Raw genomic sequence first — 72,089 nt, 5'->3', positions numbered from 1 at the left:
GAATAAATTATACAAGAAAAAGGTATTTGGCTGAGATATACAGAAAGTTCTGCATGCTACCAACTCGTAAATAACAAATATCGTTTATTTATTCGGTATAAAACAGTTTATTTCAAAGAAAAATGCAGTTATTTAAAAACAGACGACTGTTTTTAAAGCAGATAAGCACATCTATTTTAACAAATAAACTCTGTTATTTTAACGAATAAACTATGCTGTTTTAACAAATAAACTCTGTTATTTTAACAGAAATCTTAAGTCAGCATCATGGCCGGTGCAAGTCGAGAGCAGCTTTCGTACGACCAGTCGACGCTGCAGTTCACACATGGATAATCTCATTTAGAGTCGAGCGTTCTGTTCTCAGAACAACCGCGGCTACAGTGCTTAAGTATTTATCTTTTTATTTTATTTATAACTGTCATTGAACACCCAACCCAATTAGTTTGGGCTTACGACTACTAATGTTCAACTCCGTAGTCTTTTAATTTTGAACCAAATCCAGAAAACAAGGGGACTCCTGGATCAAGTGTTGGGAGAAATATGCCATCGTAGAGAACTTTTTGATGGAACTAGCCCGCATTTGCATTATACGGAAAGGAAAAACCTCCCAAGGTTAGCCTGGAGGCAAGGAGACTTTTTATTCATCATTCTTCGACCACTGAGGATATTTTACATCAACAATGTGGTTGGTCCAAGTCGGGTGCAAAATTCGTGTATGAAGAAAAATCTTAATCTGTTTTTGTCTTAAAATTCATACTTATTGAAATACTATTTAAGTGAAAAAAAGTTCAATACTATAGTGGCCCACCCGAGTCGAAATGTCTTGCAACTTGTCAAAAAATTATAACTAAAGAAATAAAATAATCAGGTAGAGGATAAATTTGACAATAGAATAGAATCTCAGTTTCATTTATACGATGTTCAAAACCATACAAAATAATTTCTGATAAATAAGAACAAATATAGAAAAAAATCGAAAACTATTTTGAAAAAAAGGTAGAGTTGCCAGTACGGTAAGCACAGCTGCATGGCAAAAACTAAGACTTAAACTGACGGTTTAATTTTAATTATTAGGAGGACAAACAGAGAAAAACAGTTTTGTCAAAAAACATCTTTAAATCATCAGATATACAGAAAAAGAGTATATCATCAATATACTGTACAAAGCACGTTACTTTTTAAAATGTGTTAATTGCGTATTATTACGAATTTTATTTTAGCAAAATCATAAGTTCATATCAACATACCAGAAAGATATTTTTAACTATTTTTATGAGGCAAATCAACTTGTTTTTTGACCAGAATCCAATAAAACAGATTTCTGAAAAAGGAGTATCGAAATCAAAAGACTTAATTTTTAAATGACTTTTATCAGATGCTGATAGTCTGAATAAAATCAATCCATCGATTTCAGTCCATTAAGTCCTCTTTGATATGATTTTAAAGAGCAAGACAATTGCTTAGTTTTATTAAGAAAATCATGTCAGCTTTACGTTATATGTTAAATTATGTGTCATTACGTTCGTTCAGTATAAATTAAGACACTTCGCATAAAAATTTTAATTCAGAAAATTTTTCACCATTCTTTATTTAATGTAACTTTTAAAGATCTCTATTGAACCCTATAAAAGTCTTCAAAATAAATCAAAAACATGAATGCTAAAAAACATGAATGGTTGAAGAATTGCGTCTTTCAAAGAAGATGAAGTTTAAAGTGATTTGACAACCAAAAAGGATTTGTCAATTAGTCAAATGCCAAGTAATGCAAGATATGAGACTTGAAATCTAATTAACATTGAAGTCTCACAGATAATAAGAGAGCAAAATGTTAAAAATTTTAAGCTAAAATATTAGTGAATTTGAATTTGTTGTTAATTTACGTCGCACTAGAGCTGCACAATGGGCTATTGGCGACGGTCTGGGAAACATCCCGGAGGATGATCCGAAGACATGCCATCACAATTTTGATCCTCTGCGGAGGGGATGGCACCCCCGCTTCGGTAGCCCGACGACCTGCGCGCGAAGTCGAGCACTTTACGGTAGCACAGTTTAGCGAGGACCCATACCGCACACCCTCAGTCCCTACGCAGATAAAATATTAGTGAAGACAACGGCTCCTTAATTTTTAAAAGGAAAAATACTGCAGAAATAAAAAGAAATTTTATAACTTTTTTTTATGAAAAAAGATTTAATTAAGATAAAAGGAATACAAAGTATACATAATTTATGTAATAAAACGAAGCAATTTAATGCTCATTGAAAGAACAATATGGTGACCTCAGTTAATTAAATTATAAAATTAATGAATCTAACTTATTCAGCCATTTAAAGTTTAAGGGAAAAAAATATTTATTATTACTTTTAAACAAATCGTGAAGTCAGCAAGATAATGCTGTTAATCAAACTGCACGTTTTAGTACAACTTTGATTTTTTTTGTAACCTATGCGGATGTGAAAATGACGATTTAAAACCAGCATTTTAAATCAATTAAAACAATTTTAGAAAAGTTAGGAGGATTGTTCTATGCAGACAAAAATTTATTTACCAAGATATTGAAGAAAATACTAAATGTAGATGAAGAAGCAAATTTTCCCTAAAATATGTTTAAAATTTCATTTCTTGGAGTTCGCAATGTAACAGGGCTGTAATTTTACAATAGTCAGAAACCTACTCTTAAAAATTTAAAATACCGTAAATTTTTTGAATCAGGTACTCAAAATAAAAATATAGCATGTTAAATAAATTATATTATTTTATTTTGTAACCGGGGTTAGGTTGGGTACACTGGGAGAAACTAACTTTCGTAAGGGACTCTTTGATGGAACTCAACAGCATTTGCGTTGCCTGGAGTAGAAAACCCTGAAAATCTCCCACTGTTATCCCAGCAGCAAAAAAACTCTAACCTATGATTCGTCTACCACTAGAGATGTTTTACGTCAGCACTGTGGTAAGCAGGTGCAGAATTCATATCGATCAGCCATCACTGGAATTCGAACCTCAGTCACCACATCGGGAGGTAAGCGCCCTATCTCCTGAGCCACCGCAGCTTTATATAATACTATTGTTATTAATTTAAAAGTAACTTTATTAAAATCTTTTTCTATTTTTTTTTCAAGGTTAATATTATTATATAGCAAAAAATTCGATAAAGTTGACTTTAAACTAAAAATGAATAGTTCAAATTATTTTGTAAGGTTTGTTTGGAATTTATATTTCTTCTTAAATTATAAAGCAAAGTTTGACTAATGTGTTACTTCAAACTTCTCATCCTTCTTTTTGTTTTTTCTTTAGTAAAAATATTTTGATAGATGATGCCAAAAAATCCTTATTGTTAAAAGAAAATTTATACACTTCAAAGAGGGTAAACACTATCCGGTGACCCAGTAAAGTCACAAGTATCAAAGTAAGCACAAAAAGTAATTTATTTTCTTGTTGTTATCGGATATTTAAGAAAAATAAAAGGGAAAAAACAAGCTTGTGATCTCTGCTTAATGCTTCCATCTGACACATTGAAATATTGCCCTATTTCAAGAGTTCATCAGGAAAGATCATGTTCTTCAAGACTATTGTACTTTGTTTGAAGAGTTTTTTTTTTTATCTATGTTGTAGTTTGTAAATGTTTTTTATATGACTCTGAAAGATGCTTATGATTTATAATTTATACGAAAAATCTTGCTTGTCATTTATACTTAAATTTCTTTCGAGGAATTGAAAACTGTGCCATTGTCTGAGATTATGCTTTCAACTAACACGTTGAAATATTGCTCTGTTTTTTAGAGTTCATAAGGAAAGATCGAGTTCTTCAAGACTATTGTACTTTGTTTGAAGAGTTTTTTTTTTATCTATGTTGTAGTTTGTAAATGTTTTTTGTATGACTCTGAAAGATGCTTATGATTTATAATTTATACAAAAAATTCTCACTTGTCATTTATACTTAAATTCTTTTCGAGGATTTGAAAACTATGCCATTATCTGAGATTATGCTTTCATCCAATATGTTGAAATATTGCTCTGTTTTTTAGAGTTCATAAGGAAAGATCATGTTCTTTAAGACTAAATTATATTTTCTTTAAAAAGTTTTCAGAAAGAGTTTTTTTTTTATCTATGTTGCAGTTTGTAAATGTTTTATATGACTATAGAAGATGCTTATGATTTATAATTTACATAAAAAAATCCTTGCTTGTGATTTATACTGAAGTTCTTTCAGAAGATTTTAAAACTATGCTATTATCTGAAATTATGCTTTCATCTAATACGTTGAACTATTGCCCCTTTTTTTAGAGTTAAGGAAAGATCGTGTTCTTTAAGACTAAATTTTTATTTTCTTTAAAAATTTTTCAAGAAGATTTTTTTTATCTATGTTGTTGTTTGTAAATTTTTCATATGACTCTGGAAAATGCTTATGATTTATAATTTACATAAAAAAATTCTTGCTTGTGATTTATACTGAAGTTCTTTCAGAAGATTTTAAAACTATGCTATTATCTGAAATTATGCTTTCATCTAATACGTTGAACTATTGCCCCTTTTTTTAGAGTTAAGGAAAGATCGTGTTCTTTAAGACTAAATTTTTATTTTCTTTGAAAATTTTTCAAGATTTTTTTTATCTATGTTGTTGTTTGTAAATTTTTCATATGACTCTGGAAGATGCTTATGATTTATAATTTACATAAAAAAATTCTTGCTTGTGATTTATACTGAAGTTCTTTCAAAAGATTTTAAAACTATGCTACTATCTAAAATTATGCTTTCATCTAATACGTTGAAATATTGCCCCTTTTTTTAGAGTTAAGGAGAGATCGTGTTCTTTAAGACTAAATTTTTATTTTCTTTGAAAATTTTTCAAGAAGATTGTTTTTATCTATGTTGTTGTTTGTAAATTTTTCATATGACTCTGGAAGATGCTTATGATTTATAATTTATATGAAAAAATCTTGCTTATTATTTATACTTAAATTCTTTTCGAGGATTTGAAAATGATGCCATTTTCTGAGATTATGCTTTTATCTAACAAGCTGAAATATTGCCCTATTTTTAAATTTCATAAGAAAAGATAATGTTCGTTAAGAATAATTGGATTCTTTTAGAAGAGATTTCAAGAAAAGTAATTTTTTTTTATCTATGTAGCAGTCTGTAAATATATGACATGATTCACAAAGCAACTGAAACGAAGTTGCTTTGTTACTTTCAGTTGCTTTGTTACTAAAAAAGAACATTTGCTTTGGTTTTTACTCGACCTTTTTTTTGGATTAGCAAAACGAGGCTAGTTCCTGACATTACGCTTTCAATAAGATTGGAAATTGCTCTATTTAAAACATTTATCAGGGAAAACCATGTCCTTCAAGACGCTTGTATTTTCTTCGAAAAGTGTTCAATATTTTTTTTTATCCACGTTGTAGTTTGTAAAAGCTTTTATATGACTTTTTTTTTTAAGATGCTTTTTTGTTTCATAAAATTGATCTATATTTAATCTATATTTTTTAAGAAAAAATATTTACTTGTGATTCCTACTTAACCGTTTCTTTTGAAAAACAATGCCATTATTATACTATTATTTGACAAATTGAAATATTGCTCGATTTCTAGTGATCATCAGAAAAGTTCATGTATTTTATCAATATTTTAGTACTGAACAAAATTACTAATATAAATGTTATTCTCTCCCTCTCTTTATATATATCATAAGATATATTATTTAGCAATTTTTTTCAGCACACATCGTTTCAAGTCTACAATGGCTGTTTTCTGGGTTGTTAAACGGCCAACGTCATATTTTTTATACAACATTTAAACCTAATAATTTTCAAACTAATTACTGAATTCGAAATTTTTTTTATTCCATTGTTAAAAACAAACTGAAAAAGGGACAAAAACTCAATGGTTCCGGTGATGGGCCTGGGTGTAAAGAAAAATAAAAAAAGAACTCGTTTTTATACAGCTTGAGCATTTCATGTTATTTCATGTTGTAGCGAAACAAATTATTACAGAAACATTCAAAACTTTGACAATCTTCTTTATAACTAAATATATCTGTACAAACTAATGCACTATTCTATTAATTATATGATTGACTAAGACACACATTGACTCATTCCCCTATTCACTAATTTGCCAAATTACTTATTTACTAATTCAGAAATAATGTGATATACTTATTTCCTTCCAATAATTCACTTCACACAATAATTCACATTCAATTATTCGATCATTTACTTATTCACTCGAATTCAAATTCAGTTTAATTATGATTAAAATTACATTCAGTTAATTTAGGTTAATTAATTAATATCATAATATTCATAAAATTCTTTATTCACAGTATATATTGTCATACACAACAACACAACTAAAAGGAATTTTTTATTTGTTCCTATATTTCTGTAAAGCTTTTCTACCTTGATTCTCGTAAAGAAAGTAATAAAATTAGCTAAGTCACTGCGTTTAAGAAATGGATTTTTTAGAGCATCTCTTAACAATGTTAGTAAAGCAAGAATAAAACTTAGTAACGTAGTAAGATGCAATGAAGCAAAGAAAAAAACTCCCTACTTATAAAATTTACTTTATATTTTAGTTTCTAATTGCTGATTAGCTTCTAGATTTATGCTTGATAGAATTCACGTTTGATTATTTTCAATGGATCGGAAATAAAAAGAACTGTAGATTATTTTGATTTCTTTTACTTTCATATTTTCTTATTTTTAAATTTTGAACCAATTGAAACTCAGTTTTTTTTCGGGCCTTAAAAATTGAAAGACACTTAACTGGTGTTTGCTTTTTAATTTTTAGTAATCGAAAAGTTTAAGTTAATTTTATTTTACAGAAAATTTTCTTTGTTGAAAAGGATTTTTTTTTTATTTTTAGACTTTTTTTCTTCTTTTTATAATTTGAATATTAAATATAAAGGAATTAAAGGCTTTCGGAATTTTTACGCTATGCTAAACTAACTGAATTAAAATGGTTAAAAATGTTAACTATTTTTTACCTTATTTTAATTCGATTAGTGAAATTACCGATAATATTTATAAACTATTTTTAATAAATTTCTTATTAAAACTAACCAAAATTGCCTGAATAGTCGCTTCCTCGAATGCATTTTTTTATTCTTTAAATATGTTTGAATTTGAAGATTAAGGAATTTCCGCATGGCTTTATTTTTGAAAAAAAAAGTGAAAAATTTTAAAATTGCGAAACTTTCGGTCGATTCTAAGAAAAGTTTCAATAAAAATGGCTCTATTACAAAGAAATAAAAACTATTTTAAAAATATTGAATATTAAAAATGTTTGAAAAATGACATCTATTAAGGAAAAAAAAAATTTACATATTTATATTTTAAATTTTGACTTGTTGCTTTTAAGATCAGAAGTGAATAATTGTTGTAATTATTGCTGTCGAAAAATGCTGGGTCATTCACATGAAAGTTTGTTATTAATAATGACCATATCAATAGCCAATAAATTTTAAGAAGTAAAATAGATTATATACACACTTAACGATTACTTGTTGCGACCTTTTCAATACAACTTTTTTTACGGGTAAACTATAAAAGTAAAGCATTTTTATGCAGATTGGATTAAGTGTTTAATAAATAAAAATATTTAGTTTTACTTAATGTTGAAATCGATTCCTTAAATATTAAAAATTAAATGTTATTTTTTGCATGAACATTTCACTCAACAGGTAAATTTTCAAAATTTTAGAAATTGTTTTAAAAAACTTAACCTTTAATACAGTGTTGTAATCCAGACTTTTATAAGATAAAGGGAAACATTAATTCGAGTATTAAACAATATTTCAAAAATATGTGAATATTTTTGATATTATTTAATATTTCTCTATGCGAATGATCCGAAGGTTATTTCGTTGAATAAAAGCAATGAATACGTGTTTTAAAATATTACTTAATCTTCTTAATATTGCCCAGTTCATGAAGTCACATGTGATGAATTTTTGTTCAGAATTTGGTCTTTGCTACTTGCAAAGAAGTTAAGTGATTATGCCTAACCTTGTGATTTAAATAAGATTTAATTGGATGCCTGTAGAAAACGTCACTCAGGTGTGTCGAATCTGATTGGTTTCAGAATCGATAAATTATGCCACGATTTATCTACGTTGGTTTCAGTTTCAGGTACCCAAATAATTGAGCGAATTTAAAGCAATGCAACAGCAAAAAAAAAAGTTCTGATATATTTTAAAAACGAGGAATTTAGTTAACAAAATTTTTTTTGACATTAATAGAACTAGAATTTAAATGGACAGTGATTTTTTGAAAACGATTGCACTACCTTCAACAGTTTTTCGCGTTAACTGATCTTGTGAATAAATTTAGCATCGATTAAGTTGCTTAGAATAATAAGTCGATTGAACATGAATGAATGAATGATTTGATTTAAGTTTCGCATCAGTTTTTAATCAAATTTAATTCTTTTTAATGCTTAAATTTAATGTAAAAGATTTAGAATTAGCATATATATATATATATATATATATATATATATATATATATATATAAGCTCAAAATTAAGGAAAGCATGGAAAAAATTACAGAAACATGAAAAAAATGATAATAATAAAAATCAGGGAAAAAAATATCTGAAAAAAGGAAACAATTTATAAAAATCCAGAAAATCAAAGATATAATCTTTTCATCACACACATAGAACACATTAAATAAAAATATCACGTAAAAACAGAAAATAAAGAGTAAAGAAAAAACATAATAAAGCATAAAACGAAATCTATAAAGAGAGTAGCGAATTCAAATGAACTTACATGTACGGGAAATTGTTAAAGAAAGATTTAAAATATTTTCGTAACAAGATTGCTAGATTACAAACTATGAAAACCAACGCTCAAATTGGTAAAAGCGTAAATAGAGGGATTTTGTTTTATAGAGAGTTCTTACTGCAGTACTGAAGTGCGTTTGATTTGTTAGTTACCAAGGATGGGCCCAAAAATTTTCTTCGCTTTTTTTTTATTTTATTTATTATGCTAATATAAAAATATTTCCTTATAAAGAAAATATATAAAAATATTTCCTTTTAATGTTTATATAGCTAAAATCTTTCGACAGTTTTTATTTTTAATTCAAATAACTATCCTTTTCAAAGTATTACGCATAGATATAATCTGTCTTTCGGAAGTAATATTTAATCTTTTTACTTAATTTTACAAAACCTCAGTATAAACAAAGGACATATTTTATATATATATATGTTTATGATTTGATTTTTCCTTATGTCGAAGAATTTTCTCTGATTTATATTAATATGTATCGAGTGTTAGGAGAAGAGAATACACTATAAAAAATTTCAGATCGAATTTACGGTAAGAATCACGGAAATCAGGCTACCGGTACTTAATACTACAAACTAAATTTTTATCGGACATATTACAGAATAAAAAAAACTGACACATCTATAAAATTTACGGTATAATATTGTATGCTAAAATCAATTTTACAGAGAAATGTATTTTACAAATGATAAATTCAAAATGCTGATATTTTATACCGTAATTTAATGAATTTTTAGGGCGGTGTAGCGATGGAGCTTCCTAGTGTTCGTAACAAAAAACTTTTAAGCCTCTAGTTTCAGCACAATGACCACAATTTCTTCTTTTTAATAAGATTTTTTCAGTTTGAATTCTTGTTTAATTTAATTTTTGCTATTTTTTTTACAAAAAATGAAAAAGAATTATTAAAACTGAATACAACAAATTAAATATATCAAAAAATAAATAAATAAACAACAATGTTCGAAAATTTCCCTTTACTGAGGTCAACTCATACCTAATTATAACGCTTGATAAATTCTCTTCAACGCTGTGTAGCTATATCGTTTTTCTTAGCAATTTAGTTTATTGCATTAAGCATTTGTTGCCATCTTAGAATAATGACTGGAATTTGTAATCAACACGGTTTGCACAAATTACTCGGCGTGTTTGATCAATGTTTTGAACACTATCTTAATTAAATGAATGGTATCGATTCATGCCCTGTATTGTAGCAAATTAGTGGAAGTTAATTAAACAGGGTAACTACCAAATAATGAGAGCACTTATTTACGTGAAATGGCAAGAATACTAAATAGTTTGTTTATAAAAGAGGTGAGTGAATCAGGTGATGACGTAATTTTAAGTGTAATAAATTCATTTTTTTTTTTTTTTTTGGTTTATTGATACATCACATCACAGCAAATGCTAAAACATACATATAATTTAATATACCAGTAATTATAAATTTATTATGAAGAAATAATAAATATGAATAAATAATACTTCTGTCTTCATATAAGTACATTTTATGGGTGTATTTTATTACGGTAATATGTTTTAAGGTCGTGCTTTGAGTTTATATGGATCAATCACATGACGGCCTCAAGTCCTGCAGATAATATTTACTTTTAAAATTACTTGGAGAAAGAATTTTTTTCAAAATATTTAGTAGAGCTTATTGAATATGCTAACAGTTATCATTAAATTAATTATGCAAATCGTTACAATATTGAAATCAAAGATGCTTTTAAAAGAGCATCGATAAAAATTACGGTGAGAATGCAAATAACAGTAGTGGGTATAGAAAAGTACGATGAAGAATATATGAATTTTAATGAGAAATCAGGCATTCTATAATCTAACAAACCTAGCAAAGACTAAAAACAGCCAAGCCAAGGTATTATTAAAATTTATTTCTTTGAGTCTACTTTACCATCAAACTGCAGACTGATATTGCTTAATTTTGGCAAGCTAGATACTTTTAAATATTCTGAATTAAATGTATTACAATGTTCTTGATGACTCAGAGAAGATATAAACAAGGAATAGCAAGGTATGTGTTTATTTTACAGAAAGGAAGTATTATATATCTATCGGAATAATTCAAATTATGAAATTTGAATTATTCCGATGAATAACACGATGAATAAGAATAAACCCGATGAATATAAATTCAATGTGCTTATTTTTAAACCTGCATAGGTCACAAAATTTAAATTAAATTTTTACTTTACAGAGAGGCATAATCTTACCTTTTGCATTTGCTTATATTGGTAATAAATTGTTTGTTTGGAAATGAATGTTTACTCAAGTATAGCTTAACCATGATTGGAAATTAGGCACTAAATTTTCATTAGATATTCCTTTCCCGTAGAACATTTGAAAAATATTCTCAACGCAATTCACTTTAAAACTTACGTAATGACTAACAATGAAACAAAAATAAACAAAATTGAAACTGACTATATTTTGTTTCACTTATTTATTCTCATTATATTTTTTATTAAAGTATCGAATAATAACTATCCTAACAAGAGGATGTAGACTTAATTGAATAGCTTGCAGTATTTCAAGAGAAATGTAATTTTCCTGCATAGTGAAAAATAAGTCATAAATTGCATATAAAAACAATGAATAAATAATCTGTAATATTAAGATACAGTTTTTCCCGCACTTCTAAAGAGATGTTCCTTCAATTTGCATAATACGACATTCTTAGTTTTATTAACTTTCGTTGTTATAAAACTTTATCAGTACATGGCGTGAATAAAGTTAATAAATATTTTATCGATCAACTTTATAAATTATTGTCTATTAATCTTTTCTCTTCTTTCTATATATAAAAGCGAAAGACTGTTTGGATGCAAGTTCGCTAACAACTCAAGAAAGGGAGCACTTATTTTGAATCATATTTTTTTCTTAAGTTTGCACATTTTCAAGGAGTGGTTTATAACATTTTAGTGGTAGGAGAAATTAAGCAGCTTAAGGAATTAAAAGTTAAAAATAGATTTTGATGTTCGATTTAGTAGCGACAGTGAACTAATGAGTTATACATTTGTATTGAATTAAAAAGTTAGCCGTTATATTGGTTAAGAAGAGAATAAAATATTTATATTTGCTTTTTATAAAATGTAATAAAAATTAAATGGTTTAATTTAATTAAAGTTGGATAAAAATTGACTAAAAAAACCGAATTGATGAAGGCAACATAATCCAATACACATTCGCTATTAAAAAATCAAGATTTTGAACTAAAATAAAATTTTAAATATTTAAATTTCTGTAACAATTCAAAAATATATGCTTTTAGTGGAAAAAACTGTAATATTCGAAATGTGCGAAAATCTTAATTATTTTTCAAAATCAATTTATCTGAATAAGAAAATAAAAACCATAAAAAATATTGTTGATTGGGGTGCATTATTATAAAAATGAATAGAAAACTAAAAACACGTGATCAAAATGAAATAATATTGAATTGGCAATCGAAAATAAACACCCGATAAGTATTTGAAAAGAAAGAACTTGGATACAAATAAATTAAATAGACTTGAAAGAAATCGAAAGTGAATAATGAAAGAGACAAAATATCTAGAACTTATCAACATATCAATTTTCTTTAATCATCAATATTAAAACACCAACTTATTCCAATTAACCTTAAATCACAAATACTAATTTATTCTCTAATATACGATATACAAGAAGACAAAATATCTAGAACTCACCCGTTTCATTCAGCTTTTGAAATAACCACTACGAGAGCTCAGAACTTCTTAAAACCACAGGTTTGGAACACTTAACTCTTTTCGAAAGAAAAAAACGGAATGGTTATTAGCTAAGCCATACGATCAAAGTTTCTTCGAGTCTAAATGCAACATTTCTCAAAAGTGGTCACTTTTTTAAAACATTCAATTTTTGGTAACTTCACCATTGCTACAATTATTGTATGATTCCGTCGTTTATATATTCAAACGAACAATGTCAAAATGGAAAACCATTTTCAAAGATGTGTCATAGGGTATCTAGTTCGTCCTTTTTCCTCCAAATAATACAATACAACTAAGAAACTAAACATCATCAAAAACCAACAGCAAACAAATAACATTTAATGAAAGTAAAAGAACGAAGGTTTCATAAAGCAAAAGCGTGTATAAAAGTTTTCGACGGATTCAACAAAAATGAATGAATTTTAATTTTGTAACATATCTTTTACGGACGACTATTTGTTCAATTTTAAGTGATAGCATCAAAGATGCATCGTCTGAATTTGAGCCACTCCATGAAAAAAAAAAGAAAATGTGCTGACGATTAAAAATTGACGACAGCTGGGGTTCGCGTTTGATTTAAAATCGTTTGCTTTTTGAGAACAAATGTTAATTAAATGCTGTTATTCTTTTTAATGATTTTCCCCTATAGATTATCTCTCAAGCTTCATTTGTATAAAATGTAAATTTAAATTTAAAATTTAATAAAAATAATGTCATTTTAAATTACGGATTATTTAAGAAACCTAAAAGTGTTTTAGCGCAACATGTGCTTCAATCCTAACTGCTTCATATTCTAACACAACGACTTTATAAACTGATGGGAAAGGCATCAAAATTCTTTCAGTAAAAAATAACATTAAAATAGATTTATTTAAATATTGCTCTGTAATTTGGACAGGGTCATATTTACATTCAAAATCTTTTTTCTGACATTTTGACGTTAGAGAATAGAGCAATATTGTATGTGATTTTTTTTAATTAACACATTTACGGAAATATTTTTTTTCTTTTTCAAAATTAAACTGGGAAGTCTTAGAGGTCATTTAAAAACACGTGAATGTAATTATTGTGGCCATTTATGATTCTTTTGTGATTCACATATTTAATTTTAGAGATCGATTACAAAAGATGAAAGATTAAATTTCCTCTTGAATAAATTTTTAAAAAATCGTGAAAATTTATTTCATTGGATAAATTTACTAACACATGATCATAATCACACATTAATAAACATAGATCACACATGACAATAAATTATCATTACAAATATTTCTTTGAAAATGACAATAAAATTTACTGGTAAATTTCATTTTTTATTAAAACTTTGGAGCCATTTTAATGAAAGAAGAATATTTTTTTATTTCAAATAAATTTTTAAAAACTGTTAAAAATAAATTTGATTATTGTTACAAATGTTTCAATGAAAATTCTAAAAACTTTTACCGAAAATATCATTTTTAGGTCAACATTCTTTTTTTTTTAAACTACAAAATCAATATATTGGATGAACTGATTAGTTAAAGCTCAGTAAACAGTTTTTCACAGGGATGAGTTAAATTTACTTCCTTGATTAGATGGCGCTAAACTTTTGTCAAACAAGTTACATTAGCCGAAATTTTTCTTTATTTCAGTGTTTTTCACTCACTTTTCATTCAATAATAATGACATCACGTTTTCAGCTAATTACTTTGCAAAAAAATCTTCGATCTTTTGTGCTTGAATGGAACAATTCAAACAGGATTTATGGTTCTGAAATTTATAAGACTCAGCTGAAAAAGTTTTTTTTTCTTTGTCTGTGTGAAAAGAGAAGTCCTTGCGAAATTCCCGAAATCGCCATTTTGTAGTCCTAAACAGATATTTAGATGGTAACACGGGGAACATTTTGATTTTGATAATAGGAAATACGTGAATCAAAATTAAGCTATGTACTAAAGCACAAAATTAATGGAAAAAATGTTTCTAATTCATTAAGGGTAAATGTAAAAGTCGCCATATAATTATTGACGCCAATGATGCTTGATAAATTTCTTTAATAGGAAATATTTGAAATAAAAAATAAGCTATGTACATAGCAAAATTTAAGGAGAAATGGTATTAATTCATTTAAGAAAAAAGTAAAAGAATGCCAAACTATTAGTGACGACAACGATCCTTAATTAATATTCGTATAGTTTGGTTACTCATTGAAACAAAAAAAGCTATGCACTGAAAAAAAAACCCAATTTAAATGGAGAAATGTTTTTAATTAGTTCAGGACATTATGATGTTAATTTAATTTTTGTAAAAATGGCAGAAATGTCCATTACAGAAACATTCAATTGAATATAGCTTAATGCGTTTATTATTTGTTATATATACAGGCTTGATATGTTTCACGTACACTAACGTTTTCCAAAAATTTAAGCTGCTTTATTGGTTTGTATGTTGCAGTCATAAATATTTCTATATTTACGTCACCCTAAAAGCATACACCATGACGAAACTTTATCATGAGAGCTCTTATTCTACCTATCAGTATCCACCTCAAAAATTTTCATATTACAAATTTGGAGAATTCAAGTTTCGAGTTCGTTCAAAATTGAATTGTTGAGAATATAAATCATTTTCAATAATTTATCTTGTGATGGTGCTACCATTTACATAAACTTTTCAACAAAACCAATTTATATGTACAGTTAGAGAAAAAGTAGAATGATGAAGTAGGTAATACATCAGATCTTTAGGCTAAAAGCTATCAACCATATGCTTTTTATAAATTGTCTGTCATTTGTGAATGAACGAGTACTTTTCAAACTGATTATTCCTTAAAGGATAATTTAATTCTCAAAAGTCTCATAACTTCAGTTTTGGAAGCTTTTGCTAAAAGGTGAAGAATCTAACTCTCCAGAAATGACAGAGTGACAGATTTTTTAAGGGAAAAAACATAACATTCTACACGAAACGTTATCTTTATGCCGTTTAATGTAACAACTATAAAGTGTTTTGTGAAAGCAATAAAAGTTGAGGAAACGAACTGTGATTGAGCAGCGTACCCTATAATTAGGGCCGCATATCGTCGGCAGTCAGATTTGAACCTGCTTCCTCCCAGAATAACGTTCTGGCTACATATAATCGAGCCTGATGTGATTCACAAATAAACTGCCACAGTTCAAAGCCTCTTTCTCCCACATAATATGGTTTATTTATTTTTATTTTTTATTGCACATACTTAGTTGTTCTCTTTAAATTGAAACACTTTTAACATTTAGATTAAACAATGTTTAGAAATATATTATTATGATTAATTTGAGTGATAATAAGTATAAGTATTAAAGGCGGTGGTCAATATGCGGATACTGATTTCTTTTACTTTATTTTCTTGTACATTTTTTTTTAAAAAAAAATACTAATTTGTAAAAATATTTTCTTTTTCTCTCTTAATTTTTAAACTTGCCCAATGTGATAGACCTAATCCGTTTTTCAAATGCTGTAAAATAGCTATATATTTTAGGAAGTTTTTAATAAATAAAAACAAGAATAACAAAAAAAAAACATTTATGCCAAGATTAAAATCTAAAAAAAATAATAATAAATTTAAAAAAAAAGAAGAAAAAAAAGGGACGAATTGTTTTTAGTTTTCACCAAGTTCAGCATCAAAAATGCAATGCTTTATATGTTTAACATTAATTTAAAAATTAAATTATGTTTGAACATGGAAATTGTAGTAAAAAAGCATTAATTTTGAGCCAATAACCCTGATTTTAACCAGCCAACGCTTGTTTTATTTTGCTAATCCAAAAATGTATACATTTGCTTTGTTAGCTGTGCTAAAAGACTATGAGGGCAAAATTTGTAAGAATTTACTAAGTGCATTTGTGATTTGTCACTAGAGTTACAACTTTCTTAATCTTTGTATACTTAAAGTTAATTTTCATAAAATATACCACGTAGCTATACTATTAAATTAAAATAAAAATACTTGGTTTACTGAAAGTTCTAATTTAACCCTATCAACTAAAATTATTATTCCAACTTTTTATAAAACTAAGTCAAATTTACATTAATATAACCATTATTACTTACATCAATAAAGGCTATAACATATAATGTTTCCTCGATTCATTTTTAAAATAAATATTCTACACACCAGTATTGCGAAAACGAAAAGACAAATCCATAATGAATATTTCATGAAATTTTAAAATGCGACCCTACATTTTAGAAACACATAGTCATTTCATCATGGAGTATTATTTTAAATAGATCACTTAACATAATATCTTTCATGGATAATTCAGAAATGATTTGCATAAATTCGAATGATGAGTTCATAATTAAATCGATATCTTTGAAGTATTCTCTTAGCAGAATGATTTATAATAATTTTATGAAAAATGCGTACTTTATCAAACTGTTATGCACATATTAATAAAATGTACATAAAAAGAATATTCACTCTCAATTTTTAAGACGATTTTTAAAACATTAAAAAATTCTGTTATCAATCTTTACTTACTAAGAAAACTAAATAGTTACATTTTTTGTGACAGAGTTGTTGAATCTTAAATAATTTTACATTAATTTGAAGAATAGCTAAGTCCCATTTTCGAAAGACGTTTGATGAAACATAGCGCAAATTTAATCATTTAGCATTGACTTAACCTAAATAGAAATTATCAGCAAAAAAAAAATTTATAACGTATCAGATCTAAAGGAAAAACTCTCAATCTCTTTAAAATCACTTTATTAATTTTAAATCTCTCCGAAAGAATAGGAAAAACAGTTTAGGCTGTCATGTTTACCATTGAAGATATTTTTTGTCAGCACTGAGGTCGGAGCAAGCCGGATGTCGAAATCGTATCGACCAGCCATCGCTGGGTTTCGAACCCAGCTCATTGAAAAGCTAACGCTCTATCCCCTGAGCCATCATGGCTTAAAGTATTCAATGTGTAAATTTGGAGCACATTAAAACTGCGTCAATAAGGAGTATTTTTATAATAACATACTTTAGAAATAGGTTTATTACAGCTTACAGTTCGTTGGAAGTATAAGTACATTAGAAAATTGATTAATTGTGGTAAATTAAAGATATTACTCCTTATGATAATAATCAAATTTAATCTTTATTTTGATGAGATGAGCTACTAAAAACGTGTTCTTAGTAGCAATTAAGAACCTTCTAATTCTTAAGTATTTAAAAACTTAATACTTTCATATGCGAAATATGGCTTTTAAAAAAATATGGTTTTCAAACTTAGCACAGTTTGAAAACGATTCCTATAGAATTACTTGTTATTACCTTACTTCATTAAAAAGTAACAGTTTATAATGTAAATGGGGGGAGGGGCAGAATTCATTAATAACAATAAATCAAGATATTTTCGAGCAATAACTTAAAATATTTTCGGATTTAATGAAATAATAAGAATATTTTTCGGAGTTTAAATATATTTAATAGAAAATCGTTCAGAACTTAAAAGCTTACTGTGATATAATTCTTAGTTTAATTGTTAATTAGTTTGTATTGTAAAAATAAAGTCCTAAAAAAAATTTTTTTTTGGAATCTCTCACAGTCTCACAATTTAATTAAATACAAGAACAATCATTATTAATATTTTACGAAAGGTAATGTTATATAATAAAAAACTAAACTCTAATTAGGGTTAAAAATTAATCAAAAACTTTAAAAAATGATCAGACAATTGCTTTCTTAAAATCAATGTCATGTTGTAAACAAAAGAGTACCTTTTGCAATATCTTCAAACTAACATTTGAAACATCATTTTCCAATAACTTTCTAACAGTCAGAAATTTTACTTCATTATGTTCTTGTATCATTACACTGTTACTTTTTCAAAATTTTCCGGGAAATAAAAATTAAATAACACGATAATTTTACTTAATCGTCTAAAAAATTCCAAACTTATACTTGGAGTAACCATATTATTTATTTGAATATCATTTAAAATCAAATTATACTCACATTTTAAAAACTCTTTTGTTGTTTTCTATATTATTTACATGTTCTATCTTATAAAATAGACAAACCTTTCATTTTGTTTAGTGTTGCAAATAGATTTTTTGTGTAAAATTATTATGAAATGTAACACTTTTAAATCATAGGAATTTAAAATGTTATCTATTTAATATAAAACATTTATTAAGTAAACGAAATCCTTTCAAATTATTAATAAAAAGATGCTTTTAGCTGAAAAAAACAAATAGTAATCTCCGATATTTTACCAATTTTAATAAGCACATCATCATGCTATGCCAATATTTTTAGAGATAAGGATACAATAGTGCATTTTTATAAGCAATTTGAATAAAAATGTATACATCTAAATAGTTCTGCACAGATATATATCCCATATAAAATGTTATTTATATAATATCAAACATTTATTAAGCAAAAGAAATCCTTTAAAATTATTAATAAAAAGATGCTTTTATCTGATAAAAAAAATAGCAATCTCCGATATTTTACCAATTTTAATAAGCATATTATTATACTATATCTATATTTTTTGATATAAGGATATATTTTTCTAAGCAATTTGAATAAAACTTTATACATCTAAATAGTTCTACACAGATATATATCCCATATAAATGATATATTTAATATCTAGCATTTATTAAGTAAACGAAATCCTTTCAAATTATTAATGAAAAGATGCTTTTATCTAAAAAAAAAACAAATAGTAATCTCCGATATTTTACCAATTTTAATAAGTGCATCATTATGCTATATCTATATTTTTAGAGATAAGGATACAATAATGTATTTTTATAAGCAATTTGAATAAAAACGTATACATCTAAATAGTTCTGCACAGATACATATCTCTTATAAAATTTTATTTATTTCATATCAAGCATTTATTAAGTCAGCGAAATCCTTTCAAATTATTGATAAAACGATGCTTTTATCTGAAAAAAACAAACAAATAGTAATCTCCGATATTTTACCAATTTTAATAGGTACATCATTATGCTATATCTATATTTTTAGAGATAAGGATACATTTTTCTAAACAATTTGAATAAAACTTTATACATCTAAATAGTTCTGCACAGATATATATCCCATTATCCTATGGGACATATCAGAATACGCATAATCATTTCGAGTAATATGTAAATTTTACTTCGCCCCACGATTAAGGTTAGGAATTTTCGATGTTGCCGTTTCACTTTATGCATAGCTGCTCAGAGGCAAAACGAGTCATGCTCAAGTGAGATTTGTAAATTACCATCTCCGAATCCACCTACCGAGAGGCTATTATAGTCCTTCCTAATTTGGGAAAATGTCACAACACTTTATTTTCCAGAACATTAAATGAAATGCAAGGATTGTTTGAGGAAGGGAAATTATATTTCCTAAAAACATAAAAATGATGTACGAGATTGTTCTGGAAAAGCTCCACTAATGTCAAAAATGTACATTGAAAATGAGATTTTAAGTTATTTAATTAACAAAGTTTAATTTTTTATTATTAACTTACTAATGCAATTTACAAAGAATCATAATTGATTATTTATATTTTAGAGAACTATAAAATAAAAGATATGAAAAATGTGTGCTAAATATATGGAATGTGCTAAAGAAATGCTTTAGAAATATGGGCTGAATATGTGTGCTAAAAATGCATAGAAAAGCTTCGCGAATTTCTAGAATCTGTATCACAATGAGATTTTACTTTACTTAATTAACAAAGGTTACTTTTTAATAAATGCCTTACAAATGCAATTTACAAACAATCGTCATTGATTATTTATATTTTAGAAAACTATAAAATAAAATGTATGAAAATTGTGCTGAATATATTGAATTAGCTGAAGAAATGCTGTGGAAATGGACTGAATATAGGCGATGAAAAATATGATAGAAAAAAATTTACGAATGCCAAAAATGTATATCAAAATGAGACTTTACGTTACTTAATTAACTAAGTTTATTTATTTATAATTGGCTCACAAATGTAATTCACAAACAATCGTAATTGACTATTTATATCTTAGAAAAATATAACGGTTTAACAAGTAATATCCCTATATCTTAAATTCTTAGATACAGAAATTTTAATAATATTAGGAGACAAAAAAAATAATTATGCATACGCTTATAGGCAATTCCACCAATTACGAATGACGTAATTGCTAATTTTTAAAGCATGTAACTCAGTAAAAAAAAATTATAAAATGTACTAACTTTTGCATCGATTGCTAACGATAGCGCTGTTATTATTCATACTGAAAAAATTCTTCTCAATCCATTTTAAATTTTTTACTGTGAGAATCACGTTTCGTTGTGCACTCTCACTCACTTATCACGAGTTCTCCCACTTCCCTCAATTCAATATTAGAAAGAATAAAAATTGAACCCTGTAATCTTCATGATATATATAAAAGCTAAAAAGTTAATTATATATAGATATATTTGTAATGCTTTGAAAACATTATCATTGTAAATTCGCAGTGTGGCCGGTGCTTATTGAAAAAGATTCAGAGAAAGAAAAGAATTTTCTTAAAGTAAGGGTCTGAGGCCCAAAAATATGAGCAATACATGCTGAGGGATAGATAGAGAAGAAATTACTGACCTAGGAAAGTGGGTTTTTATATCTTTCTGGACAATATACTTAAATTTTAAGAGGACTTAGTAACGTAGGACTGATAAATTTCCCAAGCTACTAAAGGCACATCATCACATTTTCTGAGATAATTAGAATATTATTACTTCCCTTCAATATTATTTCTATCTCCGTGGGAAAGGTTTTAAATGATTGTGCCTTAGATATAAGCTCTATTCATGAATTATATTTAAGAAATTATTATTTTAACATTGCATATATACAGGTATAGAACGAAATAATAGGAACACCTGTGAAAAAATGAAAATATTTTATTAATAAGGAGTTGGGCCACCTTTGGCCTGAATGACAGCTTGCATTAGACGTGGGAATGACAAATAAAAGTCTTGAACAAAGCTCATTGGAATTAGCAGCCATTCCTCTTGCAGGGCTGTCTCGAGTTCAGAGAGTGTGCGTGGAGGAGGAAACCGAGCACGGACTTTTTTTCTCCAAAAAACCCCACAAAGGCTCGATGATATTGAGATTAGGGAACTGAGGACACCACGTTAGATGGTCCACTTCATCATTATGCTCATTTAACCATGTTTAAACCCAGTGAGACATGTGAACAGGGGCGTTGTCATCTTATTGGAACACAGGACGTTCTCCCGGAAAGAGAGTATGAAGCATTGGGTGAAGATGATCTGCAAGAATGCTTCGGTAATGGTCCCTTTTGACCACCCCCCTCAAGGCAACGAGAAGCCCCAATCCACGGGAAGATATAGCGCCCCACACCATCACAGAACCACCTCCACGTTTCACGGTTGGAACCAGGCAGTCAACATGAAATGCTTCTGCTGGCGTTCGCCACGCGAACACACGTCCGGCGGTCTGGAATAGTGTAAAAGAGGATTCATCAGACCAGATGACTTGTTCCCATAGCAGTTGTGTTCATTTTAGGTGGTCTTGGCACCACTGTAGTCTCTTCAAAGCATTCCGCTCTGAAACTAACGGTTTTGGAATAGCTACTCTGCCATGAATGTTAGCAGCATGCAACTCCCGTTGATTAGTTTTCATGGATACAGGGTTCTGAAGATGGGTATGCATCTCGGATGTTATCACCGGCAGTGTAGTCTTGCGTTTTCGAGCTACTATCCTCTTCAATACCCGTCTATCACGGTCTGACAACTTCGATTTCCTGCCGCTGTTGTGCCTCGCTGAAGACACCTTATCCAACTTTGTGTATGCCGACAGAGTCCTTGATACAGTGGTCTTTGAAATACCTACAAGGTTCGCTGTTCTAGACACGGACGCTCCAGCCAGGTGAGCTCCGATTATCATGCCTCTTTTAAGGTCAGAGAGGTCGGGCATAATCTCGTTTTGCTAGAAACAAATTTTTATTATGCAAATTTCACACTGCCAAATGCTAGACAGATACCTTGCTTTTCATCACCACTAGGTGGCACATTCTTGCGACACGTGCCCGCCGCTTATTGGACTGTCGAGAACGACTCCATTCTTCCACAGGTGTTCCTATTATTTTGTCCTATACCTGTATATATATATATATATATATATATATATATATATATATATATATATATATATATATATATATAATGACAATATAGTGAATAACAATAATTAAGTATTGTTTTTCACTAAAATTAATTCAAATAATCTTGCCTTAAAAATTTATCGATGAAAGGGAAAAAAGAATTATTAGTATTATTTTACGTTTATATTCTGCATTCATTCAATACAGTATAAAAAAAAATAGTTTAAAAAATAACAATTACAAGCCTTTTCATGTAAAATAGAAGAAGAATAAAATGTTAGTAAAATCAGTTTAACTTCGTGAGTCATTAAAGGAAATAAAATAAATTTTGTAGTCAAATAAGTCCATTTCACTTCTCTTCTCCATTAAATAGAAGATTACTTAAATCTGACAATAAATAAATGGGAATGCTCATTCTTGTTTAAAAACACGCTTTAAAAACTTTTCGCTGAAATGAAACAAACTTAAATTTTATTGATTTCCCATTACAACTACGAACCGTAAATGGCTCATTTATTTTGTTAGCTTCCACAAAATCTAAACTCTCAGTTATGCCATAAATTCTCCTGATCTTTGAATCTCTCATTAATTTCAGCACGTTTTAGCTTGCGTAGTTTTAGAAAAACAATTTTGTATCAATTTAAATTAAAAATTCTAAATGACTCTTTTCGGATAGTTAAAGAAAAGTATACGTTTTTATAAAATTATAACAAAAATGATAAACAAGTTTATTTAGCATAGATTTTGCAATCTTAATATTGAATTTAAATTTTAAAACAATTAAATGAAATAAACTTACAAGGCAATAGTACCAACTGTAACATGAAACTTAGACATTAAACAGAATTTTTTATCCAGATAAATGGTAAATCCCAAAATCATATTTATTTTAAGGCTGCTTAAATACATTCGAATCCATTTCTCGAAAATGTTTTAACTAAACTGAAAGAAATACAAATACCGTAAAAAGAAACTGGTATAGTTTGTCTGCAGTAAGAACTCCCTCACCACAAAGTCTGAGGCCGACTGTTGCTATGGAAACAAGAATAGCTCATTTCAGGGAGGGTAACTTCTCTTCACTCTAGGGCTAACACAGAAGACCGAAAAGAAAAATCCCCTTTTCTCGCAGACCCTTAGCCAAAACCTGTCCTAAACAATAACTCCATACCTCTACTTGAAATAGTTATACCTCGTTACCATAGTCACCGCCACAGGTTCAGACGAATGGCTAGGGGAGTTTTTACTTTAGACATACTATAGTCACTGTGGATCAGAATAAATGAGTTTATTTTATCACGGGTTCAACTTCAAAGCCAAAATCAAACACAAATTATATTGCATACTTTGGAAAGCTTTTAAAGTTCTTTTTAATACAAGTTTATTTAACTATTTAGAGAAAACAATATCATAAATATATGATTTGTCAAACAAGTTTTCAGTGGCAGACGATTTTTTTGGTGCATTTAGTTTAATGGTAAAATTTATTTTATTTTGTGCACTTGTTTATAAAAATATTCTTTTTTTTTGTTGCAAAGAACAAGAATTGTTCCTTGTTATTATCGTGAAAGACAATTGCTTTTTTAATTCAATTAGCAAAGTACAATAATTCCGTAAGGAAAATATTTTCAATACATCTTTTTTGATGAAATATTTTTTCAGCGACATCAATATAAAAAATAAATAAATGAATCTCTCAGGAGAGTTCTATGTGCCTACCGCCATGTCTGTAAAAATACTGATATACTTTGAAAAATTGTTTTTTTTTCTACAAGAAAAAACAAAAAAGGTTCGAAAAATGTAATAACTCATTCTTTTTTACATACATACAAATTCTATTACTACCCAATATTACTACATTTTACAAGTTGTAAAAACAAAAATATGACCGAAAACATATTTTCGAAAGAAGTAAAATACAATACATCAACCTTACTTTCACACATATCATATGTCATAGTTTACGAGAGCGAATAAATCAAGTCATCGGGCAGTTGAAATTGAAGACCAATAATTCAAACATTAAAGCATTAACTTCATGACGCGAAGTGATGGAACCTTTTATCGCCTAGCCATAACTCTGCCTTGTCTTCTACAAATGACAGTCAATTTATTATTCACATATGACCGGAGATTTTTATTCCATTACGAAGAGATCTCATCTTTTTTACCATCCATTAAATTTTCCATCAATTTCAGTATGCGAAATGAATTCTATAGAAATATTTTTATAAATGAAATTTTAATGGCACTTCCCTATTTGTTATGGGAAGATTATAAACAGCAAACAGACGGAACTTAAGTATGGATAAGTTAAAATAGTTATCTTTTTATCTTCGAATATATTTGTCGTAGTATAAAAACGATTTTTAAATATGGATTTGCTCTGAAATTCGAAATATATATGCCTCTAAAACGCTTAATTTTTTATGCAAACCTCACAATTATTAGAAAATTAGAATTTTTTAGAGTTCTGTGTATTTACTGGAGAAATTTTCTTTTTAAAAAATGAAATAAACTAATTAATTTAAACATTTTTTAAAGATATTCAAAATTAGTTGCCATGGTAAGTTTTTTTCTTCTTTTACCCACACATTCAGTTCATTATTGGGTTAGCCTTATCTAAGATCTAATTAGTAGACTCATAGCAGTGATAATGTAAAGGGCTATATTAAAAAAAAAAAGACAAAAGTACGAATACTGTAAGAGATACGTACTAATGTTATAAAAATACAGGGTGGTAATATGTTAAATATATTGGCCAATATATGAACCCCTGACGAACATGCAGTTCGATAGAAGGTAAAATCCTGCACAAGGATATTACAAAAAAATTTTGCTGACATTTTTAATCTGATGAATAACAGTTGTACTTAAAAAATATAGAATTACTTTTGTTTGATAAAAGGTTTGAATGGTTATTATGTAACTTTACAGCAATTTATATTATCATGCTGTTTATTCTATGCCATTCATAATAATTATCTGCTCATAAAAAAAAAGTTTTTGCGATGCCTCCGATTCTATTCTCTACCCTGAGATGTTGAAAATTTAACCCCATTTTAAATTGAAAAAACAAAAATGAGTTAAATAATATTTTTTACAAAATAAACAAGTAAAACTCAAGTTCGCAATAGATGGCACCTCCTAGAAGATTGACTTGATAATAGGTTCATTAACAAAAATTTGGGTTTCATGGTCCAAACTTGAATGGATAATTTTTATTAACATTTTCATCAAAAAACTCTAGAGAAACAAAATTAAATGCGGGCCCGTCAATAGGAATTTTGGATAATCAAAAAAGTTTGGACAAAAAAAAAATAAATAAATAAAAAATTGGCTTAGAGAGGTGGAATTACAATCTAAATTTTTAAATGAATAATGAGAATAGTAAAATTAGCAGTTAAGAATCAAAACCAAACGTATAATTAGTTAATATGCATTAACCTACTAGTGGTTTTGCGAGTAAGTTAGTTAGAATGCCCCCACCCCTATACAATATTTTTTAAAGTAAATTAGTTTTTCATGACTGTGTTTAATAAGCTATTACCATGAACGACAGCCCTAAAGATCGATTTACTCTGATGTCATTTTGACGATTTTCTTAAAGTTCTTCCTCGCCCAACAAACCTCTGTGCTCTCAAATAACACCATGAAGAAACGATTAGTTGCTGCTGTAGATATGTATATTTGACTAGTAACGGTTTATAATTTAGTGCCTCTGCCATATTTTGTTTACTTATGTACGATTGTATTAGTAGTATAGTTGAATAATATATCTCTGTGATTAATAAGTTCTTAAACTTTTTCACTTTATTTCAATGAAAATTATTGTTGAATAAAGATAGGATTGCATGTATTTTCTCTTAATTGTGAATTTTTTTCATAACAAGCATTTATAGAAACACAAAAATATCTAATCAATTCCAAATCTTTTATCCGAGATTTCAATTCTGTTATTGTTAAAAAAGTGTTAGGGTCACCTTTTATTAACTTCTTTTTAATTATGTCACATAATCAAGTCAAATAAAACAAAATTACATTAATAAAGCTATTCCTTTTTTTTCTTTGTTAAGCTGTTAGTTTAAAATTATTACTGGTGAATATTATCCATATGAATATGTATTTCATTCAACATTGAAATAAATTTAACAAAAAACTGGAGAGATATTGAAGTACTTAAAATAAAAAGCAATTTTTTTCATGAACTGTGCTTTTATCTTCATTAACGCATGGCAGCTTTTAATAGAACTAAAATGAACCATAAAACTAAATAATTACAACGAACTTCATAGAATCTAGTGAAAATAATAAAAGAAAACAATAAATTCAATAACTAGTAGTTAAACTTTTAACCATAGCGTGGTGCTGAAACAATTTGCTTAAAAGTGTCGTCTTTTGACCTGTAATGAAAAATGAATGTCTCTCTTTTACATGCTCTAGTATTAGAGTGAAATTTTTTTTATATGTTTCTATGTAGCTTATTATTAGTATTGTAGATATAGAACTTATACAAACTAATTGGCCCAAAATTGGAACTTGACTGTATGGATCAGTATTTTAAAGTCTGCAAACACTACTAGCAATCAGGATCTAAAAATCATTATAATAAAATTGTTTTGACTACAAAATGATTTGTAAAAATAATACGCAAGCTAAAATATTATTCAAACATATCAACTTTATTTAGATCCACTTAAAATAAAAACAAACGATACTATACAATTTCAAAATAAATTAATCTATAAGTCTCTCAAGATATACGCTCTTCACATTATATATAAAGCGATTTAATACTTACAAATACTTTCACACGGAGTGCTTTTGGGAAAGAATATTGGAGAATTGAGTCTTGAACAATATCTCAATCACATTTTGCCATCACAGTGCATTTAAATATTTAAAAAGTGTGAGAGTTGAAAATGGCATAAAATATCTGTCAGTTTCATGTCAATAAACTAAGCTTCACAAAGGAATCAGTAAAATACTTAAATAGTAATAAAATTGTTTAAATGTAAAAATAGTAAAAAAGTAATAAAATTGTTTAGCCGTTCAGGACAGTAATGACGTGATTGAGCTATTTTCCCTTTAAGGTTCATAGTATCATATACATGAAGCGAGCCTTTCTGACTCTAGCTGTCCAAGATCGCATGGACGAGTTTTCAATTCAATATTCTTGTATTAGTACACAAACATAATCCTTAGTACGCATAAATTCTGGGCGTGTGGGCCTGGGGAAGAGCTTTTTTCTTTTGTCATCGGTCCAGAAAGGGCTAAAGCAATTTTTGATACAGTTACATTAAAAAACAAGATTTAGTATCCTTTGTTGAATTTTAGTATGCAATGACACAAGTAACTTTGATAAATGAATATCATAATCATTGAAAAGTAAAATAATGAAATGACTGAATAAAATGAATGAGCAAAATACTCAAATGAAAAAAATGCAAATTTTTTAAGCAAATAAGCAGGAATTTCAGAAAATATTCGTAATTAATTGAATAAAAATGTTTAAAATACAAGTATGAAAAACTCAAATCACATAACATGAATAAGCAGTCTAATATATCTGAAATCACAACAAAGAAATATTTAAAAATGCTCCCTTTTTTTAAATGCTTATATCTGCATATTTGCAAGAAAATGAAATCCAGAATACATATATCTAAATACAGACAATATAAATACTTTGAGATTCATAAAGTTTGAGTTAGGGCAAATAAAACATCTCTACTTTACGGTGTTTGGAGTACATCTGCAATGTTTAAACACTGCTTTTATACTGTTTATTCAAGTTAATATTGGGCATTAATAAGTTGAACATACATTCTAGCTTTATCCATGAATAAATTAAAAGTATATACAAGTACAATCAATTGAAAACTGGTTTTTGTGGTTGAAAAATTAGGATTTCTTAAATTACTCATTTAAAAAGTGTGTTAAATAAAGCTTGTTTTATAAATATTTTTAAAGTATTACTTGAGCTGTGAAAAGGTAACAGCATTTTTTTAAATTAAAAATAACAGCAAAACAGGAAACAAAAACATATAAAAGCAGATTAAGAGTAACATTAATGTTTTTTTTCATACCTCCACTCATTTTCATTCCTACAACTAATTTATGTTAGATATGCTTCAAAGAACATGTGATGTTCAGTTCAACACACGTGTTTAGGCAGTAATCAGATTTTTAGCTCAAAATTCGGTGATTTTTCATTAAGAAGAAATTAAACAGAGAAAACATTTCATATGCATCATCACAATAACAATATAATACTTCTTAAAAAAAGAAAAGAAAAATGCAAACATAAATAATATTATGAAAACAAATAATTAAAAAGGTTAGTTTTTATGGAAGAAAGAAGAAAAAAAATGTATTTTAAAATGCAAACAAAATTTTTTTTACATCATAATTTCAAATCATAACTTTTTTAATATGATCAAAAAAACTGGATTTCTTTATTAATATTTAAAACAACATAACACTGTAAAACATATTGTTAAAATACAAATAAATAAAATTCAGCAAAATCACAGCCAAGGAGAAAAAAGTAAAATTAATACATGTAGGAACAATTGTATAGGGATATATTGATAAATAAGTACTTTCACAAAAATCAGTTAAACAAATGAATGTAAGAACTGACACTTTAGACTAGAAAATGTGCGAGCAGTAATACAGATTGAATTTTAAAAATGTCATACCATTTACCTTACAATTGAAAACCAAAAATGTAAATGTATTATTTAAAGTAACTTCATATATTTAACATTTAAATGTTGATTCAATTTAAATTTAAATATTTTATTAAAGTAACATTTAAATGTTGATACATTTTAAATTTAAATATTTTATTAAAGTAACATTTAAATGTTGATACATTTTAAATAATTTATTACTATATTCAAAATAATAAACTTTGCATGGAATAATTATGAACAAAAAATGTTTTAAAAAATACCAACAGAAAATACTTGCTTTCAATGTGAAAAAAAAAAAATGTCTACTATAAATTTAAAAGTCCTTACATTTTAGCAGCATTATGGTTAAAATGAAATTAATAATGCAATTATAGGTTAATTATAAGTCAAAAACACTAGTTTTAATTAGGTTTAAAATAAACATAGTTAAAATGAATTCAACATTTAATGACATTTTTATACTGGAAGAAAGATACTAAATGGAATTTACCCACTAATTTAACAAAAACAAAAAGGATCAGCTTATAATTTAAAATGATATGTTTTGAAATATGTTTAATGATCTACTAAACTGATAGAAATATTAGAAATAAACTGTTAAACAATTAGTAAATCACTTTCTTCATAGTATCAATGAATTATTGATCATAATCGTATACAAAAAAAAAATTAACCAAATATGTTAATAACAGCTTTTATATAAATACAACCAGTGTAGGATAATTAACAGTTGGCCAAATTTTTATTTACTTTAAAACTAGTTAACTCTATATCCTAATAAAATTTACTATCTCCAGATATACAAAAGCATTTGATTGACATTTTCAGTATTTACAAAATAGGCTAAGTAAAACAAGAACAAAAATTCTGGAATAAATCAACTATACATTCTAAAAAAAAAGTAATAATACATGCTAACAACTGAGAATAAAACTGTAATATATATATCACAATATGTAATAAGATCTAAAGGACATAGCTGCTAGTTTTAGAAACTGAAAATCTACAATTAGACAGCTTCAATAAGAGAATAAGCCACTTACTTAATGAAAATTATAAAATTCATTATATTCCAATATGAACAATATAAGTGCAAGCAACTTCAAAAAAAAAAAAAGTTTTGAAAAATATATATTTCCCATAAATATATATCTATAAAAAAAAAGTTATAACCTGTAAGTCACTTACGAAATCTTATCCTTCTACTTAATTTCATTTCAATAATAACTTTAATTTTAAAGCAAGTTACATAACATTCAAAGCAAGATAATACGAAATTTGATACTATTGTTTTTGTACTTTTGAGGTAAAGACAGGCTATATAAATTAAAAAAAAAACACATTACTTTGCAAATTTTTTTAAAAATAATCTGATTATTGGTAGTCCAAATTTTAGTGTCTTCCTTAAATTTAGAATCATTTTGAAAGTTTATAATTTTAAGAATCATTTCAGCATTGTGTATAATAAAATAATATAATACCATTCAGAACATGAAAATTTTAATCATTTGATTTCTGACCACCCAAATCTTAACTGTCTCTATTTGAGTGAGTGACATCAAAGCTAGATAAATTTTAAAACTTGAATCCTCTCAGCATTATGTTTAACAAAATAATACTATACAATTCAGATCATGAAAATTTTAAAGCCAAAACTTAAGTTTTTCAGTTTCAACAATGAAGATCCAAATACAAATCTGGAAATTCTTAGCTAAGCAGCTATGAACAATGATTTTTAAGCCACAGGGTTCAGTGACTCTTCATCATCATCTTCTTCTTGACCTAAAAGAACATGCTCATACACCTGAACCCTCAGCCTCCTTCTCAGATGCTGAAACACACGATATCTAATTGTGATGTAGACAAGAGCAACAGCTATAACAATCACTGATATTGGTACAAGAATTGCTGTGAGGAGCAATGATTCTGCAATTAAAAAAATAACAATGTATGATCATTGTAAATAATAAGCTATGTCTAGAACAATGAAGCAATTTATTATATAAATTAAAAAATATTGTAGTGTAAAAATCATTATGTTATAATATATTGTTTATTATATAAAACGAAAATGCATTGTATGATGCTACGTGACGTCACATTGATCAACAGTGAAGTAGAAACAGAAGAGTTTGAGGTTTGTTAGAGAGTGGTTGAGTCAGAGATAGATGTCTGTTGTTTAAGTTTAGTTTTTTTAAATTATTATAACTTGAATGTTTTTTGCTTCATAATTGTTAAAATAAATAATTTTATGTTACAACTGATTGCTGATTATTGGAAGAGTATTAAATAGTGTCTTGTGAAATGTCGAGGGGAAGGAAGAGTATACATCACACATTCAAAGCATAATTATTAAAATTAATCACACAAAAAATTAATAATGAAACAATTAAGTTGAAAGCGCACCAAATACTTGTACCAAAATCACACAAATTGACATCAGATGTTTATGAAAAAAAAAAATAAACTCTGATGAGTGAGATGTGAAATAATTACAGGGTGACCACTCAAATCAGATTTCAAATTTCCCTGATTTTTCCAAATAAAAATCTTAAAATTTTCAGGTTTTTGTTTCTTTTTTCTTATAAAGTGTAGGATGTGTACAAGAAAAGTGTCTATATTATAAAATATTTTATTCAAAATGTTTTTTTTTTTTTAACGTATCATCTTGAAAAAAATAACTTATTTTGACAATCTGGCAAGATTTTTTATTTATTTTTTAATGTTTTGGTACAAAATTTTGAATCAAAAATCCTATTGACCAAAAAAAACTTTTTTTTTTTTTCAAATTAAACTATGTTCCAACTAATTTTCGGAGAATTTTATAAAGTTAAAAATACAAAAACATTTCGTCAACACGGAAAAAAATTACCATGAAAGCATCAGAACACACTTGAGGCGTAAATGGATTCAGCCTAAAGGCAGAATTTAAAAACAGAAGCTAATATCCTAAACCCTTCATCCATCTCCACCACAATCTTTCCTAAATTGCACAGTCCCATAGCGGTCAAAGGTTTCTACATTCGTTCAGCAACCATGGAAGAATTTTATGTGTACATTCTAGTTCAACAGAGCTGCAATGGAGCAAATTTTGATGCAAGCAAAGTATTGCTAAGTTGATGATATTTCAACTGTTTGGAGATAGATTTCCGTCTAAAAAAAGTGGGTATAATGGATGAAATAATTTCAATTAAGAAAATTAGAAAATAATTTAAATTAGTGAAATTAAAAAAATTATCAAAGAAAAAATTTCCAGCCTTTCTTTAAAATTCCCTGATTTTTCCAGGTTTTTATCCAAATTTTCCTGATTTTTCCAGTATAAAAAAATTCCCTGATAATTCCAGGTTTTCCAGGTGGGTGGCCACCCTGAATTATATAATGCAGAGATTATTTAAAATGATAGCATTAAACTAGGTATTAAAAAGTTTCATTAGTACTAAATAAGCTGAATTAAATAAGTAGACACCTACTTCACTTAAATTTACTTCTTTAGGAAGGGTGAAAATGATTTATTTTTTATACAAAGGAAAATTTATTTTTTACTCAACTAAAATCAGTATTGTTTAAGATAGACTTCAGTCAGTGTACATAAAAGATTTTCGTAAGAGTTCACAATAATGAGAGATCACTTTATTAAATCGATATTGAAAAGTAGCTATACTTACTTGTAGATGGTTTTTTGTTAGGGTGTAGATGTTCTGCTGGTGTTTCTGAAACATTTAAAATAAATGAAATATAAAATGTAAATCAAACTAAAACAATACATTTAAAAAAATCTTCATGGAAATGATTATTCTACCCTCAATACTTGACAGGGAAAATTTTATGTCTCAAAACAGCTAGCATATATTAAAAGATCGAAATCTAAGTTTTCTTTTCTTTTTTAAAAAAGAACAACAAAAAAAGAAACAAATTGCTATTTGTTTTTCAGAAAAATATACAATTTTCTTGAGTTCCTTTTTTGAATAACAGTTATTTTAAAATTGTTCAGATTTTATAAACATTCTTTTTTTTTTTTTTTTTTTTTTTTTTTTTTTTGTACTTATAAAGTGTATTAACCAAGATTAAGTTATGATTTAAGTTTAATATCTGGAACTCCAGCCTTTTATTAATAATTTTGGAGGAAGAAAAATTTGCTAATAGAATGAGTGAAAATAGTTTTTAAAATGAGTTTGAAAGAGTATTTAAATCTTTGTTGTTGTGGAATCAATTTAATTTATTTAGAGTAAAGATAATTTGGCTCATTTTATCGTCAATACACAATCTTTATATTTTTCAAAATAGTATGATCTGCAAAATAATATCTTTATACTTTTCAAAATAGTATCATTTAATCATCTGCCATTTTCTCAATCCATATATCCTATGTAAAGTTTTCTTTCTTCCATTTAAACTTTATACAGATAAAAATGCTGCAACTTCTAAGCTTTGATTATGATCTTTCAAAATCCATACACACCAGGATATTTGAAATGGGAATAAATTCCATTTCTATAGATATAATAGTAAAAAAAGCTGGAAGAGAATGAGTTTAAACATTTTTTCTGGCATTTATTAACTCAAAATAAAAATATAGTATAATTTTGATATCGCATTTAATGAAATTATGAATAAATTTTAATACTAACCTACAGTTGTGCTTACGGTAGGATTCATAATACAAGTTCCATTGATATCACGAGTAAAATCTGTGAGGCAAACACAGAATCCTTCAGGACCAGACTTACTAATTTGAAGACACATTTCATTCACAGGGCAAGAGCTATTCAAAATTGTACAGTTACTGTGCGTTTTATCTAGAAGGAAAGATTTAATAAAATCAAAAGAAAGATTCACTAAAGTTGTAAATTGATGGATGTCAATTATAATTATATCATTATATTAAAATTAGGAACAAGTTTTACAGAATATTGCATACATTTTTTTAATTATTACACAAAACAAAAGTATTAAAAATAAAATTGAACAAATTTTCACTTTTTATACATTCATTCTTATTTCAGAAGAAAATATAGCTCAGTTCATTAAATTAATCTTCCAAGAAAAAAAATCAGAGATACAAAATTGAAAAAAAAAAAAAAAAAAATACAAATTTGCAACCACGGAATATATGAGTCATAAATATATTTGTTTCCACACTATATTAATGTTAACATGATTTATTTGAGTCAAAGAAAACATTTCCGAGGATGATAAATACAAAGAGCTTTTAAATTTTTCTTTAGACAGTTTGGTAAATTTTTTTGTCAAGAGACTAAAGAAAATTTTACATCTGACTATATGAATGAAATATATAGCTGTAACTACTTGATAAGTATAATATAATTATTCATAGTCACTGGCCAAATTATAAGACGCACTATAAGATTCCACTGCATCTTTTCTTTTGTTTCGGGCTTAATTCCTCCCCTTACTCAACTTTCTTCTTCACGGATCGTATGCTAGCTTCAGAAATATGTTCAATCTTCGTGATATTTACTGGTTTAAAAATATTTAAGCATTCACAAAGGCCTTTACTTCAGCTTTTACAAATGGTGAAAGATCGCCATTTTTACCCATGATGAAAATGTTCCAATTGATTATTTATACACTGCATACCAAATAAACTAATAACTCTGTAGTACAAAACTGCGAAACAAATAAACACACCGCATAAAGCCACAAAAATGAAACCCCAACTGACGCACACGAGAACGCGACTGAAACTGGTTTGCGCTTGTTTATGTTCATGTATAAATTGGCTAACATTGAAATGCAATACCCTAAAAATAAATGCAAATAGGACACATATAAAAAATCTTCTGAATAAAAACGCATTGCATGCATGTTTAAATATAAAAGTATTGCATATAAACTCATGCAAAACATGTCATTATTAAAAAACTACAATGTATCTAATGATTTAGCCAGGGACTGTAATTAACAAGCATATCTAACCATCAGAATACTCTACTTTTAGAGGAGTCGTCATCAAAATATTCAGTGTGGCTTGATTTTAAAAAAAAAATGATATATTACAAAAAAAAAACAATATATTAATAAAAACTACATTTGGCACTAATAAATTGCTTATAGCCAGGTTACAGTAGAGAAAAAAAAAGAAAAAGAAGCATTATTGTGATTTATACAATGACACTTATCGCCCATTTTATAGCTCGAATTTTAAAATTTAAGAATGTCAGAAAAATTATTATCCAAAAAAGGAAAATTAAAAGAAATAAAAAGGAATTTTAAAAAAGAAAAAGATTTAACAGAATACAAAATATGTTTAAAAAATAGATCATCTGGTATCAGATGTTATATTTGATACATATAACTGAGCGTCTGCAAGGGACATCACATGTGAGTAAATCATGACATTTGTTTATGCCACAATTCAGCAACCCATCAAGTTCAACACACAGACATGATGTCCTTTACAGGTACACAATTAAATCTGATGAAAAAAAATTATTCAGCATGGTAATAAACCGATTCTAATAGTTATAACAATGACATGCCATTCATAACCACATGATTAGACATAACCATGTGATTTCATCAATATTTTCTCGAGCTACAAGTACCCAAAAGGTAAAATTTTATTTCTGAATGTCTTAAGTAGGAGGTGACAATAAGTTGATTTCACAAAAAAAGTAGAGAAAAAATAGTTGTTCTGAATAACTTTCAATTTTAAGAATAAATAAACTTTTATGAGCTTAGAAGTACGTAACACTTGCATAATTAAAAGAAATATTCTTAAAAAATGAATAAATAGTGTATCACAGCCATTAAACACCTTACATACTTAAACACAAAATTCATATTTTTATTTTCAGTAAACTAGAATTCCATATTTTTGAAAATTCATAATTTAAAATTCAAAAAAATATAAATTTCAAATGTCTACTTAAGCCTAAAAAATAAAACAGTAATAAAAAATATATCCAGCAACTCATTAAAATAATTGGCTGAATTGGAAACCAAAGGAATTTGACTTAGAAGATAATGAATTATTAAAATGATGGACGTTTATGCCAATTTCAAACATGCTGCGAGATGTAAATTAAAATACTTATGAACTTGAGAATGTATGGAAAAACTTACACTTAGATGAGAGCAATGGTAAAACATTGGATGTCACAGCAGATGGTTCAGTTGAGTTCCCAGAATTATTAAGTAATTTGCAGTCAGGAACAAAAACTGAAACATTTTTAAATACTTGGTATCGAGTGCTTGATGCCATAGATGGTATTAAGTAATGAAGCAAAGGTGAGTCTGACTTCAATCCAGATGGAATATCCAAAGCAAGGCTTAAAATATATTTGTCTTTTTGTTTGAGAACATCAATTACACCATCCAAAGTTTCTGGAAATCAATTAAACAGAACATTTTAAAATAAGCAGGGTTGTAGCATAGAGTGAAGAGAGATATAAACTTATATGCATTAGACTCTTAAGGGATATTATCTCCTGCACTTAACTAAAGTCAAAATAAGAATTAATTTGTTATACAACATTGGGTTTTGTTTATACTGTCAAAATGCTTTTATGATATTGAACTTTTATACAAGTATTTCATAAAGAAATGGCTTTAAGTGTAACATAAAATCTTAATACCAAAATAAATAAATTATCATTTAAGGGTATTGAAGCACAGAATTTAAACATAATTTTTTTGTTTTGAAACCATCTGAAAAGTTCTAAGTTAATTCATAAGTGAATTTGAGTTGCATAAGAAAAAATAGTTAAAGATCATAGCCATCATGATGGCAACATAGAAAAGAATTTGTATCTTTTGTTCAAGAGATCACCAGTTCAAAATTGATGATTAATTTTTTTTGATTGCTGTAATTATTTTGTGAAGGTTTTTCGAATTTTTTAAAAATATTTTCAATATATATATATATTTTTTTAATACAGCCAATGAAAAATTTAATTATAATGAAAAATACCAATTGCCTGATGTATGAGTAATGTGTCACAGCGAGTACATTTCACAGTTAAAGACTGAGTATATTTCATTAGTTAGTTCAGATAGTATGCATAATATGTTAGTCTGTTTCATAGTGAGTGAGTATATTTTACAATAAGTATATTGCATTCATACACACCTAAAGGTTGCATTAGACTTGTAGCAACTTTAAGAAAATCCTCAATTTTCAATTCTTTACTGGCAGAAGTTATCATTGGTCAGACAGTAATACATACTTAATCATTAACAGTTCCTTGAATTAAATCAGAGAACAGATGGAAATTGTACAAAAAAATATGTGTTTCCCTTCACAGTGGGTATAAGTCTTTCTATTAAGAGCATTAACAACATAGACAACAAAAAAGACCTTTGTGAACAATATAAGAAACATTCATATATCCACAAAATAATAATTAAAAACAAATAAATTAGACATATTTGACTTCAGCTACTCAAAGTCTATTGAAAAATTTTTGTTTGATATCAAGATTCAATGTTATATTTGACGCCATTTGCTAATCAATGTAAGCAAACTAAAATATCTGAGTTTTCCAAACATTTTGAAAGCATAGCACAATCTGAACAGTACAGAAATTAAAAATTTTTTAATTGAAAAATTGATTAGTACTTTTGCAAGAATCACTCACACAATCAGTTTCACTGTATTTAAAATTCAAATTTCTTAGCATTAAATAATTTAATAAAAAAAATGATCCACATTTTTTTTTATATCGTCATAAACTAGGAAGAGAAAATATAAAATTCACTCAAAATTGCGGCCAAACATGGTAACAAAGCTTTCCATTGGTAACACACTTTCACTAGATAAAATTAATTATAACTAGATTCAAATGGGACAATTAAAAACCTACGCACAAGTTCAAATTACCAAGATGTTCTGTTTTCATATATACATTATTTGAAAGGGAGAAAATTATTTTTCGTTAACAGTGTTTCCATACCTAGCACGAAGCCCAGTCTTTACTTTAGAAGATTAAAAAATTAAACATATCAACATTGATCAAACAGAAATATAGTTTAATAATATAATAATGTATCAATATAATAATTTGTAAAATAATAGATAATAACCAGTGTAGTAATAACCAATAGAATTTTAAAAGGAAAAAAAAGCAATTAATTTCTTTTATATCATCAAACTGAATATATTTTAATAAATAAAATGCATCATGATCATAACAAACATTATATTTCTAAATAGGTACGTCTATTGTATAATAAAATTAGAATGAAAACTTGATTATACCCGTTAATGAAAATTTATCTCCATGATAAAATTTCTTCTGCCAATTTCTGATATTTAACTTAGGAACATCAATATTTAAAGTTACACTTGTAGGAGTTTCACAGGCATTAACAGATAATCCTCCAGTAATGTCATAACCCTGAAAATATCATACACAATTTAAAACATAAAAATGCAATCGCATATTATACAACTATGCAGTGAGTGCTGTGTTTTGAACATTCTATAGCAAACTTCATATTACAAAGATAAATATACAGGTTCTATGATTTCCCCAAAAATAATATCATATTTTTACAAACACTAAACAAACTGATTTACATGATTTTGAAACTTAGAGCATAAATCAGTTCCTTAAAAATAAAAATGAAGAATATAAATATACTTGGAATTTCGTAGGAATCTATTTTTGATTTATGCATAAACATAATTGTAAATAATAACCATGCCAGCATTTCAGTAAAAATTAAAAGACTTGTAAGCATAAGATATAAAGGTTGAGTAGGGGTTATTCAATGAACTTTAAAAGATAATAACACAGAAACAAAATAACTAAGTTATGTTGCTTCTAAATACATATAAAAGCAATATTATGACATCCTTCAGAGTTAAACTTCATATCTTGAAGATTCCATGTTTTCTTTTTTTTAACTAAAATTCCAATTTCCAGCAAACATTAAACAATTTAAAATAAATTATTATCCTTATGGAGCAGTGACAACACAAAATAATCTACACATTATCTCCAGATTAAAGAAACACACCAACTTTCTCTCTCTGTCAGTTAAAATTGAAAATGCTACCACATTCTTAGTTTAATAAAATAGAAATGAGAGACTATGGTGCTTGAAATGTAATATTGCTCAATTCTCATCCCATGTGTTACAAAAAGAAGTTTTATTCATTTATAAACAATTTATCATGTCTTGTATGATCTTCGTTTTACAAATTGTTTATACACTGTACATTTGTACTAAAATAGAGTAAAATGTTTAATTTTAAGAATAATTTGAGCTCATTCTTTCTAACTTGAGAAACAATTAATAGTGAAGTCAAATTGTCAAGCATATTAATTCTGAAACATATTTCTAAGATAAAAGTAAAGAGTTCACTTTTAGGAGATTAAAATTTCCATTTGAATAAAGTTGCCAAATATTGGCTCTGCATGAATTCCTAATTCTTATATTTGATATTTATTCATTACAGGGTTGTAAAAAACATGAAAACATCACATCGATATTAGTATAGTAAGATATCTGTTATCACAGTACCTATTATCTGTTAACACAACATCAGTAGTACCTATAATAATAATTAACTAAACAGTACTGGTGTCTATAGAAGTAAGGCAATCTTTTAATTGTGATTCTGCATACATGCTGTAGCATGTGAAATACATAAAAAAATCTTATATGTGACATGAAAATAAGCATAACATATCCAAGAGAACGTGTAATTTTTTGGTGTGAAAAGCACTAAAACCTAACTTTAAATATATGTAGATGTAAGAGCACATATAAATACAGAATTGGGCAAAATTATGGACATACTAACTCATTTTTTTCATATTTCTCAAGAAATACTTAGGGAATAACTTTAAACCTTTAGAAGCTAATTTTCAATAAAATAAAATTACCTTCTTAGAGTAATTTTTAATTAATAATAAAAATATAATTTTAAAACAAGTTGCACAAGTTATGAGTATTTTACATAATCTTTTTATACTGCGCTCGCACAGAAGACATTTAATTATTGTTTTCTCATTCATAAATTTGTTTTGAATCGTATTTGATAACTTCTAAAAGAAGTCAGAATCGAATATCTCGAAAATTTCAAAAGTTTCTAGCAATTTTCTAAGTTTCTGTTAGTTTGGAAAGAAAGCTTTGGTAAGAGATTTTCACAAATTTAATTTTGTATTATTAAACAAGACTTATTAAAAATAACAACATTATACAGGACTAGACCCTATTAAATTATGGTTTATTTCAAATTTTTCATTTCCAATTACCATAATATTACATCTTCTTATCCTGACCAACATTTTAGGGTATTATCATTTGTTATTATAATTTGTTTTATATTACAAAATTGTGAAAAAATCTCCTTAAAATTTAGAGCTTTCAATAAAAAAGTACAAAAGTTACTTAGAAATTTGCTGGAAATTTTTCAAAATATTCATATCGGACTTTCTTCATAGGTTACCAAATATGATACTAAACAGAATTATGAAAAAAAAATTCTTAAAATGTTTTCTGAGCATGCACAATGTATTGTTTTCTGAGCATGCGCAGTGTATGGAAGAATTACTATAAATGCTCATATCTCCAGTAATTTTTAATGAATTTTTTCAAAGTTTAGAGAGATATTTTTATTATTAATTAAAAATTACTCTAAATTCTTATTTAATTCAATATTTCAGCAGTTACAATAAAAAGGTAAGTAAAAAAAATAAAAAGTTTTATAAATATGTTCACATCTTTATAAATATTTAAGTTAGGTTTATAAAAGTTTATGAAGTTAATGCATATAAAAATCAAAGTAATTGACATAAGTTACAGGCTTATCACTATATTGTTATGCATAAGGCGTTGAAAAAAATTATTGTTACGTTGGTAATTTATTGACAGTCCCTCAAACCTCTCTAAAAGTCATGAGAAATAGCATGACTTAAACACTTAAAAAGTTTTAAAATAATTTTCTATGTATTTCTTGAAAAGTGTAAAAAAATGTGATAGTATAGAATCGTTTTTGTTGTTTTATCCAATCCTTGTATACACTCATTTTCTTCATTAGTAGCTGATGGAGAAAATTAAAATAATTCTAAGTATCATACAACATTGCTGCTTTTCTTTAATGCATGTGTTTGATCTATCTTTAACTAAATCCTTGATTATCCAGATATAACACTTTTCCTGTATTAGATTTTTTTGTCGAACAATAGAATAATTATGAATGCACATAGGTTGATACAGAGATCGAAATTTTTTATAGGGACCAACATTTAGTAAAAGCACCCCAGAAATTCGGGTTGTAAGGATCTGTAGTTTCCAAAGTCAAGCTGAATCAGGCTATATATTTTAACCTTATATTGAAATCACCGAAAGCCAATTTATTTATAAAATTTTTCGGTGGTAACAATTGGAAAAATGCTCATAGAACATATGGGAAAAAAATTCTATGTGCAGAATGTAAATTTTTGATAGAAATAAAAATACAAAATCAAACATCATTGCATAACAATGAATATAGTTTTGTCTTAGTACTTATACAGTTCCAAATTAGTAATAAAAACTTACAAATTCATGAATTGAACATGATATTCCAGTACAATTAGTATTTACAGTACAGTTAACTTGCTGAGGGCCATGAACTAATTCACGTATCATTCCAGCCCAGGATACACAGTACAGGCGCTGATCAGCTTCAATACTTGAAATGACCAGAAAAGCTAAAATCATATGTATAAATTATTAAAAAAATATTATAAAACAATTTTAAAATATTTAATCTGAAAATTTAGTTTGAAAAACACTAACATTGCAAAAGGGAAAAAAATTTAAGGTCTGAAATTTCAACATAAAGATCAGGGGTCTATATCAAAGAAATTTGGGTAATTTAATGGACTGTTCATAAATTATTTTATTTATTTAAAAACAGACACTTTACAAATTAATTCATAACATAAATCGATTATTTTCCTGTTGCTTACCATGAACATCAGTAATACAAATTTTATAAGTGAAACTTAATGAGAGATTTTGCAATGTTACTATAGTCTTTTCAACGAGAACTGATGGTGGAAGTAAACATAAGGGTTGCTGTTTGATCGCCAACGTTTGCCACTTCAACGGTTTCTTCGCTGAATGGGCGATTTTGCTTGAACTGACAGAGCTTTTGGTTTTATAGAAAAACGAAAACGATATTCGGTTTTTGATACCTTAAATTTAGGTAAGAAAGTGCAAAATTAAAATATTTACATGAAAATACGTTTCTAATTGTTTCAGCTAACACATAATTTTATTTTGAGAATAGTTTTAATGTATTTTTTTTAAGTTTAAATTAAATTAGTCCTAATATATTTTGCATAAATATCTATGCAAAACATAACTTTTATAATTCCATCGTAAAAGTCGTATAGAATTGAAAGAATATGTTAAAAAAATACTCTTTATTTTCATAATTAAATTTTTTTTTTCACTTTATTAAAAGTTAAATAATGTTTAAAATAGTTTTATGTTTCACCGATTGATTTAAAAATATATTTGAAGGAACTGCATTTATTTGTATTTTTAAACTGTTATGTTTATTTTTCTAAGGAAAGTAATACGGAAATAATTACACTAAAAGAAACTTGGAACTTTTTTATATGTCTCATAAAATATTTTGTTAAGAAAAATATACCCACTTAACCTATTAAAAAAGCAGTTTGTAAACCTCGAATTCAATAGGTTTTTGAAAATAGAATGAAGTATCAAAATTATTTAATTTTACGTAACATTTGAATTTCTGCAATTAATTAACAACTGTACCGAAAACAAAAATAATGATATTAAACTACGCAGACAAGAACAAAATTTTAAGAATTACTGTATTAACAATGAATAATAACGAATAATTACATCATTAAGAAGTAAAAGTGAAACTAATCTCAGGATTCACTCTCAGAACTTGTAGAATTCTCGTAGTTGGAATTGATATTTGTTACTAGAAAATTAACATTATTACTAGAGAATTAACAGTGTTTTCGATGGCTTTGTCCAAATCCCACATCTCTTTTTCGATTTTCTGAGTATGCTCAATGCAATTTTTCCACTTTTTAACTCCAATTTCATTTAAACTTCTTATGCACAATCCTTCTACTTCTGATAACTGGAAAGTTTTGTTTTCTTCCCAGCTAAAAATAAACCGCAGTTTTTCTACAGAACTGAAGTAATTTTGTAGATTTTCTAGAGTTAACTGCAGATTTTCTGTAGTGCAATCTTAACTGTAAAAACACTACAGTTATTTCGCAGCTAATATGAAGTAATTTCTCAGTAATTTATTTCGAAAACACTTTTAGCTATTTTCTACAAAATGATTGCAGTTAAAGTGAGGTCACTTTAAAATCATAAATTTAGAAAAAACTGAAACTTTAAATCTGTGGTTATTCTGCAGTAAATTTGAAGTAATTATGCAGTCATTGTTTCAAAAGTATACTTTCTGATGAATCAGCAGAAAAACTGCAGTTACTTTGTATTGTTGTAAAATTGAAAGAGTTTGATGTCTTCAATCTTGTTTTCCTGGTTGGGATATCAATTTTTTATAATGTTTATGTCTTTTTTTCCTTTCTTTTTTTTTTGATTATATATTAATTTCTTATAATTAGGTAAAAATTCTAAACATATATATTGATAATGGAAATAACGTACACTACTTATATTCTTAAAAGTTAAAATACATACTTGATTTAGTTGTAATTTTTTATAATTCAGAAGCAACAAAAACTTTTAAGTAAGATTTTGACACAATTTAATTGGTTTAAAATATGCCTAAAATTTAATAAATAGGTATTTAAATATTTCTGTATTTTAGTAAACTTTTAAGAAAGTTATGTTTGCGCAAAGTTTATGGTAAAAACATTATTAAAGTAAAGGCAAGTAGTTAATGCTAATTAGTTAAATTTTTTATTCGAATTCATACTAAGCTAGGATTATTTTCTAATCAAAACAAATATTTCTTTTGGATTTTAAACAAATTTATATTAAAAGAGTTTACAAAATTGAATTTGAAAAGGGATATTTAATAAGAGTTTTTGCTAGACTGATAGGCGCTATATGTGTATTATTCCGGCGCCAAGCAGACAACGGTATTGCGCCAAATAGCACGCTGCTTTGTTTACTTTCACTATCAGTTCTCGTTGTACAGACTATAGTGGAAAATTTCTGTATTGGTATATACAATAGAATAATCACTGGCAGTAGCCATACCAGAAAATAAAATTAAAAAAATCACAGATAAGGGACAACTAAATGAATGTAACTTGTAACCCACCTTCTGGCAAATCACTATTTTAAAAAATAAATTTGTTTGTTGTTGCAAGTTTAAGCTTGGCAATTGATGTTGGTGTGATGATGAGGTACTAATATTTAAAAATAGACCCTTATCAACAGAATCAGACTTAAAAAATATTTCTAGGTACTTTTTTTTTTGGCTTACAATTTTTCAATAAATAATAAATTACTTTTTAAAAATTTATCTACAACTGTATCACTGATTGTGAGTCAAATGTTTCCTTATTTACACATATTTTTTGAGCTATTTATACGTTTAGAAAAAAATGTATAAGAGAAATATTTGGATGTCAATATTCTGATGAATTAACAATAAGATATAAATATCATTTTAGTGCATCAATATAGATAAGTAATTATTAATTAACTTCCTGATTTAAAAACTAAAAATGCATTACAACGATTTTGTTTTTTCCTTTTGTGACAGCACTCTAATAAACTATGTGTGAATCATAAAATATTTAAATTAATGTTTAATTTTGTTACTTATATGATTAAAACTTATATGATTATAACTAATAACTTTATTTTCTCTAAAAAATGTATAAATAGCTTGTAGGAATCTTGAAAAAGCAGAAATGGAGAAAGCTTTAAAATACAATGATTTTCGAGCAATTTCATTATTTTCTGACGAACTTTTTGCCATACAGATACTAATTATAGTTTCATAGGATAAATTATAATTATTATAAATGGTCTAGCATATAAAGCATTAAAAATTTAATGCATAGTTTAAGCTTACTTAAAAGGAATACGCTAATATTCATGATGAAAAAGTTATGAATACAGAATATAAATATTCATCAAATTAAAAATATCTTTAATCTTAAATCATTCAGTAAGTATTAAATGACAATAAAATGTCCTTAATTTTTGTCCATAAAATTAAGGCTCAATAAAATATTAATCATTTTTAAATAATTAAAAAAAAATTAAATAGTTCTCGATTTTTGCTGATTTGCTTTCATTTATCAAAACAACAACAAAAACAAACGACTAAAGTAGTCTTCATTTCACTTCAATTTTTAGACAGCTAATATTTTTTCCCAGACGGTTACAGGGAATTCAAACTTTGCTTGAATCTAAGGGAAATGAAATTCGTAAAAAACATCTTAAAAAACTACTTTTTGAAACGGTTGTGAACTTTAAAAAATTAGTAGAATGTTTTTTAAAACTCTAGCTAGGCTTTAATTAAATTTTCAGTAAGTTTTTAAGATTTGTTTTTTTTTCTTCTTCTGTTAAGCATATTCCTTTTAAATTCAACGATCACTCCTCTAGTAAAATTCTCAAAACATTTGGACAACCGTACTCTGAAAAGATTGCGTAACAACGACTGTATTGTTATCATCTCAGTGAAGTTAATTTAAATTAGAGAATTGTTTGAAATTCAAAAGGTATTCAAGTTTAAATTCCCAGGAACTCGTTTTGATGGCGCCCATGGTTTCGAAGGAAATACCTAGTCGCGTGCTTCCGGAAAACAAAAGGTATACTTCCGGATCCGGGAGTCCCTAAACCGAACGAACTGTTTATTTTTTTATTATAATTTTCTAACACAGAAGGGGTTCTTAGGGAAGTGTGAATTAAAATTTAAATTATGTTTTGTAAAATGATAACCATATATCTTATCATTTTATAAAACTTTGCTATCTATTTTTACTGCTTGAAAAGAACACAATTTAATATAGAATAGAAAATGCTTAAACTAAGATGCCCACTTACTTTCTATGACATTAATATAAAAACTGTTGAATAATTTATAAATAATGTCTTGAATTGCTGAGAACGAAAAAAAATCATTTATCTGTGATACGTAGTAAAGCTTCGCCTTATAATGAGCTTTTGTAAAGAAAGGGCAGTACTGAGATACATCAAATATAATTTATTTGCAGTTAAAATGCAATAATTTATGTATGATACATCAGGTAGAAAGCTTTTTTTTTTTTTTTAAAAAAAACTACAGATTCATGTTTGTCATTCAATTGCTCCTAATTTATAATTTATCTTGTATTAATTCACATTTATATATTACTGATCAGTTTTTAGCAAATTTAAAATGGTTCTATTTAGGTATTCAACTTTAAGTTATAATTTCAAACAGAAGAGGATTTTAGTAAAGAGTTAATTTTAATTGTATTCTATTCATAATCTCTTATAGATAGATATCTGATCACATTTTTAAACCATGTTATCCAATTTAAGTCTTAAAATGAAAAATAATAATCAAGCAAGCTTACTAATTTTCTCTCTTACATTTGTATAAAAGTTGTTGAATAATTTATAAATATCTTGGAACTCTGAGAATGATAGATAATCATTTATCCGTGATACAAAGTAATATTTTGTCATATTAACATTAAGAACTAATGTACAGAAATGCAAGTAGTACCTACCAAGATGAATCAATTTTATCTGGGTTAATTCATGTATTAAATGTAAGGTAGTACATAATTTCCTGATTATACGTTTATGTTTGTGTGCATGTTATGTTTAAGTAAGTTTAAAGTAATCTGGCACTGGTACACATATTAGATATATCAGTTTTTTAGTTATCAAATCATTAATGATCTCTGTTTTGTGGTACAAGATTCTTTTCTATTATATTATTTTAAGATTTTTTATGTTTATAGTATTATGAAATATACTTATAATAAATATTTACATTGATTTTATTAACTAATAAGATTTTAAAATTGTATGCATGTCTTTATAACAGGTATTGCTTTATTAAAATTTGAAATGCTAAAATTATTTTAAAAATAAATTCAATTATTTATCCCCTGTCTTGGATTATCTTAGAAAATATTTTTAATGCATATAATTAAGCTTTTTATTTGTCCAAATACTGTACATAACTTAATACTTTCCATTTGCTATATGAAATTGCTAATTAAATATTACAAGCTCATGATTTGGTTCCTATTTCAGAGTTACTTGTATTTTAAAATTAATTGTTGGTCTCTATGTTAGATTGTTTGTATTATAGGTATCAAATAAATATTAATTATTTTGTTAAGTTTTTTGTCAATTATTCTTTAAAAATTATTGTGTTCATTTCACTAAATTAAATTGATTTAAATTAGCTTTTTCAACAATCTATAAATCAAAATTGTTTAATTACATTCTAAACAATAAAATTTAGTATGTGTCAAATAGGGATGTAATGAATAGTGATTTGGTCCAATACCAAATTTTAGGCCAAAAAAATTGGCGGAGACCAAATTGTTTTTTTTTTATATAAATGAGTTGAAAATTAATTAAAGCTTAGCTATATTACTGGTATTGGGTAAAGGGAAACAAACATAGTAGTTATCTATTAGAAATATTTAAGATAAATAAAAAATTGTCTTTACAGCTATATAAAAGTAACATATATATATATATATATTTCAGAGGTTTGTAATTTGTTTTGGACATGTCCCTTGTGGACTTAGGCAAACGTCTTCTAGAGGCAGCCAAGCTTGGTGAAACAGATGAAGTTCGTCTCCTTATGACAAATGGCGCCCCTTTCACGACAGATTGGGTATGTTCTTTCACAACACATAATGATTTTATTATTGTAGAATTGATTAGTATATTTAATCATTATTAGATTAAGTATTTGCACACAATAGTATACATAATAATAAAAATACACTTCTTAATCTTAAAGTATTCTTATTTTTATTTCATCTTAATTTTTGAATTGATTTCATTTTGTCTTATCTAGAAGTGCTTACTTTATTCCCAATTCAAAATAAAACAAGATTGAACCTTCTAACGATGTATGGGAGACAAATAATTGAAGAAAAATATTGGTCAACTGTTATTCAACTTCAAATATATCCACTGAACTCTTATTAATATGAAGCAGAAGAACGAATTTTTGAGAATTTTTTAATCCTATAAAAAAACTGGTTTATCACAAATAGTATTCCCTTCAAACATTATTTTAAAAGCAATTCTGTACTGATCAAACAGCAGAACTGAAAAAAAAAATTTTTTTCTTTTAAAGCTATTTCCAGCTCTTATCAACTATTTGCATCTCTTACAAAAAGGAAAGAAAACACATATAAAAAAATAATATCTTTTAAAAATATCAATAAAATAGACTCCAAAGTCTTAAATGATGCTGACATCATTGTCTATTGTTTTCATCAGTTGAGCAATCTGCAATCCATATTTTAAAGTTGCGATTTTGCTCTTTCCTTTTAACTTATGGTGCAAAGGCTAAATGTTTTTGAAGAAACAAAATTAAAATTGTTGGATAAGAATTCGTAAAAATTTTGTACAGTTTCAGACAAATAAGTTTTAACACGACAATTAGTATTCTCTTGTTAAAGAAAATTTTTTTTGTCTATGCTAAAATAAAAATTTTACATCAAAAGAAAATTATTAATTGCGCCTCTTTTTTAAAAAATAAAACTAGATCACTATAATTTAATGCTTCTCGCTTATTATTATGTTGAGAAACATTAGACTTATTTATATCATTCTTATAAAATAAAATTCTTTTTCAGCTTGGCACCTCACCTCTGCATATGGCAGCTCAATATGGTCACATAGCTACTGCAGAAGTACTTTTAAGAGGTGGCATTAGTCGAGATGCCAGGACAAAAGTAGATAAAACTCCTTTACATATAGCTGCTCAAGAGGGCCATCTAGCAATTGTGGAATTGTTGATTGGTCATGGAGCTGAAGTTGATGCTAGAGACATGGTAGAATTATGTTTTTATTTATTGTTTTAGTTTATAATTCATATTAAATTTGAAAACTCGTTATAAAAGAAAAAGAAAAAACAACTTTAAAATTTCTTCAAACATTCAACATTCTTTTAATATATGTGTTGTTAGATATAGAAAACACATCCAACCTAAAGTTTCTTTCTTCCCAACTAGAGTGAAGTAAGGAAGACAATATCTTCATAAATTCTGTGTCCCAACTCTGGTAAATCACTGTCACTATATTTTAGCAATTCACAAAGGAAATTCTTCCCATTCTTGTGATGTGACAAATTAAATGGAATTCTTATTAAAAATATTGGTCAATGTCATTTTGATTTTTTTTTTTTAAAATAATATGATAGTTGCTTGTTCAACAAATTTCATGAATTTTAAGCTAATTTAATTTAATGAAACTATATTTATGAATTTTAAACTAATTTAATTTCATGAAATTAAATTTATGAATTTTAAACTTATTCTCTGTGCTTATTTCAGATTTTTTCTATTTAATCTAGTTTATCCCATTGTATTAAAAAATTTATATCTTCTCGAAAAATGCCTAATTTATTACATTACACACTGTGCAAGCCATTTTACGTTATTTTTTTAATGCAACAATGTAGCTCCTTTTCTAAGTATTTATACTTTTTTGAAATGTTTCTTCTGGAACATGTAAGTGTTAAGTTTATTTTTGAAAATTAAAGATAGTTATATTCTCTGAACTATAAGCAAGACAAATCATGTGTTTATATGCTTTGAAAAGAACAAATTATTATAAATACCCTACCCATCGGGTATTTACCCAACCCTGTCTATAAGCTTGTGTCCTTATTTAATATTTTTACTTACGATTTGAAAAGTTTCAAATGAATTTTGACAAATTGTGCTTACTTTTTTCTTATTTTTCCAGCTTAAAATGACTCCAATGCATTGGGCTGTAGAAAGAGGACATTATCTTGTTGTAAAAGCTTTACTAAAAAGTAATGCATCAGTCACCGCTTGTAGCAAGTTTGACAAAACGCCTTTGGACATTGCAAAAGATAATATGTATAAAGATTTGATTGATTTGTTAACTGTAAGTCTGTTTCTAAGTGATATTTATCTAAGTGAGAAGTTTTAATTTTTGTAGCACAATTGAGTTAAAATATTTGTTTTGTAAAATGAAAATATTTAGAGGGTATTGAAGAATGTTCCAGTATCAATGGTATGTTATGACAGTTAAATTTTGTTTGCAGCAAATCATGCATAATATTGAAAATAAACCAACCTAGCTTTTCTGTCTAATATTCTATATATGCACTATTAGATATAGGACACACCCCCAACCTAATATTTCATTCTTCCTAAAAGATTGTTAACTAGAGTGAAATAATGGATGCAATATCTTCATAAATTCTGTGCCCCAACTCTGGTAAATCATTATCTATGTCACCCTTAAACATTGTCACTGTATTTTAACAATTCCCAAAGAAAATTCTTCCCATTCTTGTAAGGTGATAAATCAAATGGAATTTTTATTAAAAATGTGGTCCCTGTCACTTTGATTTTTTTCAAAAGACCTGACAATTTCTTGTTTATAATTTTTTTTTTTTTTAGCAGGGGTGATTGTATTCTGTTTCTTTCGTCTCATTCTTCCGGATTTAAAATCTAGGAACAGGGTATGTGATTTTCGGTGAATATTGCAGGATTCCGGATATCTCAAGAGTTCGTGGGTTTCCGCAAATCAAAAACTTATAATCTGATGAAATTTTAAAGCTTTTGCTACATCTCTTTAAAGAGACGTTTACGTGCATGTAACTCTTCCTCCTATTTGTTTCTTTTGGTTTGGAGGATTTTCGTCTCTTTGAATATTTGCAATTGCACTGGAATCTGCTAATTCTTACTCACATAATTTCAATATCAAACATCGATTTTCGTATTTACCTGATTTAAAAGTTATGCCTGATTTGTATTCACACAATTTAAAAATTGTTAATTATCGCAATTTGTTTACACTAGAGTTTAGAATTCAATGTTGTAATTCGTGTTCAAGCGTTTTTAAAATCCAATAACGTGATTTATATTTACGTGTTCCAAAAATTATGCACCGTGATTCATATTTACCTGGTCTAAAAATTATATATGGTGATTCATATTTACACAATTTAAAAATTCATTATTGCAACTTGAATTTTCATAAATTTAAAACCCAACATCGTGATTTATATTCACACGATTTTAAATTCCAATATCGCAATTCTTGTAAGGAGTAAGTTTTTTCTAGAATCAGTTGCTCTAAAGGTGATATTCTTCATTGGGAATTTAATTATCAATGCTAGTTCAAAAAATTGTTAAATCTGATAAATTGATATCTTGATATTTATATTTTGTGCATAAAATTTTTGGGTTTTTTCACTTTGTCACAATTATCCCTGCTTTAGTTGAAAAATTTATTTCAAAATTTTCATCAATGTGCTAAAAGCAAATTGATATAATCTATATTCAACTTTCAAATACTAAAAATCTTTTAAATGTAAACTTAAATAAAGAGTTCATTTTCATGAATAAGACTTATGTCAGAGGAAGTGTGGAATGGCTTCATGCTCTACACCACATGGATGGATGAAGAATAAAAAGAAAATTCCTTTTGATTAATTTACTCTAATATGTAACATGCATGATTAGAGATTTTTAAATTCATATTGTATCTACTGAATAAAAATAGTTTAAGATACTTTAGCATTGCTACCACATGATCAAAATGGAATTTTTTTGTTATGAAAATTTTTAGTTTTTAGCCTATGTTATAATATTATTGCTTTACTTCATTCCTTAATGCTTTAGTGTTTTATTAGTTTGGGCTGCTCTTTTAACAATACAAAATATGTCGTTTTTGATTATATAAAACACATATTGAGTTAATTGGCAAACCACTTTAAACTTGTGCCATATGAATGCACATTGGGCCATTAAAGATTTTAATAAAAACCAACTAATTATTTAATTTAGTTTTTTTCCATTATCTATATAGACTTAGTAAGACAAACAATACAATTATTTACTATATCATGTCCCAATTTCAAAATTAACATACTTACTACTAAGAATTCCCTCATATTAAAGTTTATTTAAAGCATTATAGTTTTATTAAGCTTTTATAAATTTCCAAAAAACTGTGTTTTTTCATTTACTTTAAGTTTCTGTCAATTATTATCAGCTATTTTGAATCTTACAAAATTTTTCTAGCAAGACTCATACATGCTGCTTGATTTAACTTTAATCTTAGAAAAATTTTGTAAAAATCCACTTATTTTCATAAAGTTCTTGCGTTATTATTTCTTTTTTTTTTACCTTTTTCTCAACTCCAATCAACTGCTTTTTTACAATGCAAACTGATTTTCTCCTAGTGTTATGTATTAAGAAATGTGTGTTTGAAAGATAAGATAATTGTAACTTTACAACTTTTTTAAAAAACTTTGGACTAATTTAAAAACTCTTTTAGCAAATTGCTCAGTATGTTTTATTTAGACAATCATAAGGCATTTAATAATTCTAATTTGAAAAATTTCAATTTACAGAAGCATATGCTTAATCCTGAAGCTGTCAGACAATCAACTGCAACAAAAGTTAAAATTGTGCAAGTCAATCAATCCAACAATGGTTCTGCTTCACAGGTAATAAATATACCTCTTCTTATTAAATCTGAAGGCATTGAACCTGCAAATATTACTGATAGTAAGAAATATGAAAGTTCTGCACAAAGTTCTCCAGCTTCAGTTAGTAACATTAAAAATGTCCAGTATACTCCATTGAAATCTCCTTCCGTTAAAAGGCCGATGTTTCTTCGGGCAGAGCAATTATCACCAGAATGTCTAGCAAATCTTCAGAAAATGGGTGCTGGGTCAAGTACAACAACGCAAGTGACTTGCTCTAGTGACTCTGAAGGTGAGTTCGACTTGCAACTTCTTTGATGATTTTTCCGTTTTTGAGAGATGCATTGTATTACTGTTATTTATACTGTTATTTTACATTATCTTTTACTTTATAACAAAATCGATTGGTTTCAGTTGAAAAATTCTCTATAGAAAAATTGGATTATTTTAGTAAATGTTATGAAATTTGTAAAATATATTAGAAATATAGGTTATAGATGTTAAAAATATTTTTAGAATATTATAAAACAATGAAGATGTTAAGCTGAAACTTCCTCTCCCACTCCTAATCATTACATCACATTTATCTTCGAGAACACTTATACAATTGAAACACTACATTTGCATTTATTATAGCCAATTGGTGTATTTAAAAAAAAAAAAACTCTTTTCTTCTTTATCTAATCCCATTTAATTTTATTTTTTACCATAATCATTGTAAGAAATTTTGTTTTTTGTTTGTTTTAATTTTATTCCCACTCTGCATGTTAATTAAATGATAAAATTTATTTTGTGACTGAATATATTTTTATTTGTTTCAAAATCAATTTTCAGGTGAAAATAGTGATCCAGGATGCACTAATGTGCTGACAGCTTTGGCTGCTTTAGCGGAAGCAACTGCTCCTAATGCATGTAAGTTCACATTTTGACACAATTTTACAATAGTAGTAGCTTTTAAATCATAACTAGGAGTGTATAACCAGAGTTCTCCATAGGAATAAAAAAAATCTGGGCACTTTCTCTCTGAAAAGAGCAGTTTGAGTTTTAGCTATTATTTCTTTGTCTTCTCATAACATATTTTAATTATGGGAAAAGCTGAAGAAAAGATGAATTGAAACTCGTAGATAATATTCTGAATCTTTTTTTTCTTTCTATTTTTTATTTATTTGAATTTTACTGCCAAATCTCCCTGTGCAGTATGTCAAATTGTATAGAAATATAGCGATAATTAAAAAAAAAATTAGTATTTCAATGCAGTATTATTCTGCATGTTTATTTTAATGTACAGTACATCAGAAAAATAGGTCACCCACATTTCACCCAATAAAACAGCAATACATCTTGTTAATGATCTATCAAAAAACTTCTGTTTTTTTATTTTTACTAATCACATGAATATGAAATGCATTAAATAACATTTACATGAATTGAATAATTTCTGTAAAAAAGAAGAAAAAAAATTACTGCAAGGAAAGGGCTTTGCAAACTTGTTTTGAGGTCATGATTTTTTCTCCCTGGTACCTGGTAAGCACTCTGATTACAGTTTTTAAGAATTTTTATCTGTTTAAAATAATAAGTGTTTTTTCCCCCTTAACTATGAAGACTAATGGAATTTTATTGTTTGCAACTAATCTACAATATTTTTTTTTCTACTCCTTTGACAATTCTAAAAACAATAAAAAAAAATATAATAAAAATAAGAAATAAAAAAATTTTCTTCATCATCATCATATTTGGCTAGACAGCCCAGGGTGGGCCAGTGCCTTCCTTTGAATTCGAATCCACTTCTCTCTACTTTTGACACTTGTTCGCCAGTTTTTCTCCTTTAGAGTAAGGAAATCAGTCTCAACTAAATCTAGCCATCTCAGCCTGGGTCTACCTCTTTTCCTGTTCGTTAGGGGTTTGTGTAATAGGATTTTCTTTAAATTTGAGTCATCATTCCTTCTGAAAATGTGAGCTGCCCAGTTCATTCGATTTATTTTAATGAATTTCACAATATCTTGCTCTCTGTAGATTTTATACAGTTCAGTATTATATCGTCTTCTCCAGGAATTATTTATTTTTATCCCACCAAGGATGGCCCTCAAAACTTTTCTCTCAAAAATGGCAATTTTATTTTCACCAGCTAGAGTTAGGTTCCAGGTCTCAGAGCCATAGGTAAGTATTGGCCTAATTAATGTTTTATAGAGTAAAAGTTTTGTATTTTTTGATAAAAGAGATGATTTGAAAAAACGTTTTAAACCATAAAAAGCCTTATTTGAACAAATTAGATGACTCCGAATCTCATTGTCTATGTTATTGTCGGCAGTAACAATTGAACCAAGGTAAGTAAAATTCTGAACAGTCTGAAACCTGTGGGAACCAATCTCCAGATAGGATTCACTAGAATTTAATTTAGCAAGTACAGGCATGTATTTGGTCTTATCGGTATTGATGATTAGTCCCATATCCCTAGCAGCAAGCTCCAAAGAAAGGAAAGCTTCTTTTAATGCAGGAACAGTTCGTGCAATGATGTCTAAATCATCCGCATACGCCAATATTTGAATAGATTTTGAAAATATGTTGCCTCTGATATTGATTTCAGCATCTCTTATAACTTTTTCTAGAGCAACATTAAAAAGAAGACAGGATAAGGAGTCTCCCTGTCTGACTCCATTGTTTACTTTAATTTCTTCAGATAAAGATCCCAAAAGTTTGACTCTGCATACGGTGTTTGACATGCTTGCTTCTACAAGTCTAATTAGTTTTGGTGGTACTTGAAATTCAACCAGGGCTTCATACAAGCGATTTCTATTAATACTGTCAAAGGCTTCTTTGAAATCAATAAAGAGATGATGTGTGGTAATACCAAATTCCCTGGTCTTCTCTAAAATTTGTCTAAGTGCAAATATTTGATCTTTAGTAGATTTTCCCTTGCGAAAACCACATTGGTAGTTTCCAATTTGAGGGTCTATATATTGTATAAGTCTCTCAAATAAAATGTTTGACAAGATTTTGTAGGTAGTAGAAAGCAAACTTATACCTCTGTAGTTAGAACAAACCATGGTATCACCTTTTTTATATATTGGGCACATAATGGCAGTGTTCCAGTCAGAAGGTAAAATTTCAGCATTCCAAATATCAGTAATAAGATTATAAATTAGTTTTAGAAATACTGGACCATGACATTTTAACAGCTCAGCTGCTATCCTGTCGTGCCCAGTTGCTTTGTTGTTTTTTAACTTTTTAATAGCAATATCAATCTCGCCCAGTTCAGGTGGAGGTATATCTTCATTATTCTGATTTTCAAAAACGCTCCCAGAGCAATAGGATTGATCATGTTTACTGAACATTTCTTGGAAATGTTCACTCCATCTGCTGAGTACAGCCTGTTTGTCTGTCAGAATCAAACCATCTTTACTTTTGCAGAGGTTAGATGTTTGTTTAAAGTCCATTCGACTTCTATTAATTCGTCTGTAGAAAGCTCGGCTTTCATTTATTGTCTTCAGGGACTCAATACCTCTTAGGTTTTCCTCTTCAAAAGCTTTTTTCTTGCTCTTATGGATTCGCTTTTCCTCTCTCCTTAATCGTCTATATTCATCAGCATTAAATCTTGTATTCTTTTGAATCATTTTCTTATAAGCAATGTTTTTAGTATTGGATGCTGCAGCACACTCATCATCAAACCAATCTTTATTTGAATTCTTTTCCTTCTTACCAATAATGTTGTCAGCAGCATTACAAATTTTTTCCTTCAACTGTAGCCATTTTGACTCAACAGAATCATTCTCCCAGTGCATGTTAGTGAGAGCAGCTTCAACATCATTGATATATTTCGTTACAGTTCTGAAGGAAAGGTACAGTTTTGAAGGAGTTCAACTGTGATAAACTTAAAGTAAATGATATAAAAACGAAAAAATTTTCTTAACTACCAAAATATGAAAATGTTTTTACAACGAATCTATTATAGTTTGTTTTTTTTTTTGTCCTACTCTTATAACAGATATTTTTTTTTCACAGATAAGAATTCTATTCAACAATAAATAAAAACATTTGATTGAAATAAAAAATAAAAACAAAGATTTCCTCTTCCATCAAGCTATTCTAAAACTTCATCTTCTCTTCTTATGGAAAAGCAAAAGAGCGTTAACTCGAATCTGAAATGCTGTGAGCAAAATTTTTTTGTAGTTCAAATGCAGGATGATAAAAAGGCAATAATTCTTAGCTTTAATTTTACCAAATTCTAGATCATTGACTTAATCAATTTAATTGTATAATATATTTAGTTTTAGTTTTGTATAATTTTTAATTTAGTATCTATCTCAGTATTACTTTTTTTTTCTCCATAGTCAATCCATGCATTATTCTCTAAAATATAGGTACATAAAATTAAGTAATATATATTTTTCATCTTAAAATCGTGCTAATTTGATTTCCGTGTGCACTGACTATGTATTTCTGTGTCCTTGTACTTCTGATTGTTGATATCCAATTTGGAAAGTTAGCACCTTTGTCTATGTATAAATTAACCAGTATAAACATATATATAAAATATTTTTACTGTTGTCCAAAAAGTCTCATCTTTAAATAGATATTGAATATCTACTTTTCAATTTTTAAAAAAAATTATATTAATTTAATTTTTAAAAAAGTTTTTATTTTGGCGTAAGTTTAATAATAATAAAAACCAATCAAGGTAATGTGCTGTTTATATATATTCAATGTATATTTTAGTAATGAGTACTAAAGTTGAGTATTTCTTAAGTCATTTTTTTCTGATTTAAATTTGTACATATATTTTTTCACAAGAAAGTAAAAAAAAAAAAAAAAATAGCCTTCACTCCTTTTTATAAAATAAAATATGGAGGTGATTGATAAAAATGCATAGAAGTCTTTTTTTATATCTTTCATTTGTACTGTTACTAACAGTATGTTACTTATAGTTGAGTTACTTATGGTATCAACTTAGTGAAATATTTTTGTATTACTCTACTACAAATAAATATAAATATCTGTTATAATTTTGTATAATCATTAATTTCATGACTTTTTGAAAGAAAGTAATAAAAAAATAATGTTTTTCATGCTTTTATCATCTTAACAATTATATCTTTCGTAGCTATATCTACATCAGAAGCATTACAGTGGCTTGAAATGAATGGTATAACAATGCACCCTGCTGATAACAGTACTATTGTTGCATCTGCTTTAGAAGGTGGACAGACGGTGTCACTTACTGGTATACTAATTTTAAATTTATTAAAGTGAATTGTGTTCAACGAATAATTTAATTTTATCATAATGTCCCAGTTTTAATAAAATGATTAACATAAAGGGTATCTATTAGGAAGACTGGAAAGTTATGTAATTTTGGTGCATTTGATATTTGTTATCAAGATTTTATTTTTAATCAATAATGTATTCACCCTCATTAGCAATAGCCTTTGAATGCTGGATCAAAAATGAATTGGTTTTTATGACTAACCAATATTTAATGCTGTGAAACGATATTGCTTTCTGGTCCCCGCAATATAAGTTCATGCAAGATTTGAATTTTATATCATTTGTGGATTAAAATGTTGTAAATATAAAGAAAAACAGTTCAGAGTGATCAAAAACAAAATGATATTTAACAGGACTAATTTTCATTTTTAAAAAATATTTAGCATGCTATGCAGCCCTAGTTAAGTAATTTTCAGTTTTAGGATCAGAATTAGCCATTCAGATCTGTGCGACCGATTTGCTTCCTAAAATTTTTCAAAACAGAAATATTTATATTGTGTGGTTTAACACCATTTTCTTTCCTATCTTTTTTATTCTCAAAATCAATGGTTTTGGCTAACAAGCATATAGGCACCAATGCTTTGAACCCAAAATTAATAAAATTTAGCCTTGCTTATATTTGTGCAAAATAAGTCTGGAAGATTTCAACAAAAGAGCATGTACATATTAGCAAAATGACGGTGGCATTAATCTGGTATGTTATTCCTTGCATTACCCTCAGAGCTCATTCTAGGCAAGGTAAACAGGGCGCAGCACCCTGCTGCCCTTTTAGCCAAAAGAATCCACCCTGTTACCCCTGAAGTAAATTAGTGCCCTGATTTAATAGACTCCATACCCTTTTTGCCCTTTCTTTCCTCAACCCTTCCTTATTTTTCCCCCAAACTCTACAATGGATTCCTTAAACTTTTGTTATTTTCAACTCTTTTATTTAGTTTGTCATTGCTGTCAATACATAGTTTTTATTGACATATACATATATATACATGCGATGGCTATTTTTCGCATATACATGCGAAAAATAGCCATCACACCCCCTTGTTGCACTTGTCTTTGAAAGTTTGCAGTAACTTCCACTATCATTAAATCATAATTATTATCAATCATTTTAATTATTAAATCATAACTACTGACACTTAAAAACATACATTATTTTCTTAATATATGCATGCATTTTAAATAAATTACTAAGTTAATTAGCTCATTAACTCGATATATAAGTTAATTTATTAATAAAAATTAGTAATTAATATGATTGCCTTGCTACTTTTAGTAAAGTAAAAAAAAAATTTCTTTTACTAATTGACAATGTTTTTTAATAGAACGTGTATAGCCCATATAAAGAAATTATTGCCTTTTTAGAATAATAATGCCCTTTTTTAAACTTCTGCACCCTGCCCTTTTTTCTGCCTAGAATGAGCTCTGATTACCCTGATATTATATGAATCAATAAAAAAAATTAGGTAATTATTTTTGTTTTCTATCAAAATTACTTCATGCATGAATTTTGTAAAATGTGTGTATTATTTAAAATTTTCTATTTCTTTGTCCATGCGATAATTTGCCTCTTATCTTCTCCTGAGAGCTAAAACTATTTCTCAAAATAAGAATGCAATAATGTTAAATACATTAAAAGTTTGTTATCAGTATGACAGGTTTAGTGCATGAATAAGTTATTAACCAGCTGATAACCTTGCTTATTGAAAATTTCATTTTATTTAATGAACAACCAAGAACTCCCAAGCTGTATTTTAGAAAACAGCCAATTTGAAGAAAAAAGGTCAATGAAGTCCAATTTAAACAATAAATACTTATAATTAAAAAAAAAAAAAAAGATTTTTAGAAGCCCTTGTCAAGTTTAAGTTTCTCCATCTGATATGTCTATTTGAAGAGTGTGAAACTTATACTAATTTTTCTCATAAAAATTTAAAATATTAGGAATTTGTTTAATAATGCATTGAAAAAAAAATTAACCAAATTCATAATTTTTATTATGTTATTGCTTCACAATTATCCAGCAGTAATTATTTATTTTTGCCATTATAGAAGCGGGAAAACTAGCTCTGCGGTTTGTTAAGAAGCATCAAAACATCAATAATAATTCATTAAATACATCATCCATTCCGGAATCCACTCAAAGTACGACTGTCACCAGTACTACTCCTTCACACCAGGTAATATTATCTGTAAAATTCTTTTAAAAAAATTATAATTAATTTCTTTTTCCTATATTGTTTGAACTTAGCTTATTTGTTTATGAAAAAATAATTGTAATTTATTGGCAGATTTTTTTCGTCTGTATAGAGTTTACATGATTTCAAATTAGCTACCAATTTAAAGAACGACATTTTTTGGAACAATTAAAATTAGAGAACATTAAGTTCCTATAGAAAATACAATGGTAAATGAAGACTTTTTATCAGGATAATTGAAGGTTTTTTTATTGCATATATTGATGTATATATTGATTTGAAAATTTATTAAATTTAAAATTTTTTGCTAATACTTCTCTAATACAACTTTTTAAAAAAATAGCTCTCTTTTAAGTTTTGTGAAATATGTCTTAAATTATGTACTTCATGTTTTTTTTTTTTTTACTTTATTGATTTAAAATGTATAAATAATATAGTAATCATTCTTTTTTTTTTCTTTCCAGAGGGTTATAACCATTGTAACTGATCAAACTCGCATACCGTCCATTATTTCATCACCACAAACCCCTATAGTTGTTTTAAACAATCAACACACTGGTAATTTGAACTTTTTGAGTTTTTAACTATATATATGTATCTAACTATATATACCCTATACATATATATATATTATCTCTCTCACTCTCTATATATGTATATATATATAACCATCAAAGTCCTGTGTTCCATATAATGCCTAGGTATTGTTTGTTTAAGTTATCAAATTATTAGTTCAAGTTCTGAACAAATAATTTGCTATCCTTGTTTTGAATAATTTCTCTACTCTTTACAAGCAAGCACACTTCTATTTTGTTTTGTTTTTTTACCACTATAATTTTATTATATTGTCAACCATTAGCATTATGCTAGGCGGTTTAAAAAAGTGGCCAGGAGTTTCAAACATCAACTAAGGAAAAAAATGACGGTGATAGTTAATAAAAATGATATCTATTTCGAAAACCAGAAAATGTTTTTCTGGTTCCATTTTTTCAAATTAGTTGCAAGGTTCATCAATAGATGGTGCTGATTGCTGAGAATAATTATTGAGCAATATTTTCAATAAAACTCTTGCAATGATCTAACATGCATCTGTAAACATTGTTTTAAATTTTTGTTTGAATGCAACGAGCTTTGTAACTAAATTTGAAACTCAGTAAGAATAAATATTTGGTTTCCTTAGAACTCAGCAAATCGTGTTTCAATATCCCTTTATTTATTTATTTATTTTTTTTTTATAATGTGATTTTTTAAATCATTTGTCATTTTTGATGTACTCCATGTTTAATACAGTGACTGCTACCTATTGAAATCATGTCTGTTCTAGGAATATTTAATTTTATAAGGTAACTTATTTTTTTAAACACAATATCTACTCTATGGTAAAAAAATTTTCAAAGTAATACTTTATTATGTACTTAAAGCTAAATTGATTACTATATTTATATTTTATTTTTACTTAATCCACATTTAATTCTAAATTTGACATTTTAACTAAAAATGTGCTACATTTCATAACATTAGTCAATCCCCCCCCCCTTTTTTTTTTGTTAAGTTCATTTTAATTTATCAAGAATTTTTCTGATATGTATTGGAAATAAATTTACATTGTTTTAAAATACTCAATTTGAAAAATCAAACAATATGAATTAAGGATGCTATATATATATATATTTTTTAATTTTAAATAATTATGAAAAACAAGATTCAATATTTCAGCATTACTAAAGGCTTATACAAAGAATGAGAAACTTGTAAAAAAATTAAATAGTGTATTTAAAAATAAAAAAAATCAGTATTATATATATTAATATATGTATATATTTGTTTGCAATATGTATATATTTGTTTGCAATATGTATATATTTGTTTTAAAATATATATATCCGTTGAAATTAATTTCACTGTTTCTCATTTTTACAGAGTCCAATCCTTCCATTAAAAGAATGAAAATCAGTCAAGTCAAAAGAGAGGAAGATAAACAGATAAGTAATGGGAATACGGTAAGTAATTGTTTTAAATATTACGCATTTTGATTTGTTTCTGGAATTTCAAAAACGGCTTTAAAAAGTTATAAAAAAAATTTTTCTTTACAAAAGCTTTTTTTTACTGGACATAATATCTTATTTGGGGTTTTATTTTTAACTGGTCTGAATAGGAATGAACAGATGTCAAATGTCTTTTTTGCCCTAGGTAATTCAAATCCTTTATAATAATGACCTATGATCTCTATTTGTTACATTTTCCGTTGATCTAATTTTTTATGTTTAAATTTTGGTCCTTAATTTTAATTACATTTTGGCAAATATAATTAAAATATCAAATTTTTAATCGCAGAAATTATCTTTTACTTTTTTAATTATAAATTTTTTCCCATTAATTATTCATAGCATTTGTTAAAAGCAAATCAATCTCTCCAATTTTCTATTACATATTTGTTTCTTCTATATAAATATTCATTTTATTTTATAATTAACTCCATTTTCAAAATTGTTAATTATAAAATAGTAATATTGGAAAATCTTGCAGTGATTTGAAGCTATGGTCTTATATTCTTCATGGCATATTAGCACTTTATAATCCACTGACAGTTCTGCATGTAAAAAGTCATATTTTAAACTGCAGTTTTCTCCGCATAGCAAAACTGTTTTTTTCCCTTCATATTATTAAATAGCCCTATTTCGTCCATGTGCTAAACTGCTAGTAGGTTAAACTTCTTTTTTTTTTCCCTCTATAAATTCTAAAGTTTCTCTTTCTCAGTGTACATATTTTTGAAGCAATAAGAATGTTTAAAATAATGAAAATTTCCACTTATATTAACTATTTTTGATATTTTACTTACTTATATTAAAAAATTATATATTTAAAAAATTCTGTTATTTCAAAACTTTTGATTCTAAGATTTTATATGCCAAATAAATGATGGCTCATAATGAAACATTGACTCACTCTATAATCTGTGCAATTAATCCTCAATGTGATAAATATTAAGCTTTAAAATAAATTCTATCTCTGTGTGTGTGAAAAAAATTTCCCCCTCCTTAAATATTCTTTGTTTGTTGCTAATTTTTCTCTGACAGTTTTTCAACGTAAAGTTAAAAAAAAAACTTAAGAATTGGTTCGGTGACAACAAAAAAGTGTTTTTTTCATAGCATTTATAAAATATTAAGAAAAATAATTTAAATTTCAATATTTAATTTAGTAGTATCTGAACATCAAAATTCATATTGAGACTGTTTTTTTTTCAAAATTGCTGAAAATACATCAATAACACCAGCTTACAATCTTATGTAGATTTATATAACATGCAAATTATTTATGACAATTACGAATTTATACATTAAAAATTGAAATTTCACCTTACCTGCTCCAAATTGGGGAACAAATATTTAAGGCTGGTGAGCAAGTTACATCCCTTAAAATGTTGAGACTATATGCTTAGGTTATGCTAAATTAAACTATATGCTTAGATTATCGTATTTCAATCCATTGACATATGGACAATGTGGCATAATTTTTTCAAGCTTTCTACAACAAACCTCACTAGCACTGATGTCTTTCTACAAGATATTTTTAATAATAAATATACATGTTATACTTAATTAAGGAAACAGAAACGTGTTTACAATATATATATAGTATATGCAATTTTATTTTATATGAATGGGGTTTTAATTGAATATATAATATATTTTATATTCTAATATTATGGGATATGCTCTCGGTTTGGGAAGGGGAAAAACACCCTAATTGTTTCCTTTTTCGCAATTTGTAAATCATTATGGTATACAAAAAAAAATCAAAATCGTAAAATCTGTAACAGTAACTTCCGAAAAAAAGATCTATGGCGAAATCATGTTAATTAGATGTTTCAAAAAGAGGACACTAAATGCTTATTTCGCTTCCAGATTCGGTTGTTGTAATAAATAATGTTGTATTAAAAATATCGGATTTTAAAAAGTATGTAAAAATTAATAGCAATAACTGCCCAAAAAAATCAATATAATCATTACGTTAATAATTCAATTACGGAATTTGTATTTCCCAAACTGTTGGAAATATATCGAGATGTTTAAAAACGGAGTGAAAATCAATATCAATAACTGCCGGAAATATAATTGAAACTTTACATGAATTTGCAATATTTATCAGGATAAATTGAGCATGTCAAAAAGTGATTATTTAAATGCGCGATTCAAGTTTTACGTTGGAATAATATCAACTAAGAAATAATTAGAATTTTAAAAAAAACCCGTAGAATTTGAGTAGTACTAGCGATAAAATATAGATTATGTCCTTTTTAAAAGTAAATGATCAAATAAATTATTTGAGTTTGGCATGTAATAAAATTTTATAAAAGAAAGGTAAGATTTATTATTTTTTTTCCGTTTTTTTCAATTGTGTAAATTCGTACCAATAACTGTCCAAAGATTGATTGAAACACTGCAAGGATTAACGAGGATATCAGCGCAAACAAAGTACGTCTCTGTGTGATTTCTTGAATCTGTAATTTGTGTGCCATAATAATTTTGATATTTTTCACAAACTGGCGAGAATATCATTAACACAGGGTGCATAGCATTTTAAAAAGTACTTAAAGGTGCTTATTTTCGATTTCCGTTTTTTAAAAGCCCTTAAATGTGATTTTTTCATTGGGTGTTTTTGAAAAGTGCTTAATTTTCCCTTTTCCAAATTGATATTTTTTCTTTACCACGTTGATTTTCGCTACAAATTATGCAGAAAGACACTTCAAATTGTTCTATTCAACGTTTTCACAATTAATTTAACCCCAATCTATTTCAGCGCATCGTCAGAATGTAGCTTATGAGAATGCCATTCGATTTACATGATTCAAAAATTTTGACAATTGTGAAAAACAATGCCAAAAGAATTTTTTTGACATTACTGTTAAAACCAGATAAAACTGTCAAAAACTTTCCAACCCTGCCTAATTATGATTTTCTTTTAAAGTGCTTAAAAATATTATTAGAGTGCTTAAAAGGTGCTTATTTTTTGTTGAATAATTTGGCTACTCACCCTGTAATAGTTATGGGGAATAGAAAAGTCAGGGGGCATTTTCTTTTCCCTCTGATGCGTGAGTAAGGCAACTTTTGAGGGGGGAAAATGTTTTGATAATTTCTGCAGAAAACAAAAACAAAAATTATTTTATTTCCCAAAGGAAAAATTTTTCTACAAGAACTCTGTAACATTTTTGCAACAGTGTCACCACGATTCTGCTTTAGGACACATGGAATTGTATTGTTATCCAGTGATGGCATTTTTCTTCCATTAAATGCAAAAACTACTTTTTACCTACGAAACTATTATTTCTGAGAAACACTTGAACTTTATGAAAATTTTATTTTGATTTAATATTATTATAATTGTTCTAAATATGATTTTAAAGTTCTACATTATTTTATATTTTTGATAACATCAAAAAATTCTTCATACTAGTTAACATTAACTAGTTAACATTTGAAAGAATTTTCAATTTATTAATGAGAAATCATGTTGAACAAAAATTTCAGTCTGCCTGGTGTAACTTTATGTCCTGGTTATAAAGAACCAAAAAATTAATATATCAATCTTTTCCTAGCAATGTATCTAGGATAGAGGATTAGATAAGTATCTATTCTAAAGAAAATATACTAAAAAATAATGTAAATTTATATAACAGCTGAATTTTTTATAATAATTAAGAATTGATATACAAAAGAAGACCTTTATATGCAAACTTCAAAAAACACAAAGTTAGGGCTTTGTGTTTTATGGAGTTTTGTGTTATATAGATCATTTCACTTATCAATAAACTTGCCAATTAAATATGGCAATATTTCTCTGGAGCAGATTAAAATTCTTCAAAATAATTTTTAGGTACATATAATTAAAAAACCCAAAATATGCAGTGAAGTATTTCGTATTTACAGAAAAAAAATTGAAGTTTTCTGTAGCATTAGAACTAGCAACAACAAAAAAAACAAAAACAAAATGATAATGATAAATTTTTTTTGCTTAGCTTTTAAAATTTTTACGTTTTATCAAATAATTAAATAAGTGATGTAAAAAGTTTGTTTGATGCAGGGTTGCCACTGGCGACTAAAATGCAAGTATTTGCTACTATTTTCAGCATGAGGCAACTATGGCAACTTTTTTTGCCTGAAATAAATAAAAAAAGCAACTATTTTCAGGAAAAGGGGACTATTGGGAGACTTTTCTGTGCTCCTAGCTATGTTATTTTAACATAAATTGAGTTAAAAGCCTGCGGCCCACGGGATCTTCTGAACACACTGTATTTCTTTTCTATATATTTGTGTATATATATATATATATATATATATATGTATGCAAATATATATATACAAATATATATATATACAAATATATATATATACAAATATATATATATATATATATATATATATATATATATATATATATATATATATATATATATATATATATATATATATATATATATATATATATATATATATATATATATATATATATAAGTTCAAAATGAAGAATAAAACAAAGAAAAATTAAAGACATATGAAAAAAAAGGGGGTGGGAAGTAATAAGTAAAAAATAACAAACAACATTTTATTTAAAAAAAAAAAAAAAGTGAAATGTTAATTAAAAAACCGGAGAAAATAAAAAACCGGAAAAAAAAAAGATATAATCTTTTCTTCAGCCCACACGATTATATCCGCAAAACAGAGTGCTTTCTGATATTGTATCAATAAAGCCAAAGCAAAATATATTAATACAATAGTGTGAGGAGCACTCAAAAATTTTTTTATAAAATAACTACATAAAAATATATGTTAATTGAAGTTTAATAATAAGTAAACGTAAATATGTTTTCATTAAATATATATATATATTTAATGAAAAAGTATTTTTTTAATGAATTCTAGTAATTAAAACTATTTCTGCAAATGTACTAATTTTTTTGATATAAATATTAAGTGCTAGAACACCAACGTTTGTATAAAATTATCATATTTGCCACCAACTTGACTAAATGGATCATGGTATATGACTATTAAGTCATTTAATAAAATTTTAGTCTTATTTTTCTGAATTTTTGCTCTTATTTAGGCAACTATTATCATAGTTTTTGGCAACTATTTTTATTCTTTAGGCTACTAAAAGCAACTATTTTGTTGATTTTTTTCTGTGGCAACTCTGTTCATGCTTAGTTATAGAATTTTTTTTAACTGCAAATGTCATTCATTTTTTTAAAACCACAAGGCTAATGTAGCTTACGGAGAATTGTGTTATATACAGATGGATGACAAAATAATACGAACACCTGTGAAAAAGTGTGACTTATTTCACACCTGCAGTACAGCCGCGCCACCTGCAACAGAAGTCTGCCACCTAGTGAGCTTGAAGAGGAAGCTATCAGTCTCTCAACATTAGTCACCTGTGTTGCATGAGTTTATCGAACTAGCTTTTATAAGGTGAAATGTCTGACCAGTCAGATTTCCAAAGAGGGATGATTGTTGGGGCGCGTTTAAGTATAGCATCGGTTACTGAAACTGCAAACCTTTTGGGGTTTGCAAGAAGTACTGTATCAGCCGTTATGACAGCATACATGAAAGAAGGTAAGACGAAGTCTTCAAGGCAAAACAGTGGCTGAAAGTCAAAGCTTGATGATAGGGATAGACGTGTCTCGCAGCTCGTAGTAGCAGGAAAACACAAGCAATCGTTATCTGAGATAATATCAGACATGAACAGTCATCTTCAGGACCCCATTTCAACAAGAACTGTTCAAAGTGAACTTCATGCAGCGAACATTTATGGGAGAGTGGCAATTCGTAAGCCCTTGGTGACAGCAACCAATACTTTCAAGCGCAGTCAGTGGTGTTGAGGTCACAAAGGCTGGTCCCCACAGCAGTGGCAGCAACTAATATGGTCTGATGAATCATCCTTCACCTTATTTCAGACCACCGGGCGCGTTTATGTCTGGAGATCACCCAAAGAAGCGTTTGATCCTGAATGCCTCTTACCAACTGTGAAACATGGAGGTGGCTCCATTATGGTTTGGGGTGCGATATCTTGGCGTGGTCTTGGGCCACTAGTACGTAGTACGTCTGCATGGGAGAATCAAATCTAATGACTATCTAAGCGTTCTATCGGATCATGTTCATCCTTTTGTACAGACTGTATTCCCTGGAGAGCGGCCGATTTTTCAAGACGACAACGCCCTTATCCACACCGCTAGGTTCGTTCAAAGATGGCTCGAAGAGCATGACAATGAAGTTGAGCATCTCGCCTGGCCCCCTCAGTCTCCGGACTTAAATATTATTGAACATTTGTGGCAATATTTGGAGTCTAAACTTCGCTCCTGATTAACACCTCCATCAAATCTTCTGGAATTAGATGCCGCTTTGCAAGAGGAATGGCTTAATATTCCTTTAAACGTTGTCCATGACCTTTATGCATCGACCCCACGTCATATTAAATCTGTAATTCAGTCAAAGGATGGTCCTACCCCCTATTAATAAAGATTTTCTGATATTTCACAGGTGTTCGTATTATTTTGTCACCCATCTGTAGATCTTTCACTGTATTATCCAACTTTATTTTTTTGTTCGATTGAGATTTTTTTTTCAATTCAAACTTATGTTTTTTTTTTTTTTTCCTTCTTGTTTAGGACTTACAAGAAGATGAAAGTTCAAAGCTAAAAAGGGAGTTGGAAAGAATAAAAAAAGAAGCAGAGTTATATAAATCACAGTTAATGCAAAAACAACATGAGGCTGAAGAGTATAAAAAACAGCTGGAACAGATGAAAACTGTTCCTAAAGTGGATCAGTAATATTTGGTGTTGGAATAGGTTTTATCTGTTGTGACAGAATTTATTGTATATCTCTTCTGTAAATATTTTGTTAAATAATTCATTATTTTCATTAATATGTTGTGCAATCACCATTTTTACTTCTATGAAAGCAAATAAATATGCTTTTATGTTGTACATTGTGTTTTTCTTATTTGTGAAATTGTTAAGGAAATTTCTGTGCGAACCAGACGTTTTCCGAATTATAAATAATTTTTTATTCAGTTTTTTTTTTCTTTATAAATATTTCATTTCATATTCTTTCAAAATTATTCAATTGTAATTTGCCTGTTATTTTTTTTTTTTAGCATTTCAAACAGAAAGAATGTTTTTATATTTTTTCCAAAATTGCTAAATAAAACCAATATTCATGTTAATCGTACTATTTTCATATTGTTTTTCGTCCATTTGAAATATTTTTGATCTCGGCTGTAAATTTCAAAGGTAAATGTTTAAAAAGATGACAGACATAAACAAACATCTTTGTGTTTGCAGTTAATAATAAAAAATGGAAAAGGATCAGTATAAAATATATTCTGTTATTGATTTTTTTAAAATAAAAACTTAAACTAAGTTTAGATTTAAAGGGGGGGGGGAACATTGTGTTTTGGTTTAATCGATCATAAATGTTTGTATTGTTGCAGACTAATTTATCTTTTACTGTTTTATTTTTATACTACCTTGTGCAAGGTTTCTAGGATTGTTAGTTAGATTTAAATAGACTGTTGAAAAACTTTAGGGTAATGGTTTTGTCATGAATCCATTTGTGTTTGTATTATCCCTTTAACAGTAAAATACAGGGTATCCGCACACCTGGAAAGTCATGAAAAATCATGGAAAGTCATGAATTTCAGTATTGAACAAAATTTGTCATGAAAAGTCATGATTTTTGCTATTTTTTTTAAAAAAATCATGGAAAGTCATGGATTTTGGTTTTCCAGTGTTGCAAGTGCTGCGCCAATTGTGGAAACCTGGGCCTATATGCTCCAAATTGAAGTAGTAGGCTTAAATTGCCCCGATCTGTGCCGAAAGGGATATTTTCCCCTGGGTATCGCCAAGTCACAATTTTGCAGCAACCAAGCTACTGCCATGTGATAAGTTGCTCTGGATTCAGTGGGAAGGATTCTTGAACTCTCATGTGCAACTCTGCTTCATTTTGCAAGATATTCTCAATTTCAGGTTTCATTTTCCACTCTCTGAAATAGAACCGAGACTTCCGAGAAATTTTCGGGGACCGACTAAACATTGCCAAAGTTTAATAGCAAAAGAAAATTTTATTTCTCTTGTTAATTTCATCGTTATTGAAGTGCCATCGTCTTCGTCAATGGCAAGCTTATGGCCTTCTTGCTCCATTTTATTTATAGAATAGTACTCATAATCTTGGAATTAACTTGGGGACCATTCACTAAGTACATATTTTCATGTTGATGCTCAGAGCAGTCAAGAATCACAAAGCTTCATAACCGCAAAATTTCCATCTCCCTTTTATTCTTTTAATTTAATAAAGATAAGAATTAATTGAGTTTCTTCAGTGTAAATTTTTATCTGAGGGACCATGTCACTAATCGCATATTGTTTTTAAACATTTATTTTACCTTATTACTTTTTTTTACTAATATTTTTTTTTATACTTATTGCATTCTATTATTGTGTTATTACTTTCAAAATTTTCAGTGCTCTTATCTTGTTTTAGGAAAATACTTAATATTTAGAGGCAAGATTTTAAATAAGTATGAATAGAGGGGCTTTCAGAATTTTTAAAGCAACAAAAAAATCTTATGTTTCTCAGATTTGTCATTCAAAAATACTTTCATTCATCTCTTAATGATTTGATGTAAAACAATTGATATAAAAAATTTTTAATTATCACAGATTTTTTAAATATTATGCGTGTAGGGACAATATAATAATTTACTTCTGACAAATTTTTTTTATCTTCAATACTCATTGAATTTGCATTTAAAAATTATTTTTTTAATCATTTCATTAATGAAATACTGTGCTGGGTAACCAATTTTAATTAAAAAAATTAGGGGCCATTCACTAATTTACATTTGTAATATAAATTTATTAAAGTTTGCCTAATTCTTTACATATTTTTATAAATTCCGTATGATCAATATTAATCTTGTTAATGTTTTATTGAATATACTATTACAAATAACATTTTTTTAAATTTTTAGAAAAATGTACCCAATAACCTTAAATAATAGTTAAATTAATTAGAGTTTTAAATTACCTTTTACAGAATTAAATAAAGTAATTACTAATTTTAAAAATGGTATGAGCCACTCAATATTGAATTTATTTAAATTGCTTTTGCCAAAAGCTCTTTTTTAGGTAATATTTTGCCTATATTAAATAAATGTTTACGTTTTTTTCAAACTGAGACACCATTGATTCACTTGCTGTATTATGAAATGATGTCTCTAGTTTAAGCATTGTTAGGGCGTTTTTTAAAAGAGTTCTGCTTTTCTTAGTTTGACAGGAAAGGACTTAAAATCTTTGGATGTAGAAAACGCAGAAGTTAATTCAAATTCAATAGATGTTAGTCTAGATACCACAAATGCAATGATATCATTATCTTCTTCAGTAAGAAATTTTATGTATTTAGGTGCTAGGTCTATGGCACGTGCAAAAAAGTTATTAAAAGCATTGCCTCTTGATGGAATACTATTAAGTTAATAAGATATCTGGCAACAGTAACCCCATTCATTATAAAACCTGAAGAGGCATGTTTGTTACTGTTACGTGGAGAACCAGAAGGTTATTCTTGTTATTCAAATGAATATGCACCAATTGATGTGTTTTGGAAAAACTATTTTGTGAAGAAATATAA

General features: G+C 27.3%; 3 protein-coding genes across 5 annotated transcripts; 1 reads left to right on the top strand and 2 right to left on the bottom strand.

Annotated features, from left to right (window-relative positions):
• Nucleotides 1-21,741: 21,741 nt before the first annotated feature.
• LOC147808082 (uncharacterized) lies at nt 21,742-22,467 on the bottom strand. Its single transcript, XM_087166859.1, has 2 exons — nt 22,126-22,467; nt 21,742-21,987 (listed from the first exon to the last, which is right to left on the bottom strand). The coding sequence occupies exons 1-2, from the start codon at nt 22,465-22,467 to the stop codon at nt 21,742-21,744; spliced, it is 588 nt and encodes a 195-aa protein (XP_087022985.1).
• Nucleotides 22,468-30,984: 8,517 nt separating this feature from the next.
• Nucleotides 30,985-45,653, bottom strand: LOC107456218 (uncharacterized). Its single transcript, XM_016074022.4, has 7 exons — nt 45,365-45,653; nt 41,869-42,020; nt 38,573-38,711; nt 36,439-36,699; nt 33,981-34,148; nt 33,018-33,062; nt 30,985-31,278 (listed from the first exon to the last, which is right to left on the bottom strand). Exons 1-7 carry the CDS (start codon nt 45,387-45,389, stop codon nt 31,088-31,090), a joined length of 981 nt encoding a protein of 326 aa, XP_015929508.2. The 5' UTR covers nt 45,390-45,653; the 3' UTR covers nt 30,985-31,087.
• A 15-nt stretch (nt 45,654-45,668) lies between these two features.
• LOC107456217 (uncharacterized) lies at nt 45,669-69,388 on the top strand. Of its 3 annotated transcripts, none has more exons than XM_087165962.1 (11): nt 45,669-45,824; nt 48,013-48,142; nt 49,119-49,316; nt 50,233-50,397; nt 52,880-53,246; nt 53,789-53,866; nt 58,053-58,172; nt 60,260-60,387; nt 60,870-60,963; nt 62,326-62,405; nt 69,071-69,388. In XM_087165962.1, exons 2-11 carry the CDS (start codon nt 48,035-48,037, stop codon nt 69,230-69,232), a joined length of 1,500 nt encoding a protein of 499 aa, XP_087022088.1. In that variant the 5' UTR covers nt 45,669-45,824; nt 48,013-48,034; the 3' UTR covers nt 69,233-69,388. The 3 variants fall into 3 exon arrangements, with proteins under 3 accessions (XP_087022088.1, XP_087022086.1, XP_087022087.1); XM_087165960.1 differs by having other exon boundaries at nt 45,679-46,106; XM_087165961.1 differs by lacking the exon at nt 45,669-45,824 and adding an exon at nt 46,095-46,544.
• Nucleotides 69,389-72,089: the final 2,701 nt, after the last annotated feature.

Source organism: Parasteatoda tepidariorum, chromosome 6 (assembly GCF_982258835.1).
Source record: "Parasteatoda tepidariorum strain Cologne lab strain chromosome 6, Ptep-v5.0, whole genome shotgun sequence".
NCBI lineage: Eukaryota > Metazoa > Arthropoda > Arachnida > Araneae > Theridiidae > Parasteatoda > Parasteatoda tepidariorum.
This window is presented reverse-complemented; position numbering and strand designations above follow the sequence as displayed.

What these genes read in the sequence shown, in the direction of transcription:
- LOC147808082 (XM_087166859.1), bottom strand. Translation starts at nt 22,467, where the DNA reads ATGCCCGACCTCTCTGACCTTAAAAGAGGCATGATAATCGGAGCTCAC. An exon ending in CTGCTAACATTCATGGCAGA is followed by an intron (nt 21,988 to 22,125) that starts GTAGCTATTCCA and finishes ACACTATTCCAG; the next exon opens with ACCGCCGGACGTGTGTTCGC.
- LOC107456218 (XM_016074022.4), bottom strand. Translation starts at nt 45,389, where the DNA reads ATGAATATTAGCGTATTCCTTTTAA. An exon ending in ACCATTGCTCTCATCTAAGT is followed by an intron (nt 34,149 to 36,438) that starts GTAAGTTTTTCC and finishes CTTTCCTTCTAG; the next exon opens with ATAAAACGCACAGTAACTGT. An exon ending in TAACAAAAAACCATCTACAA is followed by an intron (nt 31,279 to 33,017) that starts GTAAGTATAGCT and finishes TTTTAATTGCAG; the next exon opens with AATCATTGCTCCTCACAGCA.
- LOC107456217 (XM_087165962.1), top strand. Translation starts at nt 48,035, where the DNA reads ATGTCCCTTGTGGACTTAGGCAAACGTCTTCTAGAGGCAGCCAAGCTT. An exon ending in TTGCTCTAGTGACTCTGAAG is followed by an intron (nt 53,247 to 53,788) that starts GTGAGTTCGACT and finishes ATCAATTTTCAG; the next exon opens with GTGAAAATAGTGATCCAGGA. An exon ending in ACAGACGGTGTCACTTACTG is followed by an intron (nt 58,173 to 60,259) that starts GTATACTAATTT and finishes TTGCCATTATAG; the next exon opens with AAGCGGGAAAACTAGCTCTG.